The following is a 64,776-nucleotide window of genomic DNA, read 5'->3' on the forward strand; positions in this document are numbered from 1 at the left end:
CATAACTGAATCATATCCGTTTTCATTTCCTTATCCTTTATGTATCACTCCTGTTAAATTTCTTTGCCAATTGCAGTAGTATCTGAATCTTTGTCATCATCAAGAGTTCCTCAGATGCATAATAAGTTTTTTGCACTTCTTTTGGAGATCTATTTTGTTTATTGTTGTAGGTATCTACACCATCTCAGTTGATTTCTCGGTATGTTAATCTGGGCATTTATAAAGCAACAAGCATTGTTTTTATATGCCTATAGTTAATTAATTTTTCCTAGTCCTACCAGTATCTTTTTGTTTTACTTTTTCGCCTTTAGATTTACGATATGTTTATAGTTGCAGACCAACAATAAGTTTCTGATCTTTTCTTTTTCCCCATAGTAAACCTGATATAATAGCCAGCATTGCCGTGATTAGAACAGCTTTGCTGGCTAGATGGTGTCCACAAATTTATTATAAAACTCCATAAGCGTGCAGCGATCATAAAAAAGTTTGAAAGCGCTGTCACTTGATTTACCCACACTGAATCTGATGCAGATTCTGTGCCCTGGAAGAACTTTCTTACAGTAGCCCCTTGGCTTGCTGCAGAGGCTATCTATGATCTACCGGTGGATTTGCGGTGGATTAGGATGAATATTTATCCTCTTCACTTTGGAATCTTTGTAAACATTCGCACCTATCCTTTAATTGTATCACTTGATAGATCTTGCCAAGTGCCTAAAAATGGATCTTCATGGTTTCCAATGTAAGCATCCAAGAAGATGTTTTGGCAATAATGATAGTGGGTCTCCCTTGTAGTTAGTTTCTCCATTGGAGCAGGCACCAAGGAGAGAACGTGCATTGGTGCCATATAGAATGCCTAAGAGTACATATTCTTCAAGTATCTGGTGTAATGGCAGGAATGCTGGGAATTCTTTCAAGCAAATAATTCTTTTCCCATTAACACTTTAGTCAACTCCGCTGTTTGAAACTTTTCTCCTTAAAAGAAAAAATATATCTTTTTAAATTGATAATATTACTGATTTTTTTTTTTTCTGAAGTTATATATCATTGATGCAGTATTTGAATTCTCTATGATGTTTGCAAGACATGGCGGACATTTTTTTTTTTTTTTTTTTTGAGGAATGTAGACATGCCATGTATGGATCAGAGAAATACCTGCACCATTATGTTAGGCGCATTTTTAGAGTCACTCCTCCCACATCAACATCATAGGGTGCCATGCTCGAATTTAAGAGCGACTTACATGGCATATCAAATTTCTTACAACTATAGCTCCTTCAGCCATTCCTGCTTTTTTTCTCCTGTGCCTCATTTCTTAAGATGATTTTGAAGGTTCCAATCTATGATTTCTGAAGTAGAATACCATGCAATTTAACACCAGGGCTCCCAAAGAAACATGGGAGAAACCAGGGCCAGCCTTAACATGTAGCAAGAGTCTACATCTGATAGTGATGCAGTGTTGTATCAACCAAAATTGTGGTGGAGCATCCACACGAGGTTCTATTAGCTTTATGTGTGCCAATAGAAGTCCTTTTTCTGGGGCAGTGTCGAGAAAGTACATGTCTCTTTCAAAAAAACCCACCATTGCCATCAGCCAAAACCAAGACTATCATCAACGCAACCAGCAATTCTATGCTCAACTAAGGATGCCTTCATATTTAGGCATTGGATCCTTAAACAGTTCGGCGCAGCCGCACTCCGCACTTGGTATCAGTGGTGAACCAAACCACTTCCATGAATCATCTTATCTGATCATGTGTGAGCTTCTACGGACAAATTAGTATCTAGCCACTAGCGTTTTTCATGGAGGTGAGATACGAATTTTGGTGGTCTCGTGGATGAGATATGATATGTCCTTCCACATGCCAAATCCCCACGGCCCTTCTTTCAATCTTAGCCTTGCCTTCCATTACGCTCTCAATAGTGTAAAGTATACGTTCTTTTTCCTCAGTGAGGTGATCCGTCCTTACTTCAATCGCCATTAAGCAACCATGCATGCCTCCTTCGCAATCTATATAAAATCACCTGCCATCCAACAACCAGCCTAAGGAATAATTTCAAACGCGTCCTGCGTCGACCGCGTTTGAGATCATGGAAGACAGGAAAATCTCAGCTTTCCCTTTTGGCCTCTATTGTAAGACATACTGGTCCTCCGTAGCCAACTAAATCTAAAGCGTTCATTCTACGTGGCACTCATTCTAGCCTCCAGCTAAAGCCGTGCTGTTATTTTTGGGTGACAGGTGGCCATGCTGATTCCGACATGAGCGATTCCCGCGGAGCAGCAGAAACGAATATTTGTCGTGCTTGCAGCCGCCGGCATCTTTTAACTCCTTCAAAACACCCATCACCTTTGATTGGATTTCGATGCGTCCGGAAGATGACAAAGATAAGAGCATGGATTGGGGTTTGTTGGGCCCCGGAGGCGATGGGACGGTACGGGCTACGGAGGGAGAGAGAGCGAGAGAGAGAGAGAGAGAGAGGGAGAAGGAGGAAGGAGAGCTACGGATAATAATAATGGCGTTGAAAGGATGGCAGGCGAGGTAAAGTCCTCGCGCGGTGGAGGGAGGGAGGGAGTTAGTAATGATAGGCGTCTCCGACGAGGCGTGGGAGTGAGGGACAGAAGCAACAAGGTGGTGGAGGGGTGGCGCCGTACGGAGGGGACTGGATTTAACGGCTGCCTCATCTCTGCACCCTCGCTGTCGGATGGATAGGGTTTGGTTCTTTGCTGCTTCAGAGATTAAAAAAAAAAAAAAAAAAGCAGGGCTGAATGATGGCTGGGTCCACCCGGTCAACTTGAAAGGAATCCGAACCACCCTCGGATTGCAAATGGATCCAAAAAATAAATAAAAAAACCCTCTGTCCTCTTTTAAATTTGGATTGTTAGCCATAAGAGTCCTCGAATACAATCCAAATCATGCAATTGACAGGATAATTTAGTTGATGCAACTGAGTTAATATAGATAATACAAAAAAAATCAAGATGATCCATTTTAACTAACCTGGTTCTTCTCAAAAAAACTTTAAACTGGTAGAGAATAGATTGACAATGTAAATCAAATCTAACATGGATTAATTGAATAGGCTCGATCCACAACTAATGCTACGCATTTTTTTTCCAGTTTACCTAGGCTATTCTTGTATTTAAGAAACTATTATATTGTTGATAGCAAATTTTTGTGGTTGATGATAACTTAATGCAGCTTTAAAATTTTATATTCAGTAAATTCTTTTATTTTTGTTTCCTTAGATTATTTACTTATGATGCAAGCAATGTCTTCTGTTTCTTGTGGTTTATGTTAGGTAACCATCGATTTGTAGTTGATGAGCCAACAAAAAAAATAAAAAAAATAATTTAATTATCAGTGGGCAAGATTTGGTCAAAAAAGTTGTTCAAGTTCAAAACAAGATTTGGCTTAAATTGCGTTAAGTTTCCAACTAATTTGGCCTAGCTACCCACCAATTAGCTCGAGACAGCACGTAAATAATATAATTTTGCTCTAGCATGAAAAAAAAGTTGTTCCGTAAAATTTTAAATCTCTCCATCTTTAATTGAAAACAACTTTAATTTGTAAAAGTATTGAATCATTTGATGCTAAAGGTGCCTAAATGTTAGTTGTCGCATAAGTGTTTGATGGGGAAAGATGATCTCATCCGGCCCTTTGCTTTCTCCCAATTTGTGCTGGCATTTAGCAGAGGAAGTGCGGTTCGATTGCGAGTGACTTGGGAAAACATGACTTTCTCCCAATTTGTGCTGGCATTTAGCAGAGGAAGTGCGGGTTGAATTGTGAGTGACTTGGGAAAAAATAAATAATAATATTTTGTTCTATTGTTTAACTTACAAGATCGCTAGTTATATACTCAAACAATTTTTTATTGCCCTTGATCGTCACCAAGTAATATTTACCTGATGGTTGCTACTACCTTGCAGATGCTTGCGTGTAAACTTTTGTGTGGGGTACAGCTTACCGTACGTAAGACTTGCCCTTTTTGTCCACTTATTTATAATGTCATGTCTTGTCGCATGCATGTAGATGTGTGAGAGACCTGGAATATATTATCAAAAGGTTTGATCTGTGCCGAGAGTAGAAGATAATATCTACAATTATATGTTTAGTTATGCACTATATAGATATTAATATTTATACAAATCCATAAAATTCAAGTAATATATTTTAATTACTTTTTTGAGTTGAAATTCTAGATTATAATAAATGGTATCAAAACGAATTATATTCATGATTTATGTGGTCTACAAGATATTACAGGTTCGGCTGATCATAATTTTTGTGATTAAATATATAGTATTTGTTATTGAATTTAAATAGGTTTAGATTTTTAGCCGAGAAAGAATATTAATACTTAAATATAGAGATACGTGAGGCCTGTGTGGATTATGCTTAGTTTGACATCAGCTATACATAAGGTAGATATTGGTATTTTATAAAAAAACCAAAGTTTCCAAATAATGCCTTCTAGTAATTAATATTTTTAGATGATGTTATAGGTAGTGACATATAGTTAGCTTCATGCATATCAAAGCATCAAATTTGTATGAAAAGGATAATAAGCAAATATATCAGAAAGGTACAAATCTACCACGTCTAGTAGCCTTGCGTTCAATTTCATCTTAGAGGATTTGGTTTATGAAATGACCAAGGGGTATATGCTAATGTAATCCACAATCAACTACATTAATTGATAATTGTCGCACCCCCAATGATAGCTAAACCATGCATGAAACACAAGCTGGGGCAAGAGGGGGGAAAAATATTCAATTAAATATCGGCAAGAAATACTCAAGGAAATGCTTCTGAAAATTTAGAACTTGGGGTATAGTCTAGTCTTTGAAATTTTTTTCAAGCAAGTGGTCCAAGTGATGCGTAATGTTCAAAGTCAAAAAGTTTTTTCTTTGTGAAAATAGAAAACGGATGACTTACTAAAAGTTTTCTTGTGACCACAAACAGTTGTATCCGTCCACACGTGCTTGAATTCAGGTCAAAAATAAAATCTTGTACTAAAACCAAAGTATCTTTATGAAGAAAAAAGGCCCTAAGTTGAAATGGTAGTCAAACGTGGCAGTCCACCAGCTACAAATTGCGTCTCGTGAGCTTGAGACCAGCTAAAACAGGCGGATTGAATCACGGCGTTGACAAGTCCAGCGATCCGAGAGAGTGCTTGCCAGCTCCATTGCTATTTGGAATGTAACAACCACTACAAAAGAAGGAATAACTCCCGGCGCTCTTTTTTGTCTCTACCGACGCTTATAAGCGTCGGCGAATTCCCAGCCCACGCGACCCAAAGCGTGGGTCAGACGTCGGGCAGATGGGCGTGGGTCCGATTTTTGCCGACGCTAAGAGAAAGCGTCGGCAAAAACAGGGATTTGCCAACGCTAATGAAAGCGTCGGCAAAAACGGCTTTCCCGACGCTTTAAAGTGTCGATAAAGCCCAATTCAGTTTGCGTTTTCGCCGACGCTTTAAAGCGTCGGGATTGCTATTTTTTTAAAAAAAATAAAAATACGAATGTAAATTATAAAGGTCAAAATACATATATACATGAGTTGTCTTGTGGCTTATTGTTTTACAAAAAGTCAAAGAAGTTAAAACTTTATGCCGAATCACTGATGCTTCCTTTCCTATAATTTGAAAGACAAGCTTATATGATGAGATTAATGTAACAAATTGCTGTCATGCAGAAATTAAAATACAATTATTTTCATAGCAAGTGGATATCTATTTGGCAGCTAGGCCATTTCAATAACTTCCTTCCGAAGTAGCATAATAATAATTCTAAGTTTCTGAGTAAGCTTTTCATGCCTTGCCCCCTGAAAAATAGCAAAATATGTAATAATCATAACTTTGAAAGATGCCCCTTCGAACTTATGATTTGAGATGTATATAGGACTCTTTAGGAATAATGAAGGCCAATATCTGGTTAAAGTTTTTCTTTCTGATGTAAATATCTAGTTAACATAGGGAAAGAAAAAGAATATATTGTACAATTACTGTCTCATCATATATAATAAGGTATTTTTGATTACCTTGCTTACACATCAAACATATTAAACTATCTATATGTAATTTGTGAAGTCGGTATATACGTCCAAAATTACAGAAACAACCAGCCATCTAGATTTAAAAGGCAGGCTGATGGAGTACAAGCATTTATTAGTACAGTTGTTTCTCCCCCTATCGAGGGTTTAGTTCGGTAATTGACGCCTCATTTGAAGAGAATAGAGTCGATGTACTTGTAGACTGCTCATGTTTACCTCTAGATGGACCGGCATCTTCAACAAATCCATATGACTCGGTCATGGCATTTGCATAAAAAAATGCAGGCTGTGAGGGAGTTTGGAGTTTCATTTTGTACCTGTTGAGCATCAAAAAAACTGATAACATGTTTGGCCTGTCACTTGGATTTTCCTGTACGCATAACAGCCCAATGTTGATGCATCTCAAGATTTTGTGGCTTGAATAATTTTCAGCCATACTTGGATCAACTAATTTCAGTGCTGTCTCATTGGTCCAACATTGCCATGCCTGGTAAAGGTCTGTTAGAATATGGCGTAGTCATCTCTAAAATGTAAATGTGAATTTTGTAGTTACTTACGTAGCTTAGAAGATTCATCACATTTCCAGGGTCATAGAAACTATTGTTCCTTCTTCCGCTGACGATTTCCAAAACTAATACACCAAAACTAAAGACATCTGACTTAAGGGAAATACTCCCATCTATAGCATACTCTGGAAACGACAGTAGCTAATTTCCATAATTTAAAGAAAAATCATGCTAATCTTGTTGAAAATTGCATATGGAGAAATTGCAAAAAGACAGTAGCAAATTGTAAAACATTACCTCAACAGTGGGAAAGATAGTTGGGCACTGAGCAGTCTGGAAACGATGCGGCAGACCAGCCAATTGGGAAGAAGGGATATCAATCTATAGCAGAAAATAAAGACGTCCAGATATCAGTATCGCACATTATCAAACAGTATTCTAGCATTAAATTGTTCTGTTAGCTCTTATAAATCAAAAGCAAATCATTTGTAGGTATCCGACAAATAATGCTAGGGGCAGGGCACAAAGGGGTAATCGGACACGGGTTGCAAATTCCTGGGTCTCTTAATCTTCTGGAGATTTAAAAATAAAAATATCATAGCAAGATGACGGTGTCAGTGGAGAAAAACTGAATGCAGAAAGTGATGCAAGAGCATCTTCATCAACAATATGGTAAATAAGGTATGTAAGTTTTAGGGAAGGGAGCAAAGCGTGAGAAGAAATAGCTAAATAATAAAGAAAATTTGATTGTCGCAAAACAACTACCACTGTTTTCTTGGCATCAGAACGTGAGCCAAAGTGGAATTGGATGGCCGTTGAATCTTGATCCCTCTTTGGACTACGGGCAGCAGGTTGGGAAATCCTCAAGTTCAGATCAACATCATGACCAGTGGCTAATGTCAAAAATATTCATCATGACTGATCAATTAAACTTCACAAACAAATATAGAAACCTCGTATTCAAATAGATTGCAATTTGCAGATGGATACCTTCACCATCAGCAGTCTCAGTAAGCAATTCTCCTTCATAGGTACTGGGCTCAAAATTTGTAACAGCATCCCTTCCATTACATTTTATAGCAGCCTTGTCATAAGCCCTGATATTGAAAAGCAAAAAAAAGAGGAAAAAGGGAGATTCACGTTGGAATTGAACCCCGTTGAAGTTAATAGTAAGACTAAGAGATTCATTGTCAGCAATGAGAAAATCCATGTTCAATAGGACCTTGCAGCTTCTATTTCGCTGTCGAATAGCCCAAGATATATGTACCTGCACCCAAGCATGGCATTCTCAATAGGTAAAGGCGGGGTTTCCACAATCTTTATTATTTGTCAAAGAACCAGGGCAGTTTAACATATCTAGTCTGCAGCTTAAGGTGCTTTCACCAAACAGATAAAACCGTGGATCTCAAAGCATCAAGACGCAGATAGATTACAGACAAGGAATCACATGCAAGAGTAAAATCTCATTCTGATTTCAAGGAGGAAACAGAACGAACTACAAAACAAAGCGAAGAGAAAGAATTACTCACTTCTTTCCAAGGAATTGCCCCATGCGGGCCTCCCAGCGGCCACACTTGTGAAGGGTCACCCCTCTGTATTTTGAGCTTCCCCTCGAGAACCCAGTGCTGTGGCGACGACCACGTAGTCATAGCCGGCGAGGGTCGGGGAGGAGCGCAGGAGGAAGAGGCCGCAGAGGGTCTCGCCGGCGATGAGGTGGGACTTGAGGATCCGTGGTTCGAGGGAGAGGGGGGCGAAGTCGGGATCCAAGGAGGCGGCGAAGGGGCGGGCGAAAACATCATCGCCGGAGCCCTTCTGCTTCTTGAATCTGGAGGGGATTAGGGAGGAATGGACGAGGAATGGGGAGGGGGTTACAAAGCGATCAGAGTACTGAAGTAGATTTTCTCTTCGATCTCTGGAATGGGTTGAGGGTGGAGGGCGGTGGCCGGGAAAACGGAAAGAGAGAGGGCTTGTTGGGATGGTGGGAAAATGTTGGCTTCCGACGACGCTTTTTAGCGTCGTCTTAGGCTGGCGACTACACCGACGCTTATTAGCGTCGTCTTTTGCCGACACTTTTTACAAGCGTCGGCAAAGTTTGACGCTAGACCAAAAATTGCCGACGTTTTTCACAAGCGTCGGCAAAAAAGCGTCGGTAAAACCTACTTTTCCTGTAGTGAACGAGTAATGCACCAAATAAAAGAAAAAAAAAATTAAAAAAGAGCTGAAAACTGCTTGCAGCCACAATGGCACCAGTCAATATGTTGAGCCCCCTGACTCGCCCGTCTTAGCAAAAAAAAAAAAAATTTAAAAAAAATGGTGAGCCCCAGTTTGCGCGTGAGCCTGCGGGTAAACGCTCCTTGGTGCCGGCAGCACCATATCCCTCTCCCCCTCTCCGAACCCTTCTCTCTTCTTCACCTTCTCCTTCAACTAATCTCTCTCTTTCTCTCTCTCCCTCTCCATTTTCTTTTTTCCTGATAAGATGGATGGTTTATACATACCTAATATAGATATATCCTATAAAATTTGAAAACAAAGTATCACGAAAAGCAGTTGGAATAGCCACCAAGTCGGTCTAAAGCATTTCTTCTTAGTACTTCGCCACAAAAGAGAAAATTCAGTCGGCAATACTGTTACTGTTTGCCTTACAGTAGATTTACCTAACCAAGAGACGCACTCTTCTTCCACTAATTTAATCTCTCTCTCTCTCTCTCTTTATCTCTAGAAAATGGGAGGAGGTACATATTTGGTCGTACCGTCACTTGTACCACATGAGTGCTCTTGGCCCCACCTATTTTATCACCAAAACACTCCCACGCCGTTTTGTTTAGACTCTAGCTAGGTTTTGCTCTTATTATGTGCTAAAGGTTGTGTTCGGTTTGATGAGATTGGCTGAGAAAGGATAAGCCTTGGACGCCTACCCCGAATAGGATCCGTTATTCCGTCAGAACTCTCTTAGCTAGCTGGATACTAAACAAGAGGCCTTCATTGCCCTTAGTATTTTTGCCGGCCTTTTGCGCTTGTGGCTGAAGATGCCTTTGGGACGTGTGGATAGATACATGCATTAGAATTTGGTAATGTTTGATGGCTTTTTGGAAGAACTAGTGGACTCCATGGATCCGAGTGCTTGCTATTGAGCTTAAAATAATTCTGAGTGCGTTGAAGGGTGACGCGAACTCGCACGCCAGTTAAAAATGCTTGCGTACCAACAAAAACATGGTCTCGATCCACTCAGAATGTGGATAATGATGGAGATTATGCCTGTTAAACTAATGGGGTGCCCTCCAATTGTTTTGAGAGACTGTGAGAGCAAAGAAACCACCATTGCTGCCGCTGTCAGGACGTGGAGAACCTTTGCATTTTTGCCGCACGACAAAGATGGATGCTTTTAGGTGTGTCTCCAAATGATTGCTGCAGCTTCGACTCCGAGACGCCTCTTCGGGTTCCATGAAATATGTTAATAAAACTTACGAGGAGCTCTCGATCAAGTTCCATGAGACTATATTAACTTGCCTACGATGAGCAATTCATTGCACCTGAACGCCTATAGCCAGTAAAAGAACGAAGGACGGTTACAGGAAAGCCTCGAAACCATAGGACCACGCATGGTCCTATGATGAGCTCAGCACATGAACCCTACGTTGAGTGGAGGCACCATGGCCTCCTTAGGCATGCCCACAAGTTTCAATTCAGGCACCGAGCTTCTGCCACTTAATTCTTACTTTTGTAAAGCTACTATGTTCTTTAATTCATATTGTTATTCTTCTGGAAAAGTCACCCAAGATAATGACGCTATGCATGGTAGATGGAAAATATTTTGATGGGCAATTTTGATGGCAGATCGACAATATACTCTACAGAAATTTCTAGTTAAGCATGGACATAGGAAGATAGATAGCGTGTACCTTCTATTGTGGCCTAGGAGTTTTACTAAGAAGCAACGCATTCGTTATTACATCATCAAAAGCATGCACGAAGAGTTTAATACCAGACAATAGAAAATACTCACAAAGGCTTAGGTCTTGTTTGGCAGAGCTGTTAGCAGTAGAGCTGTTGGCAGTAGAGCTTTCGAAAGTAGAGCTTTATTAAAAAATTATTTGTTGTTTGGTAACTACATTTCTAAAATATTATAAAACTTTAATATGTATTGGTAAATAAATTGAGAAAATACTTTTGGTATAACAAAATGATCATAAAGAATATTGCATAACATTATACAACAGAGCGTAATAAAATATAATATGTATTAATACATAAATATATAATATAGTATAATATTACTATAATATAATATAATATTATTATAATATAGTAATATAATATTGTCTACTATAGCATAATAATATAACATAATTTGATATTATATAATATAATATATTAATGTATTATGATATAATATAATATAATATAATATTTATAGTATAATACAATAATAAAAATAAAACATTATAATTATTATCATTATATATTAATATAATATTTTTAGAAACTAATTTTTGGTTCTCTTGTTTTCTTTGTTGAGGCTCCTGCAGATTTCTATAAATAAAAAGATTTTTTTTGTAATTATAATATTTTATCATCGGTATTTTGGTCCAAAAAGAAAAGTTTTATAACTCAAAACAACTTTCCGACGCATGCTAAAAGTATTTTTGGAGCTTCTCCCAAGAAGCTATTTTAGCTTTTTGGCAAAGCTTTTGGTGAGCCAGAAAGCACTTTTTGACGCTCCAAAAATATTTTTGGTAGGGCTACCAATGGGTCGGGTCGACCGTGACCCGACCACCCGAACACCCGAATTTTAGGACTCGCGGGGCCGGGCCAGGTCGGATCCTAAATTTGGACCCGTCCTATTTTTCGGATCGGGTAGGGTACACCCAATTTTGACCCAGATTCGGACCTGACCTGACCTAACCCATATTTTTTTTTGCTTAATGTTATTTACTATTATATAGTGAAACTTTGAATATAAAAATACATAGACCTGGATATTGTTATTCTGGAGAGTCCTTATTCAGTGTTGATTATTGTTATTTTCATAAGTAGTGCTAAACTGCTAATGAACTGTCTGAATCTCATCCTGATTGCTAGAAACTAGGATGAGAGCCAATTTATGTGGGGACTTCAGTCTAGTTTAACTGTTGGGGAATATGACTAGGATGACATATCTTTAATCATGTAATGACGAAGCTCGAAAGCTGCATGATGCTTAGCTTCCCCATCTCAAATTAGGTATAGTATTTTGCCAGTTTGATGATCCAGATTCTATGAAGTTCTTATAAAGATTTTGTCAAGAGCTTCTAGCATCTGTATACCAATAATTTTTTTGGCCTCAACTTTGACAAAGCTGTTACTTCACCTGATAAATTTGACTTGCAGGCTGCATGCTCAGGCTCTTACCCTTGCTGCCCTAGCTGGAGCTGCAGTGGTCGAGTACTATGATCGTTCAACATCAGAATCAAAGGTGGATAAATACGCAAATCAATTCCTTGCACACTCACAAAAAGATTGAAGATTTTAGGCTGCCACCTTCTTCCTTGCTTCATTTGGTCTACCACACAATTTCATCGAACATGGAAAATTAGTTTTGGATCACCGTTTAGGTGGTTTTTTTGGTTAAAATGAGCAGGCCTGCCATGAGTGACCTGTGTTCCTGGGTATCCTTAGACTCAAAATTGTTGATTTAAAATCATTTTGGATTCAAAGCATATATATATATATATATATTTGTCAATATCAAAAGATACCATTATAAGGTTGGACTAATGACAGGTAAAACAATTTTATATGTTAATTTATTGGCATGGTGCTATCTTTTCCCTGATGTCTAAGGTATGGATGTCTTTCTTCTTTTTGACGTGGATTGTGGAACTACTTGTGCCTTGTGCTGATCATCCGAAAGGCGCGGTTAGGATCATCTGGCACTCCGGCATTTGCATGTCTTGGCATTGTTAGGCATGAAAAAGGAAGTCCGATGGACCTGATGCCTACCTGGTTTCAGTAGTTATTGGTGAAATATGGCATAGTTAATACCTACCAACTAGACTAAATTTATTAGCTGACCTTCTCCTTTAGTTTAATCATGAAATCTTGGTTCCACTCTATCAACTGAAGCTTCTCTCCATCCTTCGCATTTTATGTCTTCTGATTTGGCGTGCAAGCATTTGGCAGGTGCCATGCGTATGAATGGTTTTATGGATGTCCAAACTTTTTTTGGAAGTGATGTACATCTGGAAAGATTTTAGTACACTTGAGTTTTCTTTTGTAGTTATATGAAAAAAATAATGTGCATGGATTGCCACTACGGAGAAAAAAAAAACAAGGTAATAGAAAAAATGTAGGAGTCAAAAAAAGTAGGGATGAAAGTAGATTGTATAATATCAGTTCGAATCTATTTTTGTATCCTAAACTATCTGGATATAGATAAAAATTTGAGCATCCGACTAATATCTACATTCATATATATTAAAAGAAAATGGATATAGATAGATAACTATTTATCTGTATTCGATTATCCAATTTCATTAGTAACTTTATTTAATTTTACATAATACTCATAAATTTTTAATAGAAATAAATGACAATATTAATATGCTATTAATTTGATTTTATTATCTATCTAACAATATCTTTAATTTTGTGATCATAAACTTTAATTATTCGATTTATATCCATATTATATCTGTATTTTCCATATCTGATTTGTATCCATATTTATATTCATCAAATAAAATAAATATAAGTATGGAGATTTGTTACGGGGGGTTCCCCGAATTTAGTCCCACATCGGCTAATCAGCGGGAAGGTCTGTGCCATATAATGGGGGGCTCAATCACCCTTCCCTTAGGAGGCGCCTTTTGTGGGGCAAAACCGTGAGGCGCCGTGAGGAGGGCTCCGGGTACGCTCGACCCCCAAATCGGACCCAAAGCGGACAATACCTTCTGAGGGACACTCTCTCTTCCCCTGCTCGGCTGGTGTGTGGGCTCTGCTGGTGACGGGATGCAAATCCCGCATCAGATGGCGCTAGAGGAAGGGCCTCGGCCCTCCGCCTATCTAGCAAGGAGCCGACCCGGGCACAGGACCTCCCCGCTGGGGGGGCTGTGTTACGGGGGGTTCTCCGAATTTAGTCCCACATCGGCTAATCAGCGGGAAGGTCTGTGCCATATAATGGGGGGCTCAATCACCCTTCCCTTAGGAGGCGCCTTTTGTGGGGCAAAACCGTGAGGCGCCGTGAGGAGGGCTCCGGGTACGCTCGACCCCCAAATCGGACCCAAAGCGGACAATACCTTCTGAGGGACACTCTCTCTTCCCCTGCTCGGCTGGTGTGTGGGCTCTGCTGGTGACGGGGTGCAAATCCCGCATCAAGATTAAACCTAACATTTAGAGTTTGACGAGCTTTCCTCAAGCTACTGACAACTTGTCGGCACACCTTTTGCAGACTTGTATGTGCTTTTGAGCCTCCTCTAACAGGCAGACAAATGCCTCAGATATTTTTCTCCTGTGACGTATTAGAAGCCCGATTAGCTTGCTCAACAGCTTGGAAGGAGCTCTCTCCTCCAGATCATAGTCAAATGAGCACAGCCTACCCCTTGCCTGAGTGCACCTGTCAAAGGTCGTTGGGCTCCCTTGTACCAATGGTGTGAGATCCAAGACAACCTTTGTGTTGCCTGTGGACGGTAAGATTTGATGCAACGATCGGTAACATACTATACAAAGCATACCAAACCGGTACTCAAATTTCATATTATACCAATATCGGCATGCCTCACCATCTTGTATCATATTGTGTAAAGACACTGTAATAGAATGAGATTGGTATGGAGGACGGCCAACCTTAGTTGATAGAGTTATCATCGAAGGATCCACTATACAAACTATGGAGTTTCAGCCTATCTATCATCAAGCTTACACTAACTATACCATGTCATAGTTTTCATCTCAAGGTCCTTTTCCTATTATATTGAAGGTAGGAGTTGAAATTATATAGATAGTTGTTCATTTCAATATGCTTAGAATCTTTTATTTAACATGTGGATGGTGCCACCACTGGTTTATCTGCCAAAGTCAACCGGCAAACTCTTTGCCCGGAAAGGGAAGAAGAATCTTTCCCTTGTCCAAATGGAGTCGGCGGCTCCTAAAAGATGATCGGGGACCTTGGAAAAAGTCACAGGAGAGTCAAATTATTCCCATGTTGGAAAGCAAAATGAAGCGTGATGTTGTTAACTCCTTGCTGCCTTTTTGGAAAAGAGGTTATTAAAAAGTTGGCAATAGTCTTTGGCACATTATTTTGGAAAAATAATTAGCTATACGACATCTTTGACTTATTTGGCTCTTGGAAAAAGGAGGAGGCAAGGAGTGGTTGATAGAAAAATATAGTAATGCCTCATATTTGGTTGGACCTGAAGTTTTCAAAAGAAGAGAGATAGAAAAATAGTTTTTTTTATAGAGAAATAAGATTCTCACATTTTATTGGCAAAAAATCCATGTGGGACCGGCTCATGAAAATCAAAAATTTTTTCATCCAAAAATATTTTTAAGCTCTTAGCTAGAACGCAGTAAGATTTTTTTTTTTTATTAAGGGCATAACTTGTATTTTATCCAATTTTTCTAAGAAAGTAGATGTTCAATCAAACATAAGCCACTATGAAATGCACCACTTTCCACAGTCAACTAAATATACAAAAATCATTTTTCCATGCATCACATATTCAGGCATCAACTTTTCAAATAAAAATATTTCAGTAAAAAAAAAACTTATTCCTGCGAACCAAACGAATCCCTTGCTAGAGCCGCTCTTCCCTACCCTCAACAGTTTAAATAGGAGGAATTCAGGTTCAGTTCCATCTTTCCACGAGCCTAGAACTAATGCTTGGATGATGCATCTCGCCTCACAAAGAGCTCATGAAGAAGAACATGCTGAACTTGATCAGCCTTTTGGCCGGTGTTACCACTGGAATGGAAAATGACAAAATTATGCGGAAGCATGATTCTTAAAGAAACTTCTCCTCGGCTCCACTCTATCAATTCACAACCAAGAGAGGTATCAGAAGTCCTTGGTGCCAAAGTTCTATGGGGAATGCATGCGCCACTAAATATTCAATGTTTCATATGACTTTGTTTAAAACATAAACTCAGCACAAAGGCGAATTTAAGGAAGAAGCTGGGCAAGGATCTTGGTGGCTGTTTGTTTTGGGGTAGAGCCCCACAATCTATAGACCACCCTACTCATCTCCTGTCCATTTGTCAATGTAATTTGGGATGCAATCTTCTCATGTTTGCAAGTGCCACCACCTCCAAACAGCTTCAATGCCTTCTTTCTTGATTGGGCTCAGTCTTCCTTTCCTGGAGGTCAGCATGCAGCCAATTATCTCCAAGGTAACAGCTGCTGTTTCTTGGGCCTGCTGGAGAGAGAGGAACACCATGCTCTTCCTCAGCAAGTGAAACTCCATTGTTTCCATTTCCCAAAAGACTCTGCACTTATTAAGGGCTCGTTTGACTCGCGGAAAAAGGAGGGAGAAAAATATGGTCAACGGAAAAGTAATGAGATGCCTCTTGTTTGGTTGGAGTTTTCAAAGGAGAGATACGGAAAAGTTGTATTCCCATAGGAATATGATTCCTATGTTTCATGGAAAAGCTTTTCCCATGAGAAACATGGAAAAGTTACTTTTCCATGAGCCGGAAATCATTCTATTTTTATTTTTTTTCCAAAAAGCCCTTCAGCATTAATGAGGCATTAAAAGACTTAATTTTTATTAAGGGTACAATAGAAATTACACATAACTTTTTCAGGAAAGTGGATGGTCAACCAAACATAAGCATTCTGGAAATCTGTCACTTTCCCATGGTCAACCAAATATGCCAAAAGTACTTTTCTAGGCATTCTCTTCCCAGAAATCTGCTTCCCGAAAATCATATTCCTAGAAGAAAAAATGCTTCCCGCGAATCAAACGAGTCCTAAATGATTGGTCAGTTTTGTGCTACAGCAAGCACCTCACAGCCTTCACCTCTGTTTGGAAGAATAGAAAGATGGCATCTTCATTCTCATGGTTGTGGACTTTATGGTCGTAGTCTTAGGTCACAAATGGGGCTAATGATTTGGCATGATTAAGTTTATTTGAGGTCAGGTTCATTGTGTTGAGATTTACCATGCAGTCCTCTTGCAAAGTTATAAATACAACTCAAATGCGTCGCGCCCATTAAATTGGTGAGAACGCTAATTTGAGGAGATGGTTAGTTTTTCTGCGAAATAGCTGTAGAGAAGGGGGAATCACAGGATTTTCTCCTCGACCCATAAGCAATTCCTCCTCAAAATCTTCTTCTTAGTTGAGGACTAGATTACTGAGGTTCCATTTAACAGGCAGGAGAGTGTGATTTGGACAGCTGAATTGCCAACCCTGTATTGGAACTTTGAAGTTGATAGGGTCTTAAAGGAGCACAAGTTGATATTTTTCAGCATAGCATACAAGCATGACATCTACCTAAACCATACATCAAAGTCAAATGACATCTGTGTATGAGATGGCTTCATGAAGTGGATTATCAAGGGACCACCCTGTAGTCGCCATGACTTAAAAATCTATTTCCTGATTCTCAAATCAAAGACTCTTGATCCAAACGGCATAGACTTGTCATGAAAAAGAAAGGTCATTAGAGCTAACTTGGATTCTCTCCAATGTAATTTGACACTCATGAATTATTGAAGGCAACTAGTGAGCTTGAGAAATGGAAACATGGGTACTAGAATAAATAAAAAGAAAAATGAATACAATAATAATGAAAAATTCCACACATGTAACTTTGGGGAAGCAGGAAATAAATAAAAAGAACAAGGATACATTAATAATGAATAATTCCCCGCATGCAACTTTGGGAAAACATGATTACATGAACAATGAGAAGAGATTAATTCATGGGCTACTAGCTAGCCTATTATTTGGGGTTATTTGTGAGGGTTGTATGTTAGTTTAGGATTTACCAAATAAAAAAGAACAAGAGTGTCAATCTAGGAGAATGTAGGAAAGCAAAATCTAATTCTCTAAATTTCTATGGGTAACAAACAAATAGTTCTCTTAGAAGTTAAAAACGATTAGAAGGAATGTGAAGTGTTGCATTTGGAATGAATGTAAATGATTAGTTGATATATAAAGAGTAGAGAGGAGTTGTAAGTTTCTGCAACTATGACCACATGCATAATAAAACAAAAACACAAGATTGGAAGAGTCCACATGTAACAGTATTTTCTCAATAATGCTATAACATGGACATGTTACCTGCCAAGCATGGTATCTCGTGAGAATAATTAGTTAGGCAGTACACCAAGTGGTTGTTTTTATTCCTGTTAGGCCTCGTAGATCGATCTAGCTTAGGTCATTCTAAAATGTGTGATAAAAGTGTGGTAAGATAAAAAAAAAAAAGACTAGCCAAAAGATATTATTTAAATTTTTTTAGAACTATATAAGTACCTAGCTAAAATCTATCCAATACATAGTTGTTGCTGGTGGTCCAAACCGAGAACGATTGGCACAGCGGTGTGAACGGGATTCCGTCTGAGTTGCCTTGGTTGGTGTTGATTGTGCTCCACCTTCCACCGGGAAACCTGCAAGCAAGCCTCGCACCACCACTGGGGTAGTGGGGGCCCTCCGACGATCAAGTCAGAGGAGATTGGAGGAGAAGGAGAGATAATTGCAGGTAGTAGGAGAATGCTCTGGAAGTTCTTGCCTACCTCCCCCCTTCTCCCCCCCGCCGCATATATACCAGGCTGGGGGGTCCTTCGGGGGGGTTGGTCATCGTGTGGCACGATGGAGTTGCCACTGACATGGCCGTTACAGGGCGTCGTGGGGCAGCGCTGGGTACGGCCGTGACAGGGCGTAGTGGAGCTCCGCCTTGTACGGCTGTTACAGGAGATCGTGGAGCAGCGCCGGATACGACCGTTGCAGGGACAGAGGGTCGTGGCGTGCTTCAGGGGAACAGCCTGTCGTTGTCGAGAGATTGCCGACTCGGGATCGGATTGCTGGATCAAGGGGCAGCCGACTCGGGGTCGGGCTGCGAAGCCGAAGATATCCGACTCGGGGTCGGATTGCTGGATCAAGGGGCAGCCGACTCGGGGTCGGGCTGCGAAGCCGAAGATATCCGACTCAGGGTCAGGTTACTGGATCAAGGGGCAGCCAACTCGGGGTCGGGCTGCGAAGCCGAAGATATCCGACTCGGGGTCGGATTGCTGGATCAAGGGGCAGCCGACTCGGGGTCGGGCTGCGAAGCCGAAGATATCCGACTCGGGGTCGGGTTACTGGATCAAGGGGCAGCTGTAGTCTTCTTGGGCGCGCGTGTCGGTCACGTGGGGCATGGTGGCTGAGTTCCCCCGTAACAGTAGCCCCCCACTTCCGAGCCTGGAACCAGAAGGGGAACGGGTGAAGGAAGTGATGCTTCGAGATTGCCGCCATCCCTCGGAGAGGCGCGCGCGCTTCGAGCTCCCCGTCTTCTTTATGGCGTATGGCGGTTGTTGCTGACCTGGCAGTCTGAGGATTTCGGCGGACATCCTTCCTTAATGGCGTCGATTCGCCTTTGGGGCGCGAGCGACCCTTCGGCAGCCAGGCGTCCTCTGGCGTCACCGGGGCGTCACCCACCTTTCCGCCTATTTAACCGGGGGTCCTCCTCCGTCCGCCTTTCTCTTTACAGACATCTTCGAGTTTCTCCTTTGCGCTGCCGTCATCGCCGTCGGACTGTTCGCTTGCTCCTCCTTTGACGCTCTCGGAGCTGTTCTTCCTTCTCTTTCGGTGAGTTGCTCCATTCTTTAGTTTAGGGCTCTCCATACTCTCCTTTTGTATTAGTGTACTCCAGTCGTTCCGGTCTTTTCCCCCTTTTCGACCCTGTCCTGACCGTAGATTCACTGGCCATTAGGGATGGGCGAAGTGAGAGCAGACCGCATTAAGTCGGAGTTGGCCGCCGAAGACCTAGATAGGTTCGTGGCTCGATACCACCTTCCCGAGGCCTGCAATGTTACACTCCCGGGGCCTGAGGAGAGGATGTCCCATCCTCCTCCAGGGAAGGTTGCCATCAATGAGGGCATTCTTCAGGCCGGGTTCCGCTTTCCCCCCTCGGACTTAGTCGTTCAGGTGCTTCGGGGTTTAAGAGTGGCGCCGACGCAGCTGGTGCCGAACTCATGGCGCGCCCTGACAGCCTTTCAGGTTCTCTGCCGCATGCACGAGGTTCCCGCCACCCTGAATGTCTTTTGGGAATGCTACGGCCTGAGTGGCCACCCCCAGGATAAAGGGTGGTGGTGCTTTGCGGCGCGGCGAGGGTGCGGCCTCGTCAAGGAGGCTCCCACCTCCATTCACGGCTGGAAGGAGCGCTTCTTTTTCGTTGACGCAGATCCCTCTTGGGGAATCAGGGCAACCTGGGAGACGCCGATGAAGTCCCCGATTGGCCTATCGAGGTTGTCGAGGGAGGAATCCGATGGCGTCGCCGTCTTGAAGGAGTTGGTTGCCGAGGGTCGGCTCCCCCCGATGTGTCGCCTTATTTCCGAGGATACCTTGGTGAACGTCGGTCTGAGCTCGGTCCCCACTGACCGTGAGCCCGCCACCATTTCTTTTTTAGCTCTTTTCTCCTCTTTCGTTTCGTTCTTTCCTTCAGTTTCTCAACCTCCGACCACCTCGTCCTTTTTGCAGAGATCGACGACGTCATGCGGTCGGACAAGACAACGGCTGTTGGTAGGACATCCCTACTGGAAGCAGTCCGGAGGAAGAAACGAGCTCCTCCGAGCGGGGCTCCACCGGCGAAGAAGTCCCGCCGGCAGGCGACTCCGACGCCGACAGATGGGTCCGGACCCACCGATCAGTGGGACGCCGCGGGCGCGGACCGGGAGTTGACGCTGTATCAGCCCTCCGATGCCGAGACTACCGTTTCTCCGGAGGCATCACCCGGGCGCGCCCAAGATGGACGGGTCGGACGTGATCGGTCCCCAGCCCAGCCTTCGACTCGGTCGGCTCCGGATGATACGAGGAGGGACGCGCCGAGGCCCCGGCCGAGCAGGACCCTGTCAATTCCAGGGGCGGCCCCCGCCCCGAGCGTGGTCAGCATGACTCTTCCCCAAGCGATGGGTAAGGGTAAGGCTGCGGAACCACCGTCCGACTCCGGGGAGAAGTCGGGGTCGGCCTTCACTTTCGCCGGCGCCCGAAACCTCATCGAGACGGTACTGCTGGAGAAGGACCGCAGGCAGGTCCGGGAGATGAGGGTCCCTGACGTTGGGGCTGCCAGCTGCGTCTGTCTCATGTCGGTGAGTGTTCTTTCGGTCGCTTTCATCATTTATAGGCTCTGTTGATCCCCGCCTGACGCCCTCGTTTTTTCTATCTCTTAGCTCGCCCAGTACATGATCCGCCTGGAGGAGTGCTACGAGGAACAGGCGAGGCTTCTGGCGAGGGCCGAGAGCCAACTGAAGGCGACAGAAGAGGGAGGTCAGGCTGCGGCGGGGAGGACGACCAGGGACCTCGAGACGAGGCTCCAGGTAGCCGAAGAGCGGGCACTCGGCTTCGCCACCCTCGAGAAGCAACTGTTGGAGGCTCGGGAGCAACTCAAGGTTGCCTCAGGTCTCGAGGGCGAGATCAAGAAGGCGGAGGAGCGGGCCGAGAAGCAGTCCCGGAAGGCTGCCGACTACCGGGAGAGGTGGGAGAAGGCCCAGCGGTCAGCCGACAACGCCCGCAACCGGACCCGGTCTCTTGAAGCCAAGCTGGGCGAATTGGAGTCGGCTTTGGAGAAGTCCCGCGCGAGCGACCAGGAGCTTCATTCGCGCCTGGAGGAGGCTGAGGCTGCTCGCATCGCTGCCGAGGCGAAGCACAAGGAGGCCCAGGCTGATCTGCTGAGGGTCTCCTCCGAGGCGGATGACCGGATTGTGGCGAAGGTCTTGGAGGCAAAAGCTCAGATTATGGAGCGAGCAGAGGCGACGCTGGCCGAGAAGAGTGCGGAGATCGGGCGTCAGGCGGTACAGGCTTATCGTCAGTCCGCCGAGTTCACCCGTGATATGTCGGAGGCGGTACAGGCCTATCGTCAGTCCGACGAGTTCGTCCGTGATATGTCGGACGCGGGTCCGACTCCTTTGTCTTAGGCTTCGAGGAAGGCCTGGCAAGGGTGTCGGCTAAGTACCCCGAAATTGACCTGAGTGGGATCTCCCTTCTCGACTCCCCTCCGGCGCCATTGCCTGCTGCTTCTCCAACCGCCTCCCTACCCCCTACGGACGTGCCCGACGTTCTCGACCCGGGGGTTCCTCCAAGCTGACCTTCTGTATTTTGTTCTTTTCTTTGTGTGTTGGCGTTTTGCCAAGTTGTATGGGTCTCAGCCCTGAAACAATGAAAGTTAATGCAAATAGAGTTTCTTCATTTCACTTTCGTCCTTCTTCTTTTTAACTCTTGGTAGCGTCTCGCTGACTCCCGACTCTTGAAATTCTTCTGGCGCTAGGCCAGGCATCCGAGGGTTAGGCCTCAGGAAATTCTTCCGGCGCTAAGCCAGGCATCCGAGGGTTAGGCCTCAGGAAATTCCTCCGGCGCTAAGCCAGGCATCCGAGGGTTAGGCCTCAGAAAATTCTTCCGGCGCTAAGCCAGGCATCCGAGGGTTAGGCCTCAGGAAATTCTTCCGGTGCTAAGCCAGGCATCCGAGGGTTAGGCCTCAGGAAATTCTTCCGGCGCTAAGCCAGGCATCCGAGGGTTAGGCCTCAGGAAATTCTTCCGGCGCTAAGCCAGGCATCCGAGGGTTAGGCCTCAGGAAATTCTTCCGGCGCTAAGCCAGGCATCCGAGGGTTAGGCCTCAGAAAATTCTTCCGGCGCTAAGCTAGGCATCCGAGGGTGAGGCCTCAGGAAATTCTTCCGGCGCTAAGCCAGGCATCCGAGGGTCAGGCCTCAGGAAATTCTTCCGGCGCTAAGCCAGGCATCCGAGGGTTAGGCCTCAGGAAATTCTTCCGGCGCTAAGCCAGGCATCCGAGGGTCAGGCCTCAGGAAATTCTTCCGGCGCTAAGCCAGGCATCCGAGGGTTAGGCCTCAGGAAATTCTTCCGGCGCTAAGCCAGGCATCCGAGGGTTAGGCCTCAGGAAATTTTGCTCGTTGGTCGGCCAAGGCTGGCTCAAGCCGAGACGACCGGTCGGGGCTTCAGGCTAATCTGCTCCCGGGATGATCATCGGGTTAGCCTGGCATCCAAGGGCCGAGCCTCGGGAAATTCCGCTCGTTGGTCGGCCAAGGCTGGCGCAAGCCGAGGCGACCGGTCGGGGCTTCAGGCTAGTCTGCTCCCGGGATGATCATCGGGTTAGCCTGGCATCCAAGGGCCGAGCCTCGGGAAATTCCGCTCGTTGGTCGGCCAAGGCTGGCGCAAGCCGAGGCGACCGGTCGGGGCTTCAGGCTAGTCTGCTCCCGGGATGATCATCGGGTTAGCCTGGCATCCAAGGGCCGAGCCTCGGGAAATTCCGCTCGTTGGTCGGCCAAGGCTGGCGCAAGCCGAGGCGACCGGTCGGGGCTTCAGGCTAGTCTGCTCCCGGGATGATCATCGGGTTAGCCTGGCATCCAAGGGCCGAGCCTCGGGAAATTCCGCTCGCTGGTCGTGCGCCCGTCGCTTGCCGCCCGACGGGATTTCTCCATGGCCAGCTGCGATTGTATTTCTCCTCCTCTCCAAGGGTCGCCTGGGGAACACCAGATGGGCATTAAGTGCTAATTAAGGGGTTACCTGGGAAATCGGATCGCCAGTTGCTGCTTGCGAGGAGTGTCAGTTAAGCGGCCGCGATACGCGCGTTCTTCGAGGCGGATGCGGCCTGGGGCGCGAGCGGAGATACGTGGACCTAGGGGTACAGGCCACCCGGAGTGTCCTGCACAAAAAATGCGATTAAGGAGAATGACGCTTAGGAAATCGCGGGAAGATACGCCTTGAGAGCCGGATCGGCTCCGGATTCAATGCGCCCGCATTTATTGGAGCCACCCGTATCGGAACGACCGGGGGGCCGCAGTTTGGCTATAAATATAGGTGCAGGTGCGATGGAGCCTGCCAAGCCGGAGCTGTTCAGGTTGCCATGGATCGTGGGCCTCCTCTCCGGCGCATGGTTGAGAGACCCCTGCCGAAGGAACGGGAGGCGCGCCCTTCACGACTTCCGCCAACTAGCCGTTTCATCTGGGATCAACAAGGAGGTTCTCCCCGGCGGAACTCCGCTCTAGGCGTTTCATCCGGGATCACGTCTCCCCTCCTTGAAGTTCGGCCTCCCGATTGAGCTCCGCACCAGGTGCTTGATCCGGGACCGCGCCTCCATATGCTCTTCCCCCTTGTATTCCTTCTCTCCCCTAACACTGGGGAGGACCGGAATATCCCTTGGAGGTGGCGTTCCCCTGGAGGCAGCGGGAGCTTCGTCTGCGGCGGCTCCTCGTCCTCTTCGTGGGGCGTGGATGGCGCCTCTGGTTGGAGGCAGTGTGGACTTCTCCTTCGTCCACTTCTTCTTCATCCGCGCCGGCTCTTCGTCTCTTTCGTGAGACGCCGATGGCGCCTCCGGTTGGAAGCACCCACTTCCGACGGGATTGCAACCGCTTCAGATGGAGGTTTCGGGATCCCAGATCTTCAGCTCCTCGGAGTCTCCACCTCTTCTTTACTTTCTTTACACCCTAATTCCCCTCTGGAAATTCCTTGTAATCACACGAGCACGCCGTTGTAACCAGAAATTATTGAAATGCAAAGTGTTATACATTTTTGAACTGTCTTTCTGGCATCGTCATTCTACTGGTAATACATCCGCAGGTTAGCGGAATTCCAGCTCCTTAGAATTTCTCGACCATCTAGGGCCTCCAACTGGTAGGAGCCAGGTCGGTTTACCCAGCGAACCTTATATGGGCCTTTCCAATTTGGCGCTAGCTTCCCACCTTCCGCAGGTTGAGATGCTTTAGCTCGCCTTAGCACCAGATCTCCGATTCTGAAAAGCTTCGGTCGGACCTTGGAGTTGTAATATCGGGCCACCCTCCGCTGATACATCGCCATCCGAACCTGCCCCATTTCCCTCGCTTCTTCCAAGAGATCCAGGTTCCCTCGGAGTTGTTCCGAATTGGCCTCGGGTCGGTGCGCGGCCACCCGAGGCGAGGGGAGTCCGAGCTCCACGGGGACAACGGCTTCCGTGCCATAGGTTAGGCTGAAAGGCGTCTCCCCGGTAGGGGTCCGATGCGTGGTCCGATACGCCCAAAGGACATTCTCGAGTTCTTCGACCCAAGCTTGCCCCGTCCGACCGATTCGCGCTTTGATTCCTTGGAGGATTGTCCGATTTGTGACCTCGGCCTCGCCGTTGGTTTGGGGATGCGACACAGATGTGAACCGATGCTCGATCCCGAACTCCTCGCAGAAGTCACGGAAATGCTTGTTGTCGAACTGTCGGCCATTATCCGAGATGAGGACCCGAGGTACCCCAAATCGGACAATGATGTTCTTCTTCACGAACTTCCGGACTTGCACCTCCGTGATAGTGGCCAGCGGCTCTGCCTCCACCCACTTGGTGAAGTAGTCGATTGCAACAATCAAAAATTTCCGCTGAGCTGAAGCGACGGGGAATGGTCCGAGGATATCCATTCCCCACTGGGCGAAGGGCCAGGGTGCAGTGATTGGTGCCAAGGGGACAGAAGGGACTCTCTGGACGTTGGCGTGGCGCTGGCAGGCGTCGCATTTCCGTACATGATCCTTTGAGTCCTCCAACAAGGTAGGCCAATAATAGCCTTGCCTCATGATCTTGTGCGCCAAGGACCTAGCCCCCAAGTGGGATCCGCAAACGCCTTCGTGGACTTCGCCAAGGACGTAGGCCGCTTCCGAGGGGCGGAGGCACTTTAAGAGGGAGGCGGTGAACGAGGTCCGATACAGCCTCCCTTCGTTGAGTACGTAGTGGGCGGACTTCATAACAAGTCGCCGAGCTTGATCTTCGTCTTCAGGGAGGATCCCTTCGGCGAGGTAGGCGACAAGCGGGTCCATCCAAGACGGCTCCGGGTCAATCGCCATCACCGCTCCAGCCTCGCCGATGCTCGGGGCATCCAGGGTCTCCAGGTAGATCGCCCTCGACAAGTTGTGCGCGTCTGCGCTCACTAAGCGGGACAGCCTGTCGGCCCTGGCATTTTCACTTCTTGGGACCTGCTGGATGTCGACACTGCCGAGGTCGGAAATGAGTGCTTGCACCTTCCGGACGTAATTCTGCATGGTCGGGTTCCGGGCTTCGAACTCCCCACGGACCTGCCCGACCACTAGCTGGGAGTCGGTGAAGACCTTCAGGCGCCGGATGCCGAGCTCCTTGGTGAGTTTGAGTCCCGTGACTAGGGCCTCATACTCCGCCTCGTTGTTGGTCACTGAAAATCCGAACCTCAAGGCATACTCGGCTATCACTCCATCAGGGCTGGTGAGGACCAGCCCGGCCCCTCCACCTTCGGGGTTCGACGACCCATCGATGTGAAGCGTCCAAATCGGGAGGTCGAGGCTAGGTGTTTCCGGCGACCTAGGTTCCGCCTCCTGCACCGTGCACTCAGCGAGGAAATCCGCGAGCGCCTGGGCCTTGATAGCGGGTCGGGGCTAGTAGCGGATGTCGAACTCACCAAGTTCTACTGCCCACTTCACCAGCCGTCCTGCATTCTCAGGATTGCTGAGGATCTGCCGCAGCGGTTGATCGGTCAAGAGGGTGACAGAATGGGCCTGGAAATAGGGGCGAAGCCTCCTGGTCGCGGTCAGCAGCGCGAAGGCGATTTTTTCAGCCTTCGTATACCGCGTCTCGGCATCCCGTAAGACCCGGCTGATGTAGTACACAGGCTTCTGGAACTTTGCCTCTTTCCGAACCAGTACCGCACTGACTGCGGTTGGGGAGACCGCCAGATAAAGGTAGAGCATCTCCCCTTCTTGCGGCTTGGACAGCAGGGGAGGAGACGCCAAGTATTCCTTGAGCTGGTCGAATGCTGCTTGACATTCGGCCGTCCAGAGGAAGTCTTTCGGGCGTTTCAACACCTTGAAGAAAGGTTAGCAGCGTTCGGCCGACTTTGCCACAAATCGTCCGAGCGCGGCGACCCTCCCAGCGAGCTCCTGAACCTCCTTCACTTTGGTCGGAGGGGACATATCTTGGATGGCCTTGATTTTGTCAGGGTTGGCTTCGATCCCCCGCTGGTTGACAATGAAACCGAGGAACCTCCCGGCCAAAGCGCCAAAGGCGCACTTCGCTGGGTTCAGCTTCATGCGAAACTTCCGCAGGGTGGCAAAAGTCTCCTCCAGATCCGCGATGTGCTGGTCTGCATGGCGGCTCTTCACCAGCATATCGTCCACGTACACCTCCATGTTCCGGCCGATTTGCTCTTTGAAGATTTTGTTGACGAGGCGCTGGTAAGTGGCGCCAGCATTCTTCAGACCGAAGGGCATTACCTTGTAACAGTACAGCCCCCGGTCTGTTATAAAGGCAGTTTTCTCCTCGTCCTGTGGAGCCATCATTATCTGGTTGTAGCCGGAGAAGGCGTCCATGAAAGACAGCAGCTGATATTCGGAAGTCGCGTCGACCAGTTGGTCTATCCGCGGAAGCGGAAAGCTATCCTTGGGGCATGCCTTGTTCAGGTCGGTGTAGTCGACGCACATCCTCCACTTTCCGCTCGCCTTCCGGACAAGTACGACATTTGCCAGCCATTCGGGGTAGCTGACCTCCCTTATGAATCCTGCCTCCAAGAGCTTGTCTACCTCCTGGTCGACCACTCGGATCCGATCCGGGGCACAGTGTCTCTTCTTCTGCTTTACTGGTCGGTGGGTTGGGTCGACGTTGAGGGCGTGAGAAATGACCTCCGGGTCGATCCCAGGTACATCGGCCGCCGACCAGGCAAATACATCGGCGTTGGCTCGGAGGAATTCCACCAACCGAGCCCGAGCTCCCGGGTCGAGATTGGTGCCGACCCGGACCGTCCGGTCCGGGCGACCTTCCTCGAGGGGAACTTCGATCACACCTTCGGCCGGCTCCCCGTGCCGCAAGGCCACCTCGTCTCTGGCGTCGAGGGACTCGACGCTTAAGGCTTCTACGGGCTTCTTCCCTTTGAGAGTTGCTAGGAAACATTGCCTTGCGGTCGGTTGGTCACCTCGGACCTCTCCAATCTCGGCCGCCGTGGGGAACCGCATGAGCAAGTGGTACGTTGAGACCACCGCGCGAAGGGCGTTCAGTCCGGGTCGTCCGAGGATAGCGTTGTAGGCCGAGGGAACACGGACGACCAAGAACCCGAGCCGCACCGTGGCTTCTGCGGGTGCAACGCCCGCAGTCACAGGCAGCTCAACGACACCTTCGGCCGAGACAGCGTCTCCAGTGAATCCTATGAGGGGGGTGGATGTTTTGTGCAACAATTGTCTGGACAAGCTCATCTTTTGGAAGGCCTCGTAAAACAAAATATCAGCTGAGCTTCCACTATCCACAAGAACACGCCTTACATCATAGTTTGCCATAGTGAGGGAGATCACCATGGCGTCGTCGTGGGGGGTCTGAACCCCCTTTACATCTTCATCACAAAAAGTGATTACATTACCGACCCTCTGCCTCTTTGCGACGGCTGCCCTTCATGCTTCAGTCGAGCCCCCCGCGCTCCTCTCGGGCCGGGGGCAGCCCCCAGTGATAGTATGGATCACGCCCGCGACGGGTCGATTCTGCTCCCGAGGCTCCGGAGGGGCCGGGTCGGCCGGACGCGAGTCTGCGGGGGGACGTCGGTCGTTCACATATCGACCGAGACGCCCTCGGCGGATGAGAGCCTCGATCTCGTCCCGAAGCTGGAAGCAGTCTTCGGTGTCGTGGCCGTGGTCCCGGTGGTACTCACAGTACGCCCGAGAGGGCCTCCTCCCAGGGATCTTCTTCATCTGTCTCGGGACCGGGAGGTCCTCCCGCCCCTTGATTTCCATGAGGATCTGGGCCCGGGGAGTCAGGAGAGGAGTGTACCGATTGAAACGTCGGGGCGGAGAACGAGGGCGTAGGGCGCCGTGGTTCCTCGCCGGCGACAGGCTTCTGCGCCGACGTTGAGGCGTCGGGCTCCTTCCCTGGCGTGCCTCTTTTCGCCTTTTCTTCCCGAGCTTTGGAGGGATCTCGGCGGCCTCCTTGCTCCGGTGGGCGGCCGCCTCCTCGACGTCCGCATACTGGTTCGCCCGGGACAACAGCTCCGGGAAGCTCCGCGGCAGGCGTTTGTCCAGGGAGAAGGTGAGTCTGCCCTTTCGGAAGCCACGCTTCAGGGCTGAAAGAGCCACCTCCTGGCTCAGGTTCCGGACTTCCAACGTAGCCTTGTTGAAGCGGGTAAGATAATCCCGCAAGCTTTCTCCCTCGTTTTGCCGGACATCAAAGAGGGAGTCGGAGACCAGTCGCCGCCGGCTACTGACGGCGAAATGGGTGACGAAGAGGCGGGTAAACTGATCGAAGGACTGGATCGAGTTAGCCTCCAAGCCGGCGAACCACGCCCTTGCCGGGCCACGGAGGGTCGCCGGGAAAGCCTTGCAGAGGAGAGGACCTGATGCTCCGTGGAGGAGCATAAGGGTCCTGAAACTCTCGACGTGATCCCGCGGGTCCGCCGCCCCGTCATAGGGCTCGATCGCCGGCATTTTAAACCCCGGCGGATTCGGGGTCCGCAGGATCCTCGAGGCAAGCGCCGGTTGGGAGGAGATCTCCAAGTCGGCGAAGGGATCTTTAGAGTGGCCCTTCAGGACCTGGAGTTGTCGGTGGAGATCGTCCACCCGCCAGTCCAGGGAGCGCGACCGATGGGTGGGAGACAAGGAGCACCGAGAGGGGGACCGACTGGAGCGCGGGTTCCTTGAGGACTGGGGGGTCTGGGAACGCGCCCGGGCCCGCCTCTCGTACCCCGCGCAGCTCCGATGGAACGGTCCCGGCAGAATGGACCGTGCTCGAGAATCTTCCTCGCGCCGGCGCTCCTCCCCATGGGAGAGGAAGGAGCGCGGGTTAAGGAGGACCGGTGAGCGCTCAGGGAGCAGCGGCTCCTGGGCCCGCTGCGGCGCCCGAGACATCACACCCTGCAGGTTCTGCACCGCCTCCGCGAGGGTGCGAACCTGCTGGGCTAACTGGTCGAACTGAGCGGCTTCGACCATCTGAATGGGGGGTGGAACGGTGGAGTGTTGCTGAGAATGTGTTGGAGACGCAGCGGCCTCCCGGCCGGAGGTGCGAGAGGCCCCGCGACCGGAGGCATTGGAAGCTCCACGACCACCTCGCCGTGCCATTACGATCGCTCTAAGATTCGGGCCCTTCCTCTAGCGCCAACTGTTGCTGGTGGTCCAAACCGAGAACGATTGGCACAGCGGTGTGAACGGGATTCCGTCTGAGTTGCCTTGGTTGGTGTTGATTGTGCTCCACCTTCCACCGGGAAACCTGCAAGCAAGCCTCGCACCACCACTGGGGTAGTGGGGGCCCTCCGACGATCAAGTCAGAGGAGATTGGAGGAGAAGGAGAGATAATTGCAGGTAGTAGGAGAATGCTCTGGAAGTTCTTGCCTACCTCCCCCCTTCTCCCCCCCCCCCGCCGCATATATACCAGGCTGGGGGGTCCTTCGGGGGGGTTGGTCATCGTGTGGCACGATGGAGTTGCCACTGACATGGCCGTTACAGGGCGTCGTGGGGCAGCGCTGGGTACGGCCGTGACAGGGCGTAGTGGAGCTCCGCCTTGTACGGCTGTTACAGGAGATCGTGGAGCAGCGCCGGATATGACCGTTGCAGGGACAGAGGGTCGTGGCGTGCTTCAGGGGAACAGCCTGTCGTTGTCGAGAGATTGCCGACTCGGAATCGGATTGCTGGATCAAGGGGCAGCCGACTCGGGGTCGGGCTGCGAAGCCGAAGATATCCGACTCGGGGTCGGATTGCTGGATCAAGGGGCAGCCGACTCGGGGTCGGGCTGCGAAGCCGAAGATATCCGACTCGGGGTCAGGTTACTGGATCAAGGGGCAGCCGACTCGGGGTCGGGCTGCGAAGCCGAAGATATCCGACTCGGGGTCGGATTGCTGGATCAAGGGGCAGCCGACTCGGGGTCGGGCTGCGAAGCCGAAGATATCCGACTCGGGGTCGGGTTACTGGATCAAGGGGCAGCTGTAGTCTTCTTGGGCGCGCGTGTCGGTCACGTGGGGCATGGTGGCTGAGTTCCCCCGTAACAATAGTCAATGTGAAATGAAACACATGTCTGTACGGATCCTCATATACTCCTCCCGTTTAAGCCTTGGCATCGTTATCAGACTAAGAGTTCAAATCCGTTCAAATCTATTACAAGCACCATGATTAACCCGTAATCAGCCTCCACAAACCCGTACCGTAATATCTCCTAGCCCACATAGGCCATGGATTGGGTCTGATCTGATATCATTTGTCACAATTCAGAATCACACCAAAAAAGTTAGCCAGAAAGTGTTATTTGGATTTTTTTAGTTCTATATAAGTATCTAAAATTTACCCAATGCATTGTCAATGTAGGACTAAACATACACACGCATGGTTTCTCATATAAGATTTCCAAGGAGAGTCAAAGTTTGAATATTTTCACCTAATTAGAGGTTTTTGGTGTTGATTAATATGGAGCCAAAATGCTAATTTTACTACCGTTCATGTGTATGTATATATATATATATATATATATATATATATATATATATGTATGCCATTTTCAGAACCTTTTGAAGGGAGCGCATTCTTCTTTCAAAATTTAGTAATAATAGAAAAACTATATATACAAATGCGTGTATAGAAAAAAATAAAACAAAAATTTATAATCAACCTAATTTAATTTTAAATATTTTTAAAAATATATTAATGCATCTTAATTAAGTCCGTTATGTTGTATATGAACCAACAATCTTTCAGAAGGCATAATTTTTTCTACAATCATCAGACTTGTTAGAAGAGTTTTCTTAAGATTTATAATCGACATCTCATGGCCCTCCATGGAATTCCAACACTTGTCAAGTATGAAAAATAACTAAGAGCTATCATTATAATTCAATGATGATTTTTGTTAACTTCTTAATATTTTAGTTACATTAAAAGTATTCTAAAGAGTAAGTAGATGATCAGAAATTTTACGTATTTTAATATTTTTTTTATAAGAAATGAGAGAAGAACTAAGTAAGAAAGAGTGACTCCTAGAAAGACACATGGCCATGATCCACGTGGTTGGCTCAGAACCAACTCCACGGTTTTCTGGACTCACAGTCTCTATAGCATCCATAGCAGTGAGCCCCACCAAGCTACCCAATCCCACGAAGTTGCGCGTCGCCGACGCTTCTTCGGGTCATTGTGGCGCGTCCCCTTAAAACGCCAGGATTTCCACAACTAATTAGGCCTGCCTCTAAAGTCTAAACCGACCCCGAGGAAGTCTCTGTTCGCACGATCGCAGCCTTAAAGGGGACCCACACACCGACTCGCGTCCACCTACCCCCGGACTCACCGATCTCCCACAGCCGTCCATCTCCAATCAGACGGACCGATTTGCACCTCTCCCGAAAGGGTCTATTTTTTCGTGCGCAGACTGTTGATGAGTCCTCTTCCGACCGCACCACGGTCGTTGGATTACGGGAAGGCTTCCATTCAACGCGTTTGAGAGAATGCGGCCAAGGTTAATAAAGTAAAGTAAGAGGTTATACCAACCCGAGAGAGAGAGAGAGAGAGAGAGAGAGAGAGAGGGGCATTCTGTAGAGCACCGGGTGGGTGGACCGATGGGGGATCCCGAGCCTGGCAAGCCGGCGGGTGTCGGTCGGTTCCAACGGCCGGCTCCGATGCAGAGGATTGCAATGTCGGCTTCGGTGTGGTCTACGGTGGCTAAGGGGAGACCAATGTAGCCGGAAATGTCCTATTTCCGACCTAGTGTGGAGGAGTTGGCGGACCTGAAACGACGGTTCCCTCGGGTGGTAGTGGTTCCATCGAAACGACTAGAGCAGGCCCGAACGAAGTGGGAGGGAAGGGCCGTCATTGTGAGGAGTATGGGGTGGCGCGTCCAGGTGGAGCTGGTTGTGAGAGACCTTCAAACCCGGAGCAAGTTAAAGGCTCCGATCGAAGCTTTCCCCATGGCAAACGGGCTCATGACCCTTCGGTTCGGATTGGACGATGATCGGGAGGTTGCGATGGGGACTGGCCCGTGGTTGGTGGCCACTACTCCTCGATATTCGCAGACTATTGGAGGTGTGTGTTGCCCATCAAGCCACACATACCTACAGAAAAGTGAATGGAGCAGCTGATTGGGTTGCCTCCTATGCAGCCCACCACTCTGGTGGTTTTGTATGGTCGGGGGTGACAGATTGCCAGTTTCCTTTTCTATCTTTTTGTTTTCTGATTTTGTTGGTCGTGTCCATACCCGTTGGGTATCCACTGCCGTTGTACCAAAAAAAAAAAAAAAAAAGAATGCGGCCACGAGTTCCGCATAAAGTTTATATGCGGGAACATATCTACCGTCCACGAAGATTCCCAAATGGTCATAATTTCCTATAGATGAGGGTATTCTTGGTATTTCAAAAAAAATAGGTTCAAGATTTTGTCTTCCCGTCAAAGTACCAGAGTCAATCATGAGAGTTTTCTACGAATCCAGGACCAAGAGCAATATATTATCCTGTTCCGACGGAATAGATTACCGTTACCGTCCTCCCGCTATTTAAAGGCCAGCATCCGATTCGGCGGCCTTTGGGAACGTGTCCGCGCGCCAATATCCCGGGAAAATATCTAGATAATTCCTCCACAAAAGTTTCTCCTACAGAAAAGCCCTCCACGTTTTGCAGAAAGGCCCCTGTTCTCCGGCTAACGCCCCCGCTGATCGGAAATGGGCCCGTCCGAGCTCATCTACCGACGGCACGAATCTCATCGCCATCCGGACGGCGAGTACTCCCCGAAGCCCGAGAAGCAGTGGCTCGCCGTCGCCCGTCCCGTCCGGTACCTCCTCCGGGAGCAGCGCCTCCTCTTCGTCCTCCTCGGCATGGCCCTCGCGGCCGTGCTCTTCTCCGTTCCACACCCTTCCTTCCGTCGTCCACCTCCGCTCGCCGGCGGCTTCGGCGGAGGAGCGACGGGGCTGGCGCACCCCCACCACCATCGCGGCCACCGGCGGTGGTCGGAGCGGGCGGCGACGGCGGGGGGGAAGGTGCCGCTGGGGCTGCGGAGGCGGGGGCGTCGGGTGGTGGTGACGGGCGGCGCGGGGTTCGTGGGGAGCCACCTGGTGGATCGGCTGATGGCGAGAGGGGACAGCGTGATCGTGGTCGACAACTTCTTCACCGGGAGGAAGGAGAACGTGATGCACCACCTGGGCAAGCCCAACTTCGAGCTCATCCGCCACGACGTCGTCGAGCCGCTGCTGCTCGAGGTGGATCAGATATACCACCTCGCCTGCCCGGCTTCCCCTGTTCACTACAAGTTCAATCCCGTCAAGACTATCATATCCTTTACCGCTCTTCGATTAAAAAGTTTCAATCTTTTGGGTTTTCTGGAGAGATTAAAGGTGTAGGAACTGAAAGTTTTGATTTTTTTTTCCTTTTGCTTGTGACTTTGTGAAGTTTTTGGATGTTTACTTTCTGGATTTGAGGCAAAATTTGATTTTTATTTTTCTCTCTCTACTCCTAATGGAGACTTCCATTATATCCATCTCCAGTACCAAGTTTCAATTTTCTCTCTTTATTTTTTTTGGTTTGGAATCTTGAGGCAATATTTGATTCATTTTTCTTCTGGATATTTGGAACTTTTCTTTTTCAGAAGTCCTTCAGACAATTATTGCCTCTTCTTATACCATATTCTTGGGGGAATGTAACTATTTGCCTTATTGGATTTATGGCAATTAACAAAGTTTCTCCTGTTGGTGATGGATTTTAAGAAGGTGCTAGATAGCTTTAGATGCGTCATTAACCAAGGTGCTAGATAGCTTTAAATATATGATTGTGCTTTCTTCTTCTTCTTCTTCTTCCCATTATCTTGGGGAAGTTTTTCATTCGCATGGTAATGAAATTAGTATTCGTTTGCAAAAGAGTTTGAGAATAGGGGAGGCCTTCTCTGTGTTCATGTTTTGAAGGAAATTCCCCTCTCTTCTCCCTCTCTAAAGGTTCTTTAGGTAGGCCATGTTGCTCTGGTTGATGAATGAAATTGATCAAAGGAAGGCCTTAACTGGTGTAGTTTGGAGCAGCACAAGACCAACGTGGTGGGAACTCTCAACATGCTCGGACTTGCAAAGAGGGTAGGAGCGAGGTTCCTCCTTACTAGCACCAGTGAGGTCTATGGTGATCCCCTGCAGCATCCTCAAGTCGAAACTTACTGGGGCAACGTCAATCCGATTGGTACATTTCATTGCCTTCTAACTAAGCTCTCTCTCTCTCTCTCTCACTATATATGTAGTTGGATTATACGCTTTACATTAACTTCTTGGAAAAAAATGATAACTCAAAGTCAATGATGAGCTATCTGAATAGAAGATCCAAATTGTTAAACATGATTTATATTATAAACTTCGTCTAGAAACTGAATTTTATATATTTTGGTAATCTCTAACCTACCGTCGAGTGGATATTAAAATGAATGGTTTTAGTAGCAAGAAACTACGTGTTACTATGATTTGATCATCAAAACCTAGTAAATTTAAATCTACTTATATTTTAAGATGCGTAAATTATAACCTATAAAGTGAATTTAAATCCAAATTGTTAAACATGATTTTTATTTTAAACATCGTCTAGAAACCAAAATTTATATATTTTGGTAATCTCTGACCTAGCATCAAGTGGATATTAAAATGGACGGTTTTAATAACAAGAAACTATGTTTTACTATGATTTGATCATCAAAACCTGGTAAATTTAGATCTACTTATATTTTAAGATGTGTAAATTATAACCCATAAAGGGAATTTTTAATTTATGTACCCTCTTATATATTTTACTATACTAATGTAATTGATACTGTTAATTTTTATACTTATTTGAGGCATAGGTTAGAGCTCGCTAGAATATATGAATTATGGTTTCTAGATTTATTTTAGTATAGATTGTATTCAATGGCTTGGATCTTCAATTTGGATAGCTTATTATTTAATTTTAAATTATTATTTTTTTTTGAAAGCTAATTCAAAGTATGTAATTCCACTCTTATATATATGTATATATGTACACACACACATATATAACATATATACATGTGTGTGTGTGTGTCTATGTGTATACATATATGTATGTATGCATGTATGGATGTCTGTGCGTATAGCTAGTTTCTTTGCATTGATGAGTAATATGAAACTGACAAGAAATTCCAAACCCATGGACATGGCTGTATAGAACGACCACTTTACGTGAGCTTGGTTGTAAAGATGTGGCAGGTTCCAGAAGTTCACCTAGCCAAACCACTACTCAATTCATTTAATTAACAATCTATCAAGTTGAAATAATTGCACAAATCTGGGTCACCTTTTCGTTTTTGGCAAATCTTGTTCACCTTTTCATGTTCCACCCACTCTTTGCATCAACTTACAACTACTCCACTTGAGCTTTATTATATCCTTGATCCTAATGTTGAATCTCTCATATTAGTTGTGATAGTTCCTTACAAGCTATCTATCATGTTAGTTTATGCAATTATTTTGTTATTTCACCAAGAAGCAACTGACTTGGGTCCCTTTTCTGCTGGTGGTGATGGTGGGGACTCGCAGGCGTTAGGAGCTGCTACGACGAGGGGAAGCGCACAGCCGAGACCCTAACTATGGACTACCATCGTGGTGCCCAAGTCGAGGTTACCTTCTTATTCCTCTCAAACAATCATTCTTCCTCTGTAGAAACATATGTTTCCCCCAATTTTCTCTGTTTCTCAACCTATTGAAATCGATACAATTTTGTTATGTGTTCAGGTGAGGATTGCTAGGATCTTCAACACGTATGGCCCTCGTATGTGCATCGATGATGGCCGGGTCATCAGCAACTTCGTGGCACAGGTCTTTCTTTCTTTTTTGTCTCAGTAACAAAATTCTCTAACTAATCTCAAGGTTATGCTCTGGTGGTCGAATTAATCAAGAACTACTTTATGATTCATTAGTTTTATAGCTTGTTCATAAATTATAGTTGAATTGTTTATCTGCTTATTGAGCAACACTCATTATTAATTACACATTAGTGATGTTGTTTATTGATAGTAATACTGGTTTTTTCACTGTTGTTTATTATTTTTACAAGAAGATGGGCAAACCCATAGAAATTCATTGAGATTTGCTTCTGTTCGTTGTCATTGCCATCCATTCTTACTTTTTCCATCAACAAATATATGAGCATGAACGCTGCTGACAGTTCATACAATTCTTTGAATTTAAAATTTTTAACCATCTAAATTCTTTCTGAACTTCTGATAGTTTCTTGGCATTCCTTTTTCCAAATTCTAGATGTTTGCCACTACTTTCTTCCAATCAAATGACTCATTTTTCCTGGAATCCATCCACATGGTAACATGATGGTGTATTGTTACTTTAGGCACTGAGGAAGGAGCCATTAACGGTATATGGAGATGGAAAGCAGACTCGGAGCTTCCAGTATGTGTCAGATTTGGTGGAGGGTCTGATCCGGTTGATGGATGGGGAGCACGTCGGGCCCTTCAACCTAGGCAACCCAGGCGAGTTCACCATGCTGGAGCTGGCCAAGGTGGTGCAGGACACCATCGACCCCAATGCCGCCATCGATTTCCGTCCCAACACTCAAGATGATCCCCACAAGCGCAAGCCCGACATTACTAAGGCTAAAGAACTCCTCGGCTGGGAGCCTACAATCTCCCTCCGCCAAGGCCTTCCCCTCATGGTCACCGACTTCCAAAAGCGCATTTTTGGCGATCATGGATCCTGATCTTCACGCTAGTTATTGAAGTCCTACTCTTCTACTCCACTCTACTCTGGGAGTGGATAAACACTCATCAGGAATGAAAGCATGGCAGCAGAAGGTTTCATTCAAAACAAGGAAATGCTAAGGTCTGACTTGCTTCATTCATTTGATGTATGGGAGAGGTCAACCACTAGTAGTGATGATGACTGGAGGAAGCCTAAAGTAGTCTGATTCACATTGATTTGCTTCCTCTGTAGCAGTTTTATATTTCTTAAATACAATGTTATGTTTGTGCTCCAAGCCTAAAGACAACCAGGTGTTGGCGTAGAAGCAAAGACATATTTACTCTGTACTGGGATTATTGTTTACACCTTTATATTCAACTTTGTAGCAACAATTCCGGCAGTTAATAGTAAATGGTTGTGCTGTATCTGCGATTTCTGTTTTTTGTTAGAGGTTGGACTAAAAGATCAGAGCTTTTTAGCTTTTCTTAAGAAGGTTTCTTCTCTTTGAATCATCTATCTTTTTCGATTTTCTCGATATGTTTTGTGTATAGTTGATTCTTGAAGACCGAACGAGGAGAATCTACTAGCAGAAAAGGATGCTTGATGCAAAATCTGATTCCTATCAGGGTAACACAGGCGGATGGCTCTTTTACACCCAAGAAATCATAGCTGTTTACAGAATTCTGTCATAGTTCCTCATTCCTTCAAGTCTTGGATGGTCTTGGGTAATCTTCAAATATTGCTGTGGTTGCATAATTACTTATATTGTATGGCAGATTCCTTTTATCTTAGAAAGTTTTGAAATGATTTGTAAGTTCATGGTAAGTGCCTCTTATTAGAAATTGCTTTTGTCCTTACTTTTAGGGGAAGAAGGAATTTGTTTTGGTTTAGTTTTTAATAGAATGTGCTCATAGTTAAGGGTCACACAACAAGGGGCAGCTTTCCTCCAAATTTCTTTATCTCCCACATTTCTTGGTAAAGGGTTCCAGGTTAACTACCATAGATTTTACTAGCCTGATAGGCTGGCTTTTTTTAATCTAAAATTCGATACTGCCTTAAAAAAAATTGATTGCAAGTTGAGCATGCTCCAACTCTAAGCAATTGCTCCCATTATGCTCATGCAACCAGTTCTCTCTCCTCATCGCGCTAGGGGATAGGTGCAATTGGCTTGGTTGATTATGAACATACCAAATAAGTGTGTGTGTGGATCTAAAAGTTCACTCATCATGTTTAATCCGTTTAATCTGATTTAGCCAATTTAATAAACGAGTTATATGGGGATCAGATTATCCATTTAATAAACAGATTGGATCATATCTGATTTTTTTGACATATTTATATCTATTTAATAAATAAATCAGATTCTGGTCTGAATTTTTGATCTGTTTAACAAATAAATTGGATTTGGGTTGATAAGTTTTTGACCTAATCCGCATCCGACCCAACCCGACCTGATTGCCACCACCATCTTATGCCTATGTATTGAAATCGCAATATATGGAATTGCAAAACCACATATAAATGAGCTCATTCACAATACAATTTGTTCCAAACTAAAAATAGAGTGCAAAGTGGAAATTTCATGCCAAGGATTGTTTCATTAATCCCAGGATGCTCAATTTCTCCACCTTCTACTTATATTTGGATATATCTAGACCATATGTGTCAATCATTTCAAAAAAAATATGATAATCTCTTACTTGATGGGATTTCGATTATTGGGAAAGAAGGACTTGTGAATTACAAGTACAAATCCGAACTAGGTGGTTTATGGCCTTCCACCTGGATGGTAGAATCCGAGCCCACTTTAGCTCGAGCTTTGTATATATTAGAGGTGACAATGGATCAAATCCGGTTCGGGTTCAGGTAAGATGGTCATCCACTCTGTCATGCATGAACATAACTAAATCCAATTGGCGATGAAATTGGACCTGTCCAATACTTGATTCATGCACCCAAGGATTCCAATGGACGGTGGATGCGGCATAGCAACATCTGATATCCCAACTCCTGCGGGGCATCATAACGTTCTAGGGTTGAAATGGGAGCCGACGCTTGTGCTGTTAAATACCAGCTTTCTCCTACCTCCGCCGCTCCTTTCCAAAAACCCTAACCCTAACCCTAGCGCGGGCCGAGGTCCGGAGAGGAATAGAGGAGAAGATGAGTCGCGGGGCGAGCGGGGCGGCGGCGAAGGGAGGGAAGAAGAAGGGGTCGACGTTCACGATCGACTGTACGAAGCCTGTGGAGGACAAGATAATGGAGATCGCCTCCCTCGAGAAGTTCCTCCAGGAGCGTATCAAGGTCGCTGGTGGTAAGGCAGGCGCCCTCGGCGACCAGGTCATCGTCACCCGCGACAAGTCCAAGATCATCGTCACATCCGAGGGCCCATTCTCCAAGCGGTAATCCCTCCTCCTCTTCCTCTCGTTCTGTATCTCTATTTGCGGATCGTGCTTTGGTTACTGGACCTGTTCGAAGTACTGTAGGAGGGTCGGTGGAAGGCGTTCTAGATTTAAGGCCCAGTTTTTCCCGGGCTTCATGGAATTGTCGTTTATTTGCACTAAAGTTTCAGCCTTTGTTGGATCCACCTTTGTTTGATAGGATTGATATGTTTTTGATTTGGGTCGTTCTGTGGGCGATCTGCAGGTGCTTACTAGAGAAGCCAAATTTCCTCATTTATTTATGTTGTTATTGTTATTATTATTCTTTAATTTTGCTATAATTTTGATCTGAATTTGTTGTTTGAGGTTTTGTGGTGATTGGTATTTTGTTTTGCATGCATTATATTGCAGTGGAAGTTATAAATGTCAGCATGCTGTGCTGAATATGCCTGACAAAATGCGTAATTTCAATCTCAGCCTACCATGAAAGTAATGGATATAAGTAATTGGAAATCATGAAGATAAATTTTCATGGCGTAAACTTTGATAAATATAACAACTCTGTCATTTTTTGCTGCTCATGTTGTGTAGATAATATGATGTATGCTTGTGTTTTGTTAGGGTTTTAAAAGTTTTTGGCTAGTGCCTAATTTTGTAATTCGGGGGCAAGCTCATATTGGAGGACAAATATGGAAGGAGCATAGTTTACAACTTTCAGGAAAGTTGAGGTTGTCTTGTCTTATTGAATTAGATAAAATCTTACATGAATGGAATCATCAAGTGGAAAAGGCTTGGTTCATTTCTAACTGGTTCGGAATTGTGTGATATATTGCGGTATTTGCAAGCCTCATGATATGATAGATTGATTGTTAGTGGGCGGCATGAATGCTTTATTCGTGTATATTTTTTCTATTGCTGGACATGCCATATACTGCAAGTTGCTTTGCCATAGCCCCATTCAGGCTCCCTATGCTTCTGATTGTGTTTTAGTTTATTGCTTTTGTTTTGCACATTGATTGTTGTTGCTGGGGATGGGATGAATTGTGGGATTTTGATCAAAGTGCTATTGTGTTGCACTTTTGAGGTGCTTGAATGGCAGCTGTTCTGCATGGTACCAGCCTCACTGGGCTTTTTTCTCATTTCCAACCTATAGTGTTTCTCCATTTCTGCTGCTTTTTTTATTGTTCTGTGCGACTAGTTTTCTGTTTATGAATTGTTGTTTGTTTTATGTAGGAAGTAAACTACTTAACCTAATCATGGTGCTAACGTCTTTAGCAACTAAATCTATTGTGATCCTGTTAAAATGTTATCAGTGCACTAAACATATCAGCATATAAGATTTGTTTGACCATAAAATGAAAGGAAGAACAAACTTGACAGAAGTGTGCATTTGCCATAGGTTCCAGGTGAATTATTGGGCGATGAAAATTATGAAAAACCAATACTTCTCTGCTGTCTAGATGCATACTTCCTCTATTATTAATGTAGGTTAGTTTGTTACTTATCTGAACCTGACACTATTCCACTATCCAGACACATCCACAACCTGACATATCCATACATGTCACTACCCTAATTATCCATTTTCCTTGAATGAGGCCTTGCTTGTCAAAATTGGGTGGCATTGATCATCTTGTGTCTATTATATTATATAACCCTTTTGCATACTTTTAGAAGCTTGTCAAAGTTTTATGTATTATATTTGCATATGAACTATGAAATTTATGATTTATGTATTTATTTGCATGTTCGTGGCTGTTCTTTTTACTACAACAATTGGATTCGTTGACTAGTTGAAGTTGTTCTTTTACCTTGTTGTCTATGGCTGGTGGACAAACAAACTATCTTGTTAGTGGAACATTGAAACCCATGCATGTTCATCAGATATATGTAATTGGGGGAATATATGTAACTGACTTGTTTTATCTGGTTTGACATGGATATCTGTCTAGTTATGAGTTATAGAGCTTTAGATTCATTTTTGTGGCCTGCTATTGCAGGAACAGTAGGTTGAGGAATAGATAGTGCTGAAGGGGTTCAGTGCCTTTCTTGCAGTTAATGTATCAATATTCTGCACTAAAATAATATGCAGCTAATGTGGAGAATGTGGGAATAAGAAAAGATAAAAATATGGAGTGGACAACGAGGGTTCTGCAAACTTATGATCACTGTACCCATCTACTTATACATCAAAAGAAGATTAGACGCAGCATAAGTGGACAGCTGACAACGGGGCTTTGGGAAGACATGAATTGGAGAAAAAGTGGTTTCTGTGTGTTCCAGGTTGAACTTACATTAGTTTTCGTATGCTTGAACTCACATTAGTTGAGACCGGGACTTTGTGAAGAAGTGGTTCTGTGTGCTTCAAGGTTGAACTTTCATTAGTTTTCATACTTGAATATTGTAGTTACCATTTGTTGAGTTGGAAAATTTTACACCAAGTATCCAGGGACATACTGAATCTACTCCAGAATTGAAGGTGATCACTGAATCCTGCTGAAGGCTTGAAGCTTTCAGGTCTTGCTACATAATGGTAGCCATTCTCTTTTTATATTCATAACTAACACGAGATTACATCCTATAGTTGTTTTTGATTTCTCCTGTGTATTCTTCTTCTTTGCCTTGTTTACTATATAGTTTGATGGAGAATGCACATTTTTATGTAAGAACTTACTTTTGATAAGCTTTCGTGTTCTTTTTTTCCTGTAAATTTTGTATAAATTCTTTATCTGTTGTAGTTTGCTCATTACTTTGGTTTTAAGGTTTTCCCTTGTTATGGTAAGCGAGAATTCATCAATAAACCTCTCTAGATTCTTCACAGTCATTCTATCTGATTTGGCTTTTTTTTTCAAAGGTATTTGAAGTACTTGACAAAGAAATACTTGAAGAAGCACAATGTGCGGGATTGGCTTCGAGTGATTGCGGCCAACAAAGATCGCAATGTTTATGAACTGCGATACTTCAACATCGCAGAGAATGAGGGGGAGGAGGAAGATTAATTGTTCTTCGCATTTCTATATTTTATGTTCATTGAGTTAAATTTTGATGTTTTGGAAGGTTGCTTTTTATCTGAGGCTGCAATATTTAAACTATATATCCATTGACTGGCTTTTGTAGACTTCTAATTACCAGGAATTAAATTGTTTTGGTAGTTGAAAGTGGCACATTCTGCTTCCTCACACTCATATTGGCTTTTTATCGTTGATCAGTATTTTCATTTTTGCACACTTGTTTATGATTCACGGGCAATCTTTCCTTAAAAAAATAATATTCGGCTTGCCTTTTTGGAATGATCTGAAGTGTTGCAAGCTTAGCTAATAGCGTGCTGGTGGCTCCGTGGCTTAAGCAAATATCATCATTATTTTTTCATCAATGTTTGTCATAAAAATAGCTAGTGATAATTGTGTCATATATTGTCATATTCCGGAATAACGTAAAACTGGCTTAAATATCAAATAATGAGTGTTGTTTGTGTTATGATTTTCTTTTAAAGATTATGAGGGGTTATTCTGCACCCACCGCTTTATATCCACCCCATCCACCCTGGCTGAAGCTATCATTATTTCTCTCAATTTTTGTTATAGAAATATATAATGATCGATGTATTACTTATTATCATCTTTCAGAATAGGCTTGAAAATTGGTTGTTTTTGTTAGGGTGTGGTTTATGGTGGGAATCTAAATGGATTAGAATAGGAATTGGAATTGTCATATTTTTTAACATATTTAGTTGATGATTAGAATCGAAATAGAATTTAAATACTAGAGAAAAGTTAGAATTAGATTTTGAAAGATTGAGGTATATTTTCATTTTTCTCGAAATGAGAATGGAACTTCAACCAAAACAGCTGGAGATTATCATATATACACCTTATCCTCCCTAGCTGAGCCTTGTCTAGCTCTCCTCTCTGACCTATAGTCACGTGGTAATACCATCCGACATAAAATTCTGCGGTCAGGAGGAACAATGGTTTCAAAAAAAGTGGGTATGTCAGTAGTTGATATCTGTTCTTAAACCATAGTTCTAATGCACTGGCATCATGCATGCATGATGCACATATTCAGGCAAAATAGAGGTGCCAGTTGCCAAAGTTCCTGGATGAGCATCACTAACTTAGAAAATGAAAGTAAATGAGTTGTCTAGGAGACTACAATTAGGGAAAAATTATTGATTTCATAGAGATATTGGACTATTAGCCGATGTTAGGACTTACATGGAGAAAGTATGTGAGAATTTACATAGTTTGTTTAGTAGATCTTGAGAATTTATACAAGATCAATAAACTTAAATAATACCTTTTGGCTAGTTATTTTAGATGAAATTCTGGGTTGCGGCAAATGATATCAGAGCGGATCCAGCCTATGGCATATATGGACCGGGGGACATTGCGGTCCGATTTTATTGGGAATGACTAAGAGACGTTCGTAGTACCTGTGATTAGATTTGAATGAATTTGAATTCTTAGCCTGGCGAGGATGCCATGGCTTGAGCAGAGGAAGTGTTTAATTCCACATCAGCTATTATTGGGTAGATCTTGGATCTTATACAGGGCCAAGAAATCTAAATAATACATTTCGATTAGTCTTTTTGGATGAAGCTCTAGATCGTGACACTATATGTCAGTATTTATCCATTAATATTTTGAAGAGACTGTACCCGAAGTTTCACGCACTCTGTTCTTGTAAGTGGATCTTTGCCACTTTAGGAACCTAATAAGGGCAGATGAGTTGCTACTATGATGGAAAATGCCTGGTGGCTCTTCTTTCTTTCTGACATGGCAAGAGAATCGTTTTACGCACATAACTTGAGGTCAATTACCGCCGAATATCACCAAGTGCAGCATGCACCGTTCACTCCTTGAGATTGAGGTCTAACTTCGAAGAACTTATCGTAGAGTGACTGGGACCAAATCTGGACTAAAGATAGGATGGGAAAGCTAGCGAGGCCTGTAATGTTTCTATTAAAGACTCGAGTGCATTACGAAGCGGAGTGGAGAGAAGAATATAATCAAGTCTGCCGCAGCTTGGAAGCCAAATGGGCAGTCATTCTTGCATTGATGGTATTGCTGAGAGATCCAAGCTATGATCCAAGCAGTCAGCTGCTGTAGAAGATCTTTGATAGTGAGTCTTTAGATCAGATTGTTGAGGCTTGATACCCAAAATTTTTTGCGTTCTTGGAAGATGTTTCGAATGAAGCTTCGCTGGAGAACCTTCTCCAAAAGTTCATCAGTATTTGAAAGTGTAGCAATCCTTCAAGCAACCAAATAATTGATCAAATTGAGCTTCCATTACTTATTCTAAAAGGTAGCTCAGCTCAATTTACCTGTTGATGGCAATTAATAATTTTCCATAGTAAATGATATATTGTAAATTTAGCCATTGTAACAACTCTTTTATCTTTAATCGAACGCAACCATAAATTTGTGCATTTAATTCTCTTTTAAGTATTATTATAAATAACAAAAGCATCAATTTTCCTTGCATATGTTTGCTACAAAAGCACCATTCATAGGGGTCCCAAGTGCCACCCAAATTTTGGTGCGCACCTACAAAATTGAACCATTCATGCTGGAGTATATTAGGTTACAAAGGTATCATAATAATTCAGCGATCTTCATTACATGGGCGTAGGTTGATCTACTCGAATTGCACTAATGAGACATACTTTTACACTTCTAATGAGTGCGATTCTAATTGCTGCCCGTGTCTAGTCATTCATATATATTATTGGGATAGTAATATCTTACAATCTAAATTAAAGTCAATTATTGGCAAGTAGAATATTTTTAATAAAATAAGTAATAAATAAGAATTAAAGTTAGTTATTATTAATTAAGATGAGATTATAAAGCTAACTTCAAATAGTTTACAATTGTGGTTGAATGGGATGGGCCCTCAAACATGGATGTACATGATCCGACCTAAGATTTACCATCTTAATACTAGATTCCATATCGATGCCATACTAGTATAGTATCAGTATGGTACTAAATTTTCCTAGCATACCAAATATCTGTTAGGAAAAATTTAAATGCGCACGCGGCCCGAAATTTGGCCGCGTGCGCGTTTGAGAGAAAAAAAAAGGTAACGCCCAGCGGGCGTTACGCATTTGATTTTGGAAACGGCCGCGGCCGCGTGCTAGTTTGAAAACGAAAACGCCCGTTGGCGTTTTCGTTTGCATTAAATGGGACGCGTGCGCCCGTTGGCGCACGTTGCCCACGTTCGCGAGAAGAGCGCGGACGCGTCCGCCGAAAAGACCATATTGCCCCCGATTAAATCCCTATATAAATCCCTCCATTTCATCTCTTTAAGAATACGAAAAAAAATATAGAAAAATAGTAGAAAAACTCTGGAGAAATTCTTCTTCCCCTTAGCCACTTCCGATTTTCATTTTTACATTTTTATTCAGTTTTATTTTATTCTTTTCATACTGCTCTTTGCTGGATCTGCAAGTCCGATCGGGTTCGTTTTGACTTCTTCCGAGACGTGCCGAAGAAGAGGTTGTAGGGTCGTCGTATCTCCGAGAAGGATTGCCGGGTGACCCGTACGTGGGGGCAAATACTTCTTTGGGACAGCGTCTACGCGCTTCGACCTGCTTTCAATCAGGCTACTTTCTTCTACCTTTATTTTTAATTTAATATTAGTAGATTGGTAGGATTTGAAATTCTATAATATAAACTTATTAAATGCATAGATTTATTTTGTGCTAGAATAGATTTATTTTGTATTAAAATAGAATTATTTGGATGCCGAATGATATGCATGTATATTATTTCCTTTAAGATTTTTTATTAATTGAATTTAGAGATTTATTTATTTAGTTAGGAGATATATTGCTAACAATCCAAAGAAGTATTTGTTTTTTGTTAGTGATATATAATTAATTAAATTCTTTATTACAATTGTGGCATATTAGATTTTAATTGCAATAATTATTTTTGGTAGCACATCATTAATAATAAATTATTCTAAAGAGTTAATAATTTGGTTAACCTCCAAGAGGTTTATTATACCTCCATTTGGACTCCTCAAGGAGTAATTTCCAGATCCCATTCAAACGGAAAATTCGGAAATTGGTTGATATATAATAATTAATCTATTGAATTGACTTATTAGATCTCAATCAATTATTCTAATAAAGAAATAAATCTTTTAATTCATCGAATTGACATCTTAATTACAATAATTGATTTGCTACAAAATTAGTAATTAATTATTCTAATAAGAAAATAAATCAATTCTACTATATATAATTTATTGAATTGATAAATTAGATTTCAATTACAATAATTGTTTTGCTAGAATTAAATTTAGTAATTAATTGTTACTAATTCGGAAAGGTCAAACGAAAAATTCAAAAATTAGTTAATTCGTTTAAATTTGCATTTAGGTTATTTTAAATATTGAATTTGTGTGATTTCTAGTGATTATATCCACTAATTAATAGTGTCTAAGAAAAGCTTGTCAAAAAGGCATACGTGCCTAAGAAAGGCTGGTACTTAAGTGAGCCTAGTGCTCCACCACCGATCTGGAGCTGATCTGGCTATTAGTTTTTTGGATATATCAATTAGACATCCAAAGTTCAATATAAATATTAGTGCAATCTTTTGACATAGATTTTTTGCCTTCAATCAAGTTTCTATCTCTATTCTGTAACCCTGATTCTATGGCCTCAAACACTAGTGACCACCTTAGTGCCAAATCTGAAAAATTTGATGGCCATAACTTTAGGAGGTGGCAGAACCAAATGCGGTTCTGGCTCACCACATTAGGGTTAATCTCAGCCATAGGTGAAAGTACTACCGAAGTTGATAATGGGTCCAACCCAACTACCTCTTCCAATACTGAACATTCTGCCTCCACTGGCACACCATCTAGGACACCTGATGAGATAGATTATCATTGTACCCATAGAATCCTAGGTGCTCTTTCTAAGAGGCTGTATGATATCTATTACACAGCCAAGAGTGCCAAAGAACTCTGGGACACCCTAGATAGCAAATATGGTCTTGATGATGCTGGGGTAAAGAGGTTCAAGGCCTCTGATTTCAATAAGTTTAGGATGGTGGACTCAAAGCCTATGAATGACCAAATTCATGAATTTGAAACCCTGATCCACCAGCTTAGGGCTAATGGAACCAATTTGGATGAATCATTCCAGGTAGCCTGTCTGATAGATAAACTACCTACTTCCTGGTCTGATTTTGCTAAGATCCTGAGCCATACCCAAGGAATTCTCACCCTAACCCAAGTCTTAAACTCCATTAGGATTGAAGAGCAGCATAGGCTCAGAAATAATACTTCTACTGGACCCAAGAATAATGCATATAATGTAGAGGCCCCTCCTAAGAAAAATCAAAACCGACCATTCCGTAAGAATTTCAAAAAGAAACCGTACAACCCTAGAAACCCTATTCAATCCCAGGAGCAGAGGAAGAAGAAAGAGGAAGGTGGTGCTCGTTTCTGTTATGTGTGTGGTCGGACCAACCATTTGTCTCCACAGTGCTTCTATAAGAAGACTGCACCTCTTCAATCTAAAAAGAAGGGTCCACACACATCCAGTGCTCAAGTCAACATGGTGACTTCCGGCGCTGGCTCCTCTGAGACAGCTTTCAGGTCTGTTTCCTTCACTCCTGAAGTTAACATGACTTTACAATCACTAGATTGGTGGATTGATACCGGAGCTGGTATTCATATTTGTTCGGATCGTTCCTGGTTTTCTTCTTATTAGATCTCAAGTGGAGGAGCTGTGATCATGGCAAACAGCTCGGAGGCGCGTGTGTTAGGAGTAGGACGTGTGGACTTAAAGCTTACATCTGGAAAAGTCCTGTCACTGCACGGTGTCCAACATGTTCCAGTTGTTAGAAGAAACCTCATTAGTGGTTCCTTGCTTGTCCAGCAAGGCTTTCGTCTTGTCTTTGAGTCCAATAAGGTTGTAATTTCTCATGGTGTAATGTTTATTGGAAAAGGATTCCTTAGTGAAGGATTGTTCAAGTTGAATGTAATAGCTCCTTCAATAAATGAAAATCCTTTGATTATGAATATAGAACCCCCTTCTATTTGGCATGGTAGATTAGGTCATGTAAATTATAATTCAATTAAGCAACTTATGAACCTAAATCTAATACCAAAAAGTGATCTTAAGAACCATGAGAAATGTTAAATTTGTGTAGAAGCTAAACTCCCTAGGAAGCCTTTTAAATCCGTTAATAGGGATTCAGATCTATTAGAGTTGATCCATAGTGATGTTTGTGACTCTGGTAGAACTTCTAGAGGAGGTAACAAATATTTTGTGACCTTCATAGATGATCTATCCAAATTTTGTTATATCTATCTAATTAAAACCAAGGATGAGGTGCTCAGCAAATTTAAAATATTTAAGATTGAAGCTGAGAACCAACAAGAAAAGAAAATTAAAATTCTTAGATCAGATCGAGGAGGTGAATATACATCCAATGATATAACTCAATTTTGTGAAGATCATGGAATCATTCATGAAGTGACTGCACCCTATTCTCCCCAATCAAATGGAGTAGCAGAAAGGAAGAATAGGACTTTAATGGATATGGTGAACTCTATGCTTATAAGCTCAGGAGTGCCAGAGAATTTGTGGGGGGAAGCTTTAGTTTCAGCCTGTTATATCCTTAATAGGATTCCCTCTAAAAATAATGATCTAACACCATATGAAGTTTGGAAACATAGAAAACCTAATCTTAGCTATTTGAAAGTTGTAGGAATTTGTATCCTAAATGTCAATCGTCAGCATATTGATGATTGAATTTTGTAAATGAATTGACAAATTAATAAAGTGTTATTTGGCATTATTCATCATTTCATCTTCAAATGAACTCTTATATGATAAAGTCCTTAGGACTTATGTTATGATAAAGGAGGATTTATCTTTGAGTCCTTAAACTTGTTTGCGACGAAATGATATGTTGTTACTAGGACGACAACATTATCGAGATTAGGTCGTTGTGTGACATATACGTTGGTTGTCCTCTTAACCAAGGAGTGTGGAGACACTGGTATGCCACACAAGTGAAGTGTAGAAGTACATTTCACTAAACGTGACCAATTTCGGAACGCTCTACTGTCGAGAGATGTTTCGAGTGGATATGGGTATAAGTTTGGCCCTCTGACCTGAGACCGCAACCTGTGACTAGCAAGCAACTCACTGTACTTTGGTACCGGACTACCTGAATTTCTAATTCAGTGACGGAAGGTCACTGGGTGCAGTCAAGTACTTGCGTAGTCAGTTGTGAGTCAAGATGGAATTGACCCCTCCTGAAAATAGGAGATAATGTCTTGTGATTAATTTAGCAAAACCTTGGCCAGGGTAATCCCAGTAAGGAGTCACGGGATATCTAAAGTTAATCACATAATGGATGTACTAATTATGGGGTTGACAGTGAGCTCTAAGTCATCCTGGCATTAGGAGTCAAAGGGATTGAATTATACAGTAACCATAGTTCAGGGTTCCAGAATATTTGCTTCGCATATATTCGACCTATCCGGACGTCGGGTACCATTGCTAGATGGTCACATCGATTAGTATAGAAAATTGTTCCTATACTACCGGCTTAGGTTCGAACCTATGAGGTCACACGCATAGAAGATTCCTGATTGATCAAGAAAGCTGGTGAATGATTAAGAATCATTCAGGGGTAATTTGGTCAATTTGATTGGCAAATTATCTTATAAAATAATTAAAGTAATTATTGAAGGATTAATTAGTAATTAAATTACTAATAAACTCAATTTGATTGAGTAATTATGCTAAGGATGAGCCAAATTGAATTGGATTCAAGTTTGGGCTCAATCAGGGTTTTGACCTGATTGGATTAGGTCAGAACCAAAAAGGACTTAAGCTGATCAAATTAATTTTAAATTAATTTGTTCTTAATTGGGGATTGACCTAATTAAATTAGGTCCAACACAAAGTAATAATTCAATTTGATTGAGTTTGCATGAGCCAAAATTGAATTGGATTCAATTTGAGCTCAATCAGGGTCTGACCTGATTAGATTGGGTTCAACCAAATTGCTTTGTTTTAATTCGGGTTTGACCAAATTTGATTAGGTGCAACCCAAGGGGATTAGGCTCAGATGATGTGGCAATTATTGGCGACATGGAATTGGATTTCATGAATTTTAAATAAACCAAAATTATTGCATGGCACATGGACCCATTGCTTGACACATGGCGACATTGTTTGTTATTTGAATTTAAATTCAAACATTAAGCAATGTGTTAAATGATTTTAATCACTCAAACCATCAGCCAAGGTGGTGTCTGAGTTTTTGAATGGATTAAATTCGAATTTCAATAGGTGATTTCGAAATTATGAAGTGTTTTACCTTGCCGCATGGATTTCAAATTCCTTCCCTCTTGCACATGTGTTTAAAATTTGAATTTAAATCAGATTTGGTTGAGATCTGATTTGGGTTGTTCCTATTCCTTTGCATGTGCCAACTAAAAGAGGTTTTCTGAAAATAAATTTCGAATTTTGAATGAAAATTCGGAGGCCATTAAAAGGGGTCAAACATGGGCACCAAAAACACATCCATTGCAGCCTTCTTCCTCACCCGCCTCCTCCTCCTCTTCTTCTCCATTTTAGATAGGGTTTTCAAGGTGAATATCTAGAAGATTCAAGATCAGATCTGAGTCCTCTACTTCCCTTACAAACCTCATCTCTATCTGCTTCAAGACGATTGATCAAGAGTTGATTGAATCCCGGCGGGCAGATTTCAGCTTTCAAGTGTTCTGCAGCTGCTAGCACTGTTGCGGAAGAAGATCCTTCAGGACTTCGCGTGTACTTCTCATAGAGGCCATTCGTGTGCGTGGCTGCGAAGTCAAGAATCAGATTCACAACTTTCATCCATCATAAAAGGTATTAATCTAGCATTAATCATTTATTATGGTGTCAAGGTCTAGGTCCAATTCCCCGAGGTTTTACCCTCTTTTGGGGCTCCTCACGGAGATATCTCCAGAATCCATTCGATGGATATTCGGAGATTAATTGGAATAGAGTTCTTAAGTTTCAGATCTGATAGTTAATCATGCATAAAAGTTTTAGCATAATTGTTTAAACGATTCCGGCATAATCCTATGTGTTCTTAAGGTGCTGATTTCTAGATTTGATCTTGTAAGCATGCATGAATTAAATTGTTTGATTCGGCTTTTCCGCTGCGTTTTAAAACTTAAAAAGAACTACGTATGGCTTGATCCCCCTTATGAAGGGGTACGTAGGCAACCCGATCAGGTTCAGCCATGGTTTTCAAAAAAAAAAAAAAATTCAGCATGCTAAACACCGAAGAACCTAGGATTCACTTTCAGTGGTATCAGAGCCAGGTTAATGTTTAAACTTTTATGTTTTAATTCTTGCAATTAAATCTGAAATCATTAACATGTTTAGATTAGATCTAAAGTGCTTTTTATGATTGATTTAATTGCTGATTATGCATGATTAAGTAGATCTGAAATTTTGGATGCATATGATGCATGTTTGTGTTAGGATTAGTAACATAAATAAATCTGAAATCATGATATTGTTTAGATTAGATCTAAATAAAGTTTATGATTCATATGATCTCTGATTTTAATGAACAAATCAGATCTTAAAATAAAAGTGAAAAAACAAATACATAAGATGTATGTTGTTTGTATTAATTCATGTTGTTATGTATATGTGATGCATGAACATAAAACATAATGACTTAAACATGAATTAAATCTGATTACATGTGATTAATTACAAAAACTCAGATCTGAAAATGTGTTTTAAGAACTGAAAGATTGTAATTAATATGTAATTAAAAAGAAATATGCAATGATCAAAACTTTCATAAGTCTAAACTTAATTGAGAATTAAGTGTTATGAAATAGAATTGTAACTCAATTAATTGACATTGCATAATTCTTTGGGCATATGGGTTAGCTTGAATCAAGTTCTTAGGATTGGGTTAGACCTAAGGTTAGAATCAAATATGGTCTAATTAGAGTTAATTGATCAAATCTAATTAAGTAGTAACTAGATTAGGTCAAGGAAACTCTAGGTTAAATACAATAGTTGTAGATTGATCAATTCCATGTCTTTGATTAGACCAAGATGGAACTTGATTTAGGCTCAGAGGTGTAGCCCGAGTCATTTGAGTAATCAAATCGAAATTCATTAACTAGTCGGTGTCTAAGGTAAGTTTGGCAGTTTTGACCGGTGGTTTTTAATTGGGAGCTACTCGCACTGATTCGTCTTTGTCGAGTTAATGGCATATCCCTTCCACCGATCTCACTTACCTGGCCGACATGGTCAATCACATTTTGATTGGATCACTTAATGATTCGAGTTAGCCCATGCCTTAAGGAAAATCAGTATGACTGATTTTAGGTGTCTCCTTAACCGGTTTGAGTCTAATCTGATTTGGTGAAGTCAGTGGGAGAAATTAGACTAACCGGATCTTTTCATCTATCCTAATTATGAAATCCTCTAAAATTATTAGGTCCTTAAAATGAAATGGTTATGGAGATAACTAGGTCATAGCCTCCCATTAAGTTGGGTGATAATGGGTCCAATGTTTTGATAATTATTGGAGGCGCCACACGCCTGGTACTTATCAAGCATTGAAATTGTCATTCAATATATGATGAGTTAAGTGTACCTTCAATAGGCGGTCAGGTGAGCCGAGCCACACTTGGGCTTGGTCGTCTATTAGTTGATTAGACTTAACCCTATCATTTAATGGTTGGATCTGACTTGGGTATTCGGTGGAGGCGCCACACGCCTGCCGGAAAACCTAGGGCAAAATCATCACGAGAAGTTGCTTGGTGAAGCAATTGGTTAAGAACCTACCAATAGGTGCATATGGGTTGGCCGAGCCACACTCGGGCCTATATGGGATCTATTGGGTTCTAGTGCCCACTAAAGAATTAGGAGTAATTTTTCGAATTAGAGGTAGAGGCTACCAATTTGTATAAAATAGTGGGAATATCTTTAGACTAAAGTCCAAGTCTACTGTGTTTAGTCAATTCATATACTAATAGCCAAATTTTCTTTTTATGCAGAAATGGCCACTAATTTATCACTTCGCTCATTGTTGGACAATGACAAGTTGACTGGTCCAAATTTCAATAATTGGCATAGAAAACTAAAAATAGTGCTAGAGCATGAGAGGATCCTTTATGTGATAACGGATCAAGCACCTGAGCAGCCCGCTGCTAATGCATCAAGATCGGCCAGAGACACTTATCAGAAGTGGCTCAGTGACCGGATCACTGTTCGATGCATCATGTTGGCAGCAATGAGTGATGAGTTTAGTAGGCGTTTTGAGAATACGCAGCCGGAAGATATCATTCAAGTGTTGAATGAATCATTCGGCGTTCCTGACGACGTTGAGAGGCACAAAACTAGTTGTGCCATCTTCAGCGCCCGAATGAAAGATGGGACCTCGGTAACTGATCATGTACTGTACATGATTGAGTTCATCGAGCATCTAAGCTCTCTTGGCTTTCCCCTTCATGATCAATTGGGGAAGGATGCCATACTAAACTCATTGCCTGGATCATACCGTCCTTTTCTCACTCATTTTCGTATGACGAAACCTGTAGTGAATTATCACCAATTGTTGGGGTTACTACAGACGTTTGAGAATGATCACCAACTTCTTAAGAAGACGGTGAATTTAGTGGGAGGTTCATCCAAGGGTCGCTCCTTTAAGAAAGGAAAAAAAAAAATAAAATCCAAAAGAAACAGGTGCACCATGCTCAGCCTAGTCAGAAAAAGAATAAAAAGGCTGATCAGAGCAAGGCGGAGTGCTTCTTCTGCAAGAAGCAAGGACATTGGAAGAGGAACTGTCCTCTTTACATTGCATCCCTCGATCCGAACCGGCCTAAGAAAAGTGGGCAATCAGTTGCCAATCAAGGTACTTATATGATAACACCTTGCAATTTTTCTATTTGTGATAATTCGACCTGGGTATTGGATACCGGTAGTCCTTTTAATATTTGCAATTCGTTGCAGGGGCTACAAGTCAGTAAGAGGTTTGAAGAAGGAGAAAGGTTCCTGAATGTTGGAGATGGAAGACCAGTTCCAGTTCTAGCTTTAGGAATTCTTAAACTTGAATTCAGCTCTCATGTAAATGTCCTTAGTGATTGTCACTATTGTCCAAGTTTTCTATTGAATATCATTTCTGTAGGCCTTTTGGCCAAAAATGGTTATGAAATATCAATAAAAAAGGATTATTGCAATGTCATATGGAATGGTGTTGTTGTAATGAATGGAATTCTGAGTAATGGCATTTACATTTTGTCACAGCCTGTTCATGTAATGTATAAATCCAATAAGCGCCCTAGAATAGATAATGTCACGGATGTCTACCTTTGGCATCATAGGCTAGGTCATATTAACAAGAATAGGATGAACAGGTTAAGTAAAGAGGAAATCCTTGATGTTAATGATTGTGAATCATTGACAACCTGTGAATCATGTCTTCTTGGTAAAATGACCAAATCACCTTTTACCGGAAAAGGTGAACGAGCCAGTGATTTATTGACCCTTGTACATTCTGATGTATGTGGGCCAATGAGCACAGATGCTAGAGGTGGGTATTCATATTTCATTACGTTTACAGACGACCTTTCTAGGTATGGTTATGTCTATTTAATGAGACATAAATCTGAATCATTTGAAATGTTCAAATTATATCGTAATGAAGTAGAAAAACAAACTGGAAAGAGTATTAAAACTCTTCGATCAGATCGAGGAGGTGAATACCTCTCCAGTGAATTTTTGACATATCTAGGAGAAAATGGGATTCTCTCCCAATGGACTCCTCCTGGTACACCACAATATAATGGTGTGTCAGAAAGGAGAAATCGAACTCTGTTAAACATGGTTCGATCCATGATGGGGTTTGCTAATCTGCCCATATCCTTTTGGGGATATGCTCTTGAGTCAGCCTGCTATATTCTAAATAAGGTTCCAAGTAAGTCTGTAAATAAAACACCACATGAGATGTGGACTGGACGTAAGCCGATGCTCTCTCACCTTAGGATTTGGGGGTGTCCGGCGTACGTCAAACGTTTGAAGACAGACAAACTTGAACCCAAGTCTGACAAATGTTTCTTTGTTGGTTACCCTAAAGAAACTAAAGGATATTACTTCTACTTTGCTGAAGAACAAAAGTTGTTCGTAAGCAATAGAGCAATTTTCTTAGAAAAGGAATTCCTTGGTGAAGGAACAAATAGCTCTAATGTTGAGCTTAGAGAAGTTCAACATGTAGAAGATCCGACACCATCTACTGAACCAGTTGAGTCGGATTTGATTAGATCAGATCCAGAACCCATATTAGATGCACCATTAAGGCGATCGGGTAGAGTACCACGTCAGCCGGACAGATACTACGGTTTCTTGGTCCGGGATGGGGATCCTATCGAACTTGATAAAAACGATGAGGATCCGATCACATATATGGATGCAATGCAGAGGTATGACTCTGATAAATGGCTTGGAGCCATGCAATCTGAAATGGAATCCATGAAGGTCAATGATGTTTGGATATTAGTTGACCCACCCGAAGGAATTAAATCAATAGGGTGTAAGTGGATATTCAAAAGGAAACGAGGCGCAGACGAAAAGGTAGAGATCTATAAAGCCCGTTTGGTTGCCAAGGGTTATCGTCAACGTTATGGTATTGACTATGACGAGACGTTTTCTTCTGTGGCAATGCTCAAGTCCATTCGGATTGTGCTTGCGATAGCAGCACATTTAGACTATGAAATCTGGCAAATGGATGTAAAGACCGCATTTCTAAATGGAGATTTAGAAGAGGAAGTGTATATGATACAACCTGAAGGTTTTACATCTGCAGATGAGTCTAAAGTGTGCAAGCTTCAAAAATCCATTTATGGATTAAAGCAAGCTTCACGGAGTTGGAATATATGTTTTGATAAGGTAATCAAAACATATGGCTTCATTAAGAATGAAGAGGAACCTTGCATTTATAAATGGGCAAATGGTTCAGTTATTATATTCCTTATTTTGTATGTGGATGACATTCTTTTAATCGGGAATGACATTCCTGCATTACAAGGAATAAAGGTTTGGCTATCATCTCAATTTGCCATGAAGGATTTGGGAGAAGCATCTTACATCCTAGGGATGAAGATCTATAGAGATAGATCTAGAAGATTGCTTGGATTATCCCAATCCACATACATTGATACTATACTGAAGAGGTTCAGTATGATTAATTCCAAGAAAGGCTATCTTCCGATGGGCCATGGAATTAACCTCTCTAAAAGGGATTGTCCGACAACCCCTCAAGAAAGAGAGAGTATGGATAGAATTCCATATGCTTCGGCAGTGGGATCTATAATGTATGCCATGACATGTACTAGACCAGACGTGGCATACTCACTAGGAGTAGTGAGCAGATACCAGTCTGATCCAGGTAGCAACCACTGGAAGGTTGTAAAAACCATCCTTAAGTATTTGAGAAATACTAAAGATCAGTGGCTTGTCTATGGTGATTCTGACTTAAAACTTGAGGGATATACTGATTCAAGTTTTCAGTCAGATCAAGATGATAGCAAGAGCGTGTCAGGATATATCTTTACTCTTAAGGGTGGGGCCATCTGCTGGAAGAGTTTCAAGCAGCATACAGTGGCAGATTCTACATGTGAAGAGAATATATCGCAGCATCTGATGCCGCCAAGGAAGCTGTATGGTTGCGGAAGTTCATCACCGAGCTTGGAGTGACACCCTCCATTGATGGTCCAGTGCCTATATTTTGTGACAATACTGGGGCCATAGCTCAAGCAAGAGAACCCAAAGCACATCAGCGGACCAAGCATATTCTACGTCGCTACCACCTGGTTCGAGAGATCATCGATCGAGGTGATATTGATCTTCAGAAGATTGACACAAAAGAAAATCTGGCTGACCCATTTACCAAAGTCCTCGGCATCAAAGAGTTCGACGAACACAAGTCGAAGATGGGTATTAGATATTGTGCCGATTGGCATTAGGCTAAGTGGGAGTTGTTGAAATTTGTATCCTAAATGTCAATCGTCAGCATATTGATGATTGAATTTTGTAAATGAATTGACAAATTAATAAAGTGTTATTTGGCATTATTCATCATTTCATCTTCAAATGAACTCTTATATGATGAAGTCCTTAGGACTTATGTTATGATAAAGGAGGATTTATCTTTGAGTCCTTAAACTTGTTTGCGACAAAATGATATGTTGTTACTAGGACGACAACATTATCGAGATTAGGTCGTTGTGTGACATATACGTTGGTTGTCCTCTTAACCAAGGAGTGTGGAGACACTGGTATGCCACACAAGTGAAGTGTAGAAGTACATTTCACTAAACGTGACCAATTTCGGAACGCTCTACTGTCGAGAGATGTTCCGAGTGGATATGGGTATAAGTTTGGCCCTCTGACCTGAGACCGCAACCTGTGACTGGCAAGCAACTCACTGTACTTTGGTACCGGACTATCCGAATTTCTAATTCAGTGACGGAAGGTCACTGGGTGCAGTCAAGTACTTGCGTAGTCAGTTGTGAGTCAAGATGGAATTGACCCCTCCTGAAAACAGGAGATAATGTCTTGTAATTAATTTAGCAAAACCTTGGCCAGGGTAATCCCAGTGAGGAGTCACGGGATATCTAAAGTTAATCACATAATGGATGTACTAATTATAGGGTTGACAGTGAGCTCTAAGTCATCCTGGCATTAGGAGTCAAAGGGATTGAATTATACAGTAACCATAGTTGAGGGTTCCAGAATATTTGCTTCGCATATATTCGACCTATCCGGACGTCGGGTACCATTGCTAGATGGTCACATCGATTAGTGTAGAAAATTGTTCCTATACTACCGGCTTAGGTTCGAACCTATGAGGTCACACGCATAGAAGATTCCTGATTGATCAAGAAAGCTGGTGAATGATTAAGAATCATTCAGGGGTAATTTGGTCAATTTGATTGGCAAATTATTTTATAAAATAATTAAAGTAATTATTGAAGGATTAATTAGTAATTAAATTACTAATAAACTCAATTTGATTGAGTAATTGTGCTAAGGATGAGCCAAATTGAATTGGATTCAAGTTTGGGCTCAATCAGGGTTTTGACCTGATTGGATTAGGTCAGAACCAAAAAGGACTTAAGCTGATCAAATTAATTTTAAATTAATTTGTTCTTAATTGGGGATTGACCTAATTGAATTAGGTCCAACACAAAGTAATAATTCAATTTGATTGAGTTTGCATGAGCCAAAATTGAATTGGATTCAATTTGAGCTCAATCAGGGTCTCACCTGATTAGATTGGGTTCAACCAAATTGCTTTGTTTTAATTCGGGTTTGACCAAATTTGATTAGGTGCAACCCAAGGGGATTAGGCTCAGATGATGTGGCAATTATTGGTGACATGGAATTGGATTTCATGAATTTTAAATAAACCAAAATTATTGCATGGCACATGGACCCATTGCTTGACACATGGCGACATTGTTTGTTATTTGAATTTAAATTCAAACATTAAGCAATGTGTTAAATAATTTTAATCACTCAAACCATCAGCCAAGGTGGCGTCTGAGTTTTTGAATGGATTAAATTCGAATTTCAACAGGTGATTTCGAAATTATGAAGTGTTTTACCTTGCCGCATGGATTTCAAATTCCTTCCCTCTTGCACATGTGTTTAAAATTTGAATTTAAATCAGATTTGGTTGAGATCTGATTTGGGTTGTTCCTATTCCTTTGCATGTGCCAACTAAAAGAGGTTTTCTGAAAATAAATTTCGAATTTTGAATGAAAATTCGGAGGCCATTAAAAGGGGTCAAACATGGGCACCAAAAACACATCCATTGCAGCCTTCTTCCTCACCCGCCTCCTCCTCCTCTTCTTCTCCATTTTAGATAGGGTTTTCAAGGTGAATATCTAGAAGATTCAAGATCAGATCTGAGTCCTCTACTTCCCTTACAAACCTCATCTCTATCTGCTTCAAGACGATTGATCAAGAGTTGATTGAATCCCGGCGGGCAGATTTCAGCTTTCAAGTGTTCTGCAGCTGCTAGCACTGTTGCGGAAGAAGATCCTTCAGGACTTCGCGTGTACTTCTCGTAGAGGCCATTCGTGTGCGTGGCTGCGAAGTCAAGAATCAGATTCACAACTTTCATCCATCATAAAAGGTATTAATCTAGCATTAATCATTTATTATGGTGTCAAGGTCTAGGTCCAATTCTCCGAGGTTTTACCCTCTTTTGGGGCTCCTCACGGAGATATCTCCAGAATCCATTCGATGGATATTCGGAGATTAATTGGAATAGAGTTCTTAAGTTTCAGATCTGATAGTTAATCATGCATAAAAGTTTTAGCATAATTGTTTAAACGATTCCGGCATAATCCTATGTGTTCTTAAGGTGCTGATTTCTAGATTTGATCTTGTAAGCATGCATGAATTAAATTGTTTGATTCGGTTTTTCCGCTGCGTTTTAAAACTTAAAAAGAACTACGTATGACTTGATCCCCCTTATGAAGGGGTACGTAGGCAACCCGATCAGGTTCAGCCATGGTTTTCAAAAAAAAAAAAAAAAATTCAGCGTGCTAAACACCGAAGAACCTAGGATTCACTTTCAAAAGTGTGGGGGTGCTTGGCAAAAGTTAAAATACCTGATTTTAAGAGAAAGAAAATAGGGCCTAAAACAGTGGATGCCATATTCATAGGTTATGCAGCCAATAGTAATGCCAATAGATTTCTAGTGATAAATTCAGAAGAAAGTGATATTAGTAACAACACCATCATAGAAGCCAGAGATGCAACATATTTTGAAGACACCTTTCCACTTAAGACTAGAGTAGATAGTGGTATAGCTAGTAGCTCTAGTAGAATAAGGACAAGTGAAGTAGAAGTAGAAGTAGAACCTAGAAGGAGTAAGAGATCCAGGGTAGAGAAAACATTTGGAGATGATTTTTATACCTTCCTAATAGAAGACTCTCCAACTACCTTTGAGGACGCAATGAAATCTTTGGATTCACCTTTTTGGAGAGAAGCTGTGGACAATGAGATGCAATCAATTATCCAAAACCATACTTGGGAATTGACTGATCTTCCTCCTGGTTGTAAAACAATAGGATGCAAATGGATCTTTAAGAAGAAACTTAGGCCTAATGGCTCTGTAGATAAATTTAAGGCTAGATTAGTTGCCAAGGGCTTTACTCAGAGACCTGGGGTAGATTTCTTTGATGTTTATGCACCTGTAGCTAGGATAACTACTATTAGGGTCCTTATAGCATTAGCCTCCATTCATAAATTAGTGATTCATCAGATGGATGTTAAGACAGCTTTTCAAAATGGAGACTTAAATGAAGAAATTTATATGGACCAGCCAGAGGGATTTAAAATTCCAGGCCAAGAAAATTGTTACGGAGGAACTTAGCCACCATGCCCCACGTGACCGGCACGCGCGCCCAGGAAGACTACGGCTGCCCCTTGATCCAGCAATCCGACCTCGGGTCGGATATCTTCGACTCCGCAGCCCGACCCCGAGTCGGCTGCCCCTTGGTCCCGCAATCCGACCTCGGGTCGGATATCTTCAGCTCCGCAGCCCGACCCCGAGTCGGCTGCCCCTTGATCCAGCAATCCGACCTCGGGTCGGATATCTTCAGCTCCGCAGCCCGACCCCGAGTCGGCTGCCCCTTGATCCAGCAATCCAACCCTGAGTCGGATATCTTCAGCTCCGCAGCCCGACCCCGAGTCGGCTGCCCCTTGATCCAGCAATCCGACCCCGAGTCGGCAATCTCTCGACAACAACAGACTGTTCCTCTGAGGCACGCCGCGGCCCCCTGCTCCACTACTCCCTGCAACGGCCGTATCCGGCGCTGCCCCACGATCCCCTGTAACAGCCGTACAAAGCGGAGCTCCACTATGCCCTGCCATGGCTGTACCCAGCGCTGCCCCATGACGCCCTGTAACGGCCATGTCAGTGGCGGCCCCATCGTGCCACACGATGACGAATCCCCGGAAAAACCCCCCAGCCTGATATATATGAGGCTGGGGGGGAGGGGGGAGGGTAAGATATATCTTCCAGAGTATCATCTCACCTGCTACCTTCTCCTTCTCCTTCTCCTTTAATCTCCTCTGACTTGATCGTCGGAGGGCCCCCACTACCCCGGTGGTGGTGCGAGGCTTGCTTGCAGGTTTCACGGCGGAGGGCGGAGCGCAACCAAAGCAACTCAAAGGGAACCCCGTTCACACCGCTGTGCCAATCGTTCTCGGTTTGGACCACTAGCAACAGTTGGCGCTAGAGGAAGGGCCGGATCTCAGAGCGATCGTAATGGCACGGCGAGGTGGTCGTGGAGCTTCCAATGCTTCCGGTCGCGGGGCCTCTCGGGCCACTGGCCGGGAGGCCGCTGCATCTCCAACACGCTCTCAGCAACACTCCACCGCCCCACCGCCCATTCAGATGGTCGAAGCCGCCCAGTTCGACCAGCTAACCCAGCAGGTTCGCACCCTCGCGGAGGCGGTGCAGAATCTGCAGGGTGCGATGTCCCGGGCGCCGCAGCGGGCTCAGGAGCCGCTGCTGCCTGAGCGTTCGCCTGTCCTCCTCAACCCGCGCTCCTTCCTCTCCCATGGGGAGGAGCGCCGGTGCGAGGAGGATTCTCGAGCACGATCTATTCTGCCGGGACCTTCCCATCGGAGCTGCGCGGGGTACGAGAGGCGGGCCCGGGCGCGTTCCCAGACCCCCCAGTCCTCGAGGAACCCGCGCTCCAGTCGGTCCCCCACTCGCCGCTCCTTGTCTCCCACCCACCGGTCGCGCTCCCTGGACCGGCGGGTGGACGATCTCCACCGACAACTCCAGGTCCTGAAGGGCCATTCCAAAGATCCCTTCGCCGACTTAGAGATCTCCTCCCAGCCGGCACTTGCCTCGAGGATCCTGCGAACTCCGAATCCCCCGGGGTTCAAAATGCCGGCGATCGAGCCCTATGACGGGGCGGCAGACCCGCGGGATCACGTCGAGAGTTTCAGGACCCTTATGCTCCTCCACGGAGCATCAGATCCCCTGCTCTGCAAGGCCTTCCCGGCAACCCTCCGTGGCCCGGCGAGGGCGTGGTTCGCCGGGCTGGAGGCTGACTCAATCCGGTCTTTCGACCAGTTCACTCGCCTCTTCATCACTCATTTCGCCGTCAGTAGCCGGCGGCGACTGGTCTCCGACTCCCTCTTTGACGTCCGGCAAAACGAGGGAGAAAGCCTGCGGGATTATCTTACCCGCTTCAACAGGGCTACGCTGGAGGTCCGGAACCTGAGTCAGGAGGTAGCTCTTTCAGCCCTGAAGCGTGGCTTCCGGAAGGGCAGGCTCACCTTCTCCCTGGACAAACGCCTGCCGCGGAGCTTCCCAGAGCTGTTGTCCCGGGCGAACCAGTATGCGGATGCCGAGGAGGCGGCCACCCACCGGAGCAAGGAGGCTGCCGAGATCCCTCCAAAGCTTGGGAAGAAAAGGCGGAAAGAGGCACGCCAAATGAGGAGCCCGACGCCCCAGCGTCGGCGCAGAAGCCCGTCGCCGGCGAAGAACCACGGCGCCCCACGCCCTCGTTCTCCGCCCCGACGTTTCAACCGGTACACCCCTCTCCTGACTCCCCGAGCCCAGATCCTTATGGAGATCAAGGGGCGGGAGGACCTCCCGGCCCCGAGACAGATACGAAGGATCCCTGGAAAGAGGCCCTCCCGGGCGTACTGTGAGTACCACCGAGACCACGGCCACGACACAGAGGACTGCTTCCAGCTTCGGGACGAGATCGAGGCTCTGATCCGTCGGGGGCGTCTCGGTCGATATGTGAGCGACCGACGTCCCCCCGCAGACCCGCGTCCGGCCGACCCGGCCCCTCAGGAGCCTCGGGAGCAGAATCGACCCGTCGCGGGCGTGATCCACACCATCACTGGGGGCTGCTCTCGGCCCGTGAGGAACGCAGGGGGCTCGGTGGAAGCATCAGGGGTGGCCGTCGCGAAGAGGCAGCGGGTCGGAAATGTAATCACTTTTTGTGATGAGGATGTAAAGGGGGTTCAGACCCCCCATGATGATGCCATGGTGATCTCCCTCACCATGGCGAACTATGATGTAAGGCGTGTTCTTGTGGATAGTGGAAGCTCAGCTGATATTTTGTTTTACGAGGCCTTCCAAAAGATGAGCTTGTCCAGACAGTTGTTGCACAAAATGTCCGCCCCCCTCGTAGGATTCACCGGTGACGCTGTCCCGGCGGAAGGTGTCGTTGAGCTGCCTGTGACTGCGGGCGTCGCACCCGCAGAAGCCACGGTGCGACTCGGGTTCTTGGTCGTCCGTGTTCCCTCGGCCTACAACGCTATCCTCGGGCGACCCGGGCTGAACGCCCTTCGCGCGGTGGTCTCCACGTACCACTTGCTCATGCGGTTCCTCACGGCGGTCGGGATCGGAGAGGTCCGAGGTGACCAACCGACCGCACGGCAATGTTTTCTAGCAACCCTCAAAGGGAAGAAGCCCGTGGAAGCCCTAAGCGTCGAGTCCCTTGATGCCAGAGACGAGGTGGCCTTGCGGCAGGGGGAGCCGGCCGAGGATGTGGTCGAAGTCCCCCTCGAGGAAGGCCGCCCCGACCGGGCGGTCCGGGTCGGCGCCAATCTCGATCCGGGAGCTCGGGCCCGATTGGTGGAATTCCTCCGAGCCAATACCGATGTATTTGCCTGGTCGGCGGCCGATGTACCTGGGATCGACCCAGAGGTCATTTCTCACGCCCTCAACGTCGACCCGACCCACCGACCAATAAAGCAGAAGAAGAGACACTGTGCCCCGGATCGGATCCGGGTGGTCGACCAGGAGGTAGACAAGCTCTTGGAGGCAGGATTCATAAGGGAGGTAAGCTACCCCGAGTGGCTGGCAAATGTTGTACTTGTCCGGAAGGCGAGCGGGAAGTGGAGGATGTGCGTCGACTATACCGACCTGAACAAGGCGTGCCCTAAGGATAGCTTTCCGCTTCCGCGAATAGACCAACTGGTCGACGCGACTTCCGGGTATCAGCTGCTGTCTTTCATGGACGCCTTC

At 44.3% G+C, this 64,776-nt stretch overlaps 3 protein-coding genes across 10 annotated transcripts; 2 read left to right on the forward strand and 1 right to left on the reverse strand.

Annotated features, from left to right (window-relative positions):
• Positions 1-6,054: 6,054 nt before the first annotated feature.
• On the reverse strand, positions 6,055-8,526 carry LOC149751386 (APETALA2-like protein 1). Of its 7 annotated transcripts, none has more exons than XM_089927329.1 (7): positions 8,083-8,526; positions 7,776-7,820; positions 7,544-7,650; positions 7,319-7,446; positions 6,851-6,934; positions 6,605-6,678; positions 6,055-6,534 (listed from the first exon to the last, which is right to left on the reverse strand). In XM_089927329.1, the coding sequence occupies exons 1-6, from the start codon at positions 8,103-8,105 to the stop codon at positions 6,622-6,624; spliced, it is 444 nt and encodes a 147-aa protein (XP_089783455.1). In that variant the 5' UTR covers positions 8,106-8,526; the 3' UTR covers positions 6,055-6,534; positions 6,605-6,621. The 7 variants fall into 7 exon arrangements, with proteins under 7 accessions (XP_089783455.1, XP_089783456.1, XP_089783457.1 ...); XM_089927330.1 differs by having other exon boundaries at positions 6,605-6,692; XM_089927331.1 differs by lacking the exon at positions 7,776-7,820.
• A 24,623-nt stretch (positions 8,527-33,149) lies between these two features.
• LOC103723204 (UDP-glucuronic acid decarboxylase 2-like) lies at positions 33,150-37,744 on the forward strand. Its single transcript, XM_008814050.6, has 5 exons — positions 33,150-33,914; positions 34,656-34,803; positions 36,165-36,244; positions 36,360-36,443; positions 36,973-37,744. Exons 1-5 carry the CDS (start codon positions 33,309-33,311, stop codon positions 37,336-37,338), a joined length of 1,284 nt encoding a protein of 427 aa, XP_008812272.3. The 5' UTR covers positions 33,150-33,308; the 3' UTR covers positions 37,339-37,744.
• Positions 37,745-39,396: 1,652 nt separating this feature from the next.
• LOC103723205 (large ribosomal subunit protein eL22z-like) lies at positions 39,397-43,130 on the forward strand. Of its 2 annotated transcripts, XR_015972990.2 has the most exons (3): positions 39,397-39,718; positions 42,552-42,802; positions 42,844-43,130. XR_015972990.2 is itself a non-coding variant. In XM_008814051.5 (2 exons), exons 1-2 carry the CDS (start codon positions 39,480-39,482, stop codon positions 42,694-42,696), a joined length of 384 nt encoding a protein of 127 aa, XP_008812273.2. In that variant the 5' UTR covers positions 39,397-39,479; the 3' UTR covers positions 42,697-42,861. The 2 variants fall into 2 exon arrangements, 1 of the variants encoding a protein (XP_008812273.2); XM_008814051.5 differs by having other exon boundaries at positions 42,552-42,861.
• The last annotated feature ends 21,646 nt before the right edge of the window (positions 43,131-64,776 follow it).

This window comes from Phoenix dactylifera, chromosome 14 (genome assembly GCF_051530095.1).
Source record: "Phoenix dactylifera cultivar Ajwa chromosome 14, Ajwa_hap1_PhDact_Kaust_v1.1, whole genome shotgun sequence".
Lineage (NCBI taxonomy): Eukaryota > Viridiplantae > Streptophyta > Magnoliopsida > Arecales > Arecaceae > Phoenix > Phoenix dactylifera.

Bases quoted from the DNA above. Each gene is read 5' to 3' on its own strand.
- LOC103723205 (XM_008814051.5), top strand. From the start codon at position 39,480: ATGAGTCGCGGGGCGAGCGGGGCGGCGGCGAAGGGAGGGAAGAAGAAG. The intron at 39,719-42,551 runs GTAATCCCTCCT...TTTTTTTCAAAG, and splicing joins GAGGGCCCATTCTCCAAGCG to GTATTTGAAGTACTTGACAA.
- LOC103723204 (XM_008814050.6), top strand. From the start codon at position 33,309: ATGGGCCCGTCCGAGCTCATCTACCGACGGCACGAATCTCATCGCCAT. The intron at 36,245-36,359 runs GTTACCTTCTTA...TTATGTGTTCAG, and splicing joins ATCGTGGTGCCCAAGTCGAG to GTGAGGATTGCTAGGATCTT. The intron at 36,444-36,972 runs GTCTTTCTTTCT...TTGTTACTTTAG, and splicing joins TCAGCAACTTCGTGGCACAG to GCACTGAGGAAGGAGCCATT.
- LOC149751386 (XM_089927325.1), bottom strand. From the start codon at position 8,352: ATGATGTTTTCGCCCGCCCCTTCGCCGCCTCCTTGGATCCCGACTTCG. The intron at 7,447-7,543 runs GTATCCATCTGC...TTTTGACATTAG, and splicing joins TGAGACTGCTGATGGTGAAG to CCACTGGTCATGATGTTGAT. The intron at 6,935-7,318 runs GTAGTTGTTTTG...TTTCTGCTATAG, and splicing joins CTGATGCCAAGAAAACAGTG to ATTGATATCCCTTCTTCCCA.